At 36.8% G+C, this 72,089-nt stretch overlaps 1 long non-coding RNA gene across 1 annotated transcript; it reads left to right on the top strand.

The window, feature by feature from the left end:
* The first annotated feature begins 18,561 nt into the window (after nucleotides 1-18,561).
* LOC117321969 lies at nucleotides 18,562-66,510 on the top strand. Its single transcript, XR_004531439.1, has 3 exons — nucleotides 18,562-18,778; nucleotides 59,583-59,831; nucleotides 63,739-66,510. It is a non-coding gene; the product is annotated as an uncharacterized LOC117321969 (long non-coding RNA).
* Nucleotides 66,511-72,089: the final 5,579 nt, after the last annotated feature.

Below are 72,089 nucleotides of genomic sequence, written 5' to 3'. Positions count from 1 at the left end.
TATAAAATTGTCAACAGATATCCGCCATATTGTGGCTTCTGGTTGGCCTCATAGCCCATTGTTTATATATTACTGTTTTAGCTACCAAAATATTGTTCGTATTTTCCAACTCGGTCATTCTATCTACATTGTAATCCCTACTTAAACAGCTGTAAATTGTTTTGATTTGAACATTTTAACTTGCTGTATTACAGTGAGGTCGACTACACAGCGGAGTCTGTATGGACGTTCACATTGCATGAAGGAGAAAAATGTCTTGACCTCTTGTGCTCTTTGGATCAGTCATTGTCATTCAGAAGCTTTGTAATCCTCCGCTGAAGTCTCACGTTCATTTCCTTCCGCAAAGACAATCCTAAAAGCCCCAAGATGGATTTATTTCTTGCTAGTGCCCGTCGCACGGCAACCATGACAATCTTATGACAAATTTCTTGATATTTGGTATAAAGATTGGATTTTGCATTATATACATTTATCATATCAAAGCGACATCCAGTTGGTAGCATCGTTGATAATCCGCCAAATTAGAGTGCGTCATCAGGACCACACTTTGTAATATTTCCTTTAAAATGCTATTTATGCGTTACACTTCAATCAAATGGACCTACATTATATTAATCTATAACAGATTCCATTTATATCCATTATCAGAAGATTTCACTCGCTCCGTTTATTGAGTAAACTTGACCCGTTCTGACAATTGTGGTAAATAATTTACTGTCAATCTGTGTAAATCTGTGTTGGTCATGTTGTTTGAGAACCACTACTGCGAACAAGAAAAGAAATTTATCCGGAGCATTATAAGGCCGGTATCAGGACCGATAATTAGATATATCCTTTTACCGCCTTTGACCTCTATTTACACGTACATCGGAAGTAAAGATTGATACTAATCAAAGTTTTGTTTTGGGAGATCATCTCACTAGTAAGAAAGCTTTCATGTTAAAGTATGTTTAAAGGGTGTTGTGAAGATAAGGACTTACTTTGTCCAATCAAAAACTATATCTATTGTCCAATATATTTTCTAACAGGCGATGTGGCAGCGGATATCGTTTAATACATTAGTTTCAAATTCCACAAATGTTTCTGACATAACCAGAGTTCTAAAGGATTATTTGGAGATGATTTATTTTATGATCGTGTCCGTATTTCTATAATTATGATACATGCGATTGTTTTAAAAGGTTGAGAAATATTTTAAAAGAAGAAAACACGAATCAGTCAAATAATATTCAAGTCGACACAAAAAAATCATTCCGGGGTGTTTTTGTGATCACGCCATTTTTATTCCGCAAAATACAATGTTTGGTTTGTTAGGTTTAACGTCCTTTGAACAGCTAGAGTCATTTAAGTACGTCCCATGTTTGGAGGAGGAGAAAAGCCTGAGTACCCGGAGAAAAACCACCGGCCTACGGTCAGTACCTTGCAACTACCTCACGTAGGTTTATAACTCGCAATCCAGAGGTGGAGGGCTAGTGATAAAGTGTCGGAACACCACTCGGCCACCGCGGCCTCAAACTACAACGAGTACAGTATTAACTATTTTATTTGAAAGGAAATACAATGTATATATATAGAGGATCTGTCATGAGTTTCCCTTCATATTAGATTTATGATACGAGTTTTGAATTTTTTATTTTTGCGAGCCTCATAAATCTAACATGAAGGGAAACGAATGACAGATTCTTTTTATCTTATGACGTTTTCTTTCATCGTTCCCCATCAAAAACTGATTTTCTCTTTTGCCTTGAATCGTCACATCTCAACCAAATCACCCGAACCTTCGAAGTAGGTCAATTATACCGACGAGAGAAGAAATAGTTCTAACACAACTGACTTTTGAAAAGGATTCATTTTATTAAATACACGTCTCAAAACAAAATTTCAGCATTTTTTCATTTAATCTATAATAGATAAATTGTCCTTGGTGTTTGAAACAATGAGGAAAATATTTTAGTTTGAAAGTTCATGAGCGACTGTTTTGATGTGACGAAGCCGTGACGTCACTTGGCGCGATAATGGAGGCTTCGTTGTACAAATGTCTATTCGCTGTCGCTGTCGTACAGAACCATTGTACGGCGCCTTTTCACTGCTTTGTGTTTATCCTCGTCCTCGCGGGAGTTTATGGAGATGTGAAATGTTCCACCGTGAATATTCCCACTGAACATCGTGTTCAGACTGCCGTGAAAAGCGACTTTGGATGCCGATTTGTTGGCAGTGTTGTTTGTTTTGACATTACACGTGTTTGTCGACGACAGTGTCAGCATGTAATTCTGAGTAACCGTTGAAGGCAAGTTGTAACAAACTACATTGCCGTTTTTCATGAGGATTTTATTAAATAATGTTATTATTTGTTTATTTGAAAAGAATCTAGACTAGATATGTCTCATCGGACAACGCAACCGCAATTTTCTATCGGAGTTGAAATATGTTACTAGGGGTCATAAAATAGATGTTTGCCAGGCCTAATTTAACATCTTATAGTATAAATATAATTAAAAAACTTAGGATGTTTACATCTTGGATTTTATCTTTGATTGTACAATATGTTATGTTAATAGACCAATTTGTCGTTCAGTTGATTTTTTTTCAAAGTTTACAAGCACTAGTCGCCATTTTTACGAGTCGTAGTAAAAAGAAGTAGGTCGTTCCCACGCGTATGAATACAGTTCTCACGGAACCAGCCAATCAGCGTAGCGAAAGGTGTTATTACACTAGTGTCATAAAGAAAATTTATGTGATGGGTTTATGACACCGTATATAACGGTAGTCATATGATAAATAGAGGTTACACAACGAGTGGTTGTTGGATATGGAATTTATTTCACACGAGGAAGTTATTTTTTAAAAGTTACAAAAGACACGAGCTTTAGCGAGTGTTTTTTGCAACTTTTAAAAAATAACTTACGAGTGTGAAATAAATTCCATATCCAACAATCACGAGTCGTGTGACCTGTTTCTACCACAATAATATCGGCTTGAATCAAAGGGAAACGTGGCCAAGTATAATATTCGCGTATGCAAATAAAGTGTACCGGTGACGTCCGTGACCCGGTGATGTGACGTCATTAGATTATTGATGACGTCAATAACAATTGCAGTTTGGGTCAAAGTTCACCGTGTTAGCCAATCGAAATGCGTACAGAGTTTATACCACGTGTGGTATAAACAGATTGTTAATCAACGGCTGTAATGATTAACTGATGGTCTGAGAGTTGAATAGCACAGGGTATTGTGGTAGAAATATATATATATTCAATATTATCTTTGTCTACACAAGCAGACTAAACAACGCGTCTATCTGTATTGTATAGACATGTTTACAAAAAGACAATAACAAGCAATTTATTTAGATATATTTATAGAGAAAAGGGCATCAACATAAACACATCACAGTTTCATCAGTAGAATACGCAAATTAGTACTCAGTACATAAATGATTGATCGGCTCCATGGTAATGATATTAATGCGACAAAACAGCTTGTTAGACGCGACAAATTATTGTACAAATGACAAAAGATGTTATCATCGTTCATCGTACAAATCGAGAATGAGAAACTGTACTGTCAAAACTTAATTCCTTTAGGACTCATCAGTGATGCTTACAGCTTAAATGTTAATACCTTGTAGGGGGACTGATAAAACTGAAATCAGCTGGAAATAAATGTCAAAATCTGGATCGGAGATACAATAGTCGAATCAGTCCAGTTCCTACTTCAATGTATTCAAACATTGTATGCAGGTTACGCCAAACTATTTAGACTTCAGTCCACCAGCAGTGTCTACCATATTGTGGCTTCTGGTTGGCCTCATAACCCATTGTTTATATATTACTGTTTTAGCTACCAAAATATTGTTCGTATTTTCCAACTCGGTCATTCTATCTACATTGTAATCCCTACTTTAACAGCTGTAAATTGTTTTGATTTGAACATTTTAACTTGCTGTATTACAGTGAGGTCGACTACACAGCGGAGTCTGTATGGACGTTCACATTGCATGAAGGAGAAAAATGTCTTGACCTCTTGTGCTCTTTGGATCAGTCATTGTCATTCAGAAGCTTTGTAATCCTCCGCTGAAGTCTCACGTTCATTTCCTTCCGCAAAGACAATCCTAAAAGCCCCAAGATGGATTTATTTCTTGCTAGTGCCCGTCGCACGGCAACCATGACAATCTTATGACAAATTTCTTGATATTTGGTATAAAGATTGGATTTTGCATTATATACATTTATCATATCAAAGCGACATTCAGTTGGTAGCATCGTTGATAATCCGCCAAATTAGAGTGCGTCATCAAGACCACACTTTGTAATATTTCCTTTAAAATGCTATTTCTTAGATCATGCGTTACACTTCAATCAAATGGACCTACATTATATTAATCTATAACAGATTCCATTTATATCCATTATCAGAAGATTTCACTCGCTCCGTTTATTGAGTAAACTTGACCCGTTCTGACAATTGTGGTAAATAATTTACTGTCAATCTGTGTAAATATGTGTCGGTCATGTTGTTTGAGAACCACTACTGCGAACAAGAAAAGAAATTTATCCGGAGCATTATAAGGCCGGTATCAGGACCGATAATTAGATATATCCCTTTACCGCCTTTGACCTCTAGTTACACGTACATCGGAAGTAAAGATTGATACTGATCAAAGTTTTGTTTTGGGAGATCATCTCACTAGTAAGAAAGGTTTCATGTTAAAGTATGTTTAAAGGGTGTTGTGAAGATAAGGACTTACTTTGTCCAATCAAAAACTATATCTATTGTCCAATATATTTTCTAACAGGTGAGGTTGCAGCGGATATCGTTTAAGACATTAGTTTCAAATTCCACAAATGTTTCTGACATAACCAGAGTTCTAAAGGATTATTTGGAGATGATTTATTTTATGATCGTGTCCGTATTTCTATAATTATGATACATGCGAGTGTTTTAAAAGGTTGAGAAATATTTTAAAAGAAGAAAACACGAATCAGTCAAATAATATTCAAGTCGACACAAAAAAATCATTCCGGGGTGTTTTTTGTGATCACGCCATTCTTATTCCGCAAAATACAATGTTTGGTTTGTTAGGTTTAACGTCCTATTAACAGCTAGAGTCATTTAAGTACGTGCCATGTTTGGAGGAGGAGAAAAGCCGGAGTACCCGGAGAAAAACCAGCGGCCTACGGTCAGTACCTTGCAACTACCTCACGTAGGTTTCGAACTCGCAATCCAGAGGTGGAGGGCTAGTGATAAAGTGTCGGAACACCACTCGGCCACCGCGGCCTCAAACTACAATGAGTACAGTATTAACTATTTTATTTGAAAGGAAATACAATGTGTATATATATATATATATATATATATATATATTCAATATTATCTTTGTCTACACAAGCAGACTAAACAACGCGTCTATCTGTATTGTATAGACATGTTTACAAAAAGACAATAACAAGCAATGTATTTAGATATATTTATAGAGAAAAGGGCATCAACATAAACACATCACAGTTTCATCAGTAGAATACGCAAATTAGTACTCAGTACATAAATGATTGATCGGCTCCATGGTAATGATATTAATGCGACAAAACTGCTTGTTAGACGCGACAAATTATTGTACAAATGACAAAAGATGTTATCATCGTTCATCGTACAAATCGAGAATGAGAAACTGTACTGTCAACACTTAATTCCTTTAGGACTCATCAGTGATGCTTACAGCTTAAATGTTGATACCTTGTAGGGGACTGATAAAACTGAAAAACAGCTGGAAATAAATGTCAAAATCTGGATCGGAGATACAATAGTCAAATCATTCCAGTTTCTACTTCAATGAATTCAAACATTGTATGCAGGTTACGCCAAACTATTTAGACTTCAGTCCACCAGCAGTGTCTACCATCTGGTAACATATAAACTGTAGGTTACAGTAAACCTCGGGGACTAAAGTCCACCAGCAGTGTCTACCATATGGTAGTATACAGGTTACAGTGAACCGCGGGGACTAAAGTCCACAGCCGTGTCTACCACCTGGTAACATACATTGTATACAGGTTACAGTAAACCTCGGGGACTAAAGTCCACCAGCAGCGTCTACCACCTGGTAACATACAGGTTACAGTGAACCGCGGGGACAACAGTCCACCAACAGTGTCTACCACCTGGTAACATAAGGTTACAGTAAACCTCGGGACAACAGTCCACCATCAGTGTCTACCACCTGGTAACATACATGTTACAGTAAACCTCGGGGACAACAGTCCACCAGCAGCGTCTACCACCTGGTAACATACAGGTTACAGTAAACCCCGGGGACTAAAGTCCACTAACAGTGTCTACCACCTGGTAACATACAGGTTACAGTAAACCTCGGGGACTAAAGTCCACCAGCAGTGTCTACCACCTGGTAACATAAGGTTACAGTAATCCTCGGGGACAACAGTCCACCAACAGTGTCTACCACCTGGTAACATACAGGTTACAGTAAACCTCGGGGACTAAAGTCCACTAACAGTGTGTACCACCTGGTAACATAAAGGTTACAGTGAACCTCGGGGACTAAAGTCCACTAACAGTGTCTACCACCTGGTATCATATACAGGTTACAGTAAACCTCGAGGACTAAAGTCCACCAGCAGCGTCTACCACCTGGTAACATACAGGTTACAGTAAACCTCGAGGACTAAAGTCCACCAGCAGCGTCTACCACCTGGTAACATACAGGTTACAGTAAACCTCGGGGACTAAAGTCCGCCGTGTCCACCACCTGGTCACATACAGGTTACAGTAAACCTCGGGGACTAAAGTCCACTAACAGTGTCTACCACCTGGTAACATACAGGTTACAGTAAACCTCGGGGACTAAAGTCCACCAACAGTGTCTACCACCTGGTAACATATAGGTTACAGTAAACCTCGGGGACTAAAGTCCACCAGCAGCGTCTACCACCTGGTAACATACAGGTTACAGTAAACCCCGGGGACTAAAGTCCACTAACAGTGTCTACCATCTGGTAACATACAGGTTACAGTAAACCTCGGGGACAACAGTCCACTAACAGTGTCTACCATCTGGTAACATACCGGTTACAGTAAACCTCGGGGACTAAAGTCCACCAGCAGCGTCTACCACCTGGTAACATACAGGTTACAGTAAACCTCGGGGACTAAAGTCCACCAGCAGTGTCTACCGCCTGGTAACATACAGGTTACAGTAAACCTCGGGGACAACAGTCCACCAACAGTGTCTACCGCCTGGTAACACACAGGTTACAGTAAACCTCGGGGACAACAGTCCACCAACAGCGTCTACCACCTGGTAACATACAGGTTACAGTAAACCTCGGGGACAACAGTCCACTAACAGTGTCTACCGCCTGGTAACATACAGGTTACAGTAAACCTCGGGGACTAAAGTCCACCAACAGTGTCTACCGCCTGGTAACACACAGGTTACAGTAAACCTCGGGGACAACAGTCCACCAACAGTGTCTACCACCTGGTAACATACAGGTTACAGTAAACCTCGGGGACAACAGTCCACCAACAGTGTCTACCACCTGGTAACATACAGGTTACAGTAAACCTCGGGGACTAAAGTCCACCAACAGTGTCTACCACCTGGTAACATACAGGTTACAGTAAACCTCGGGGACTAAAGTCCACTAACCGTGTCTACCACCTGGTAACATACAGGTTACAGTAAACCTCGGGGACTAAAGTCCACCAGCAGCGTCTACCACCTGGTAACATACAGGTTACAGTAAACCTCGGGGACTAAAGTCCACCAACATTGTCTACCACCTGGTAACATAAAGGTTACAGTAAACCTCGGGGACTAAAGTCTACCAACAGTGTCTACCACCTGGTAACATATAGGTTACAGTAAACCTCGGGGACTAAAGTCCACCAGCAGCGTCTACCACCTGGTAACATACAGGTTACAGTAAACCTCGGGGACAACAGTCCACCAACAGTGTCTACCACCTGGTAACATACAGGTTATAGTAAACCTCGGGGACAACAGTCCACTAACAGTGTCTACCACATGGTAACATACAGGTTACAGTAAACCTCGGGGACTAAAGTCCACCAGCAGCGTCTACCACCTGGTAACATACAGGTTACAGTGAACCGCGGGGACAACAGTCCACCAGCAGCGTCTACCACCTGGTAACATACCGGTTACAGTAAACCTCGGGGACTAAAGTCCACCAGCAGCGTCTACCACCTGGTAACATAAGGTTACAGTAAACCTCGGGGACAACAGTCCACCAACAGTGTCTACCACCTGGTAACATACAGGTTACAGTGAACCTCGGGGACAACAGTCCACCAACAGTGTCTACCACCTGGTAGCATACAGGTTACAGTAAACCTCGGGGACTAAAGTCCACCAACAGTGTCTACCACCTGGTAACATACAGGTTACAGTGAACCGCGGGGACAACAGTCCACCAGCAGTGTCTACCACCTGGTAACATACAGGTTACAGTGAACCGCGGGGACAACAGTCCACCAGCAGCGTCTACCACCTGGTAACATACAGGTTACAGTAAACCTCGGGGACTAAAGTCCACCAGCAGCGTCTACCACCTGGTAACATACAGGTTACAGTGAACCTCGGGGACAACAGTCCACCAACAGTGTCTACCACCTGGTTACATACAGGTTACAGTAAACCTCGGGGACTAAAGTCGACAACAGTGTCTACCACCTGGTAACATACAGGTTACAGTAAACCTCGGGGATAACAGTCCACTAACAGTGTCTACCACCTGGTAACATACAGGTTACAGTAAACCTCGGGGACTAAAGTCCACCAGCAGCGTCTACCACCTGGTAACATACAGGTTACAGTAAACCTCGGGGACTAAAGTCCACCAGCAGCGTCTACCACCTGGTAACATACAGGTTACAGTAAACCTCGGGGACTAAAGTCCACTAACAGTGTCTACCACCTGGTAACATACAGGTTACAGTAAACCTCGGGGACAACAGTCCACCAACAGTGTCTACCACCTGGTAACATAAGGCTACAGTAAACCTCGGGACAACAGTCCACTAACAGTGTCTACCACCTGGTAACATACAGGTTACAGTAAACCTCGGGGACTAAAGTCGACAACAGTGTCTACCACCTGGTAACATACAGGTTACAGTAAACCCCGGGGACTAAAGTCCACCAGAAGTGTCTACCACATGGTAACATACCGGTTACAGTAAACCCCGGGGACTAAAGTCCACCAGAAGTGTCTACCACCTGGTAACATACAGGTTACAGTAAACCCCGGGGACCAAAGTCCACCAGAAGTGTCTACCACATGGTAACATACCGGTTACAGTAAACCCCGGGGACCAAAGTCTACCAGAAGTGTCTACCACCTGGTAACATAAAGGTTACAGTAAACCTCGGGGACCAAAGTCCACCAGAAGTGTCTACCACCTGGTAACATAAAGGTTACAGTAAACCTCGGGGACCAAAGTCCACCAGAAGTGTCTACCACCTGGTAACATACAGGTTACAGTAAACCTCGGGGACCAAAGTCCACCAGAAGTGTCTACCACCTGGTAACATACAGGTTACAGTAAACCTCGGGGACTAAAGTCAGCCAGCAGTGTCTATCACATGCAACATTAAGGGATTGAACAAACCGTACTTTTAGAAGGAGCCATGACAATTCTTACTTGAAGTATGCTTCTACATAACACCCTGATACATGTACAAATAATGGACAGCAAATCATCTATTAAATTAACAACACATATGATGAACAATAAAAAGTAAATATCGGGGAAATTATTACTGGTAGCAGATGGTAGTGTAAGCCACGAAAATGTCGTTTGTCACATAAAACACAATATAAAAACAAACAAACAAACAGAACAGAAATGTAAACAAAGATTGACATACAGGGAACAACATACATTTAAAGAGCAAAATATTTGAAATAATTCCTTCGGTATAAGAGTCCTTATCAGTAACCGACATTCTGACATACAGATATGCAGTACGCTATCATTATTACTTAACATTTCGTCTATATCGCAATATGTGTAACTCAGTCAGCTAGTCGTGTGTTGGGACGTCTTAAATTCGAGATTCAAAGCTGCTGGAGGGCCTGCTTTTAACGTTTTCACAAAACTGTATGCCTTTATGGTATGGTCGAAAATAAGCTACGGAGCTGCCATTTTGGGTACTCAGAATCACAATACATTAACGCTGTACAAAATCGAGCGAGTCGGTTCTACCTAGGTGTCGGTGAATATATACCTGACGCCGCAGTGCCTTCCAAGTTAACCTTGGAACCAGTGTAAGCTAAGTATTGGAAAAGTGTAGTGTCCCATTGATACCGGCTTGGTGACATGGCTAATACACTGAAAAATGACCTTGTTTTAGGTGGTTCCGCCGCGAGCCGTAATTGTAACAAATGGCACTTCCGTGATACAGAGAAAGCCCATCTCCTTAACCTGAATGACATTCTCGACGTCGGAAGATATTCAAATGACAGTGCCTGCAAATTGGTTAGTAACGTAATGATGGCCCAGTATAAAGACCATTGGCTGCAATTATTACGCCACCCGCGAGCACAGCGTGGGATGGTAGGAAACAAACACCGGACACACAGTTAAAGTTAAAAACTCATTTATTTGTGAGGAATATCTTAATGTGACCCTCCAAGGTCACATCGTAGACCCTCCCAAGGTCACATCATAGTGCCCTCGCTAAACTTTCACTGTGGAGTCGCTTCTTTAGGCTTGGACACTGACAGGTACGAAAACCTCCCTTTAGAGGATAGAACTTGTCGTGCATGTGATGATGAGATCAATGATAAGGTTCATGTAGTGACAGGGTGTCCCGTTTATGAGGATATACGCGAAACTTTTTTTTCAGTAAAGCTGTATATTGACGCTAATTTTAACCAGTTTAGTAACGTTCAAAAGCTGCATGATCATCTTTCGGAAAGATATTGGGCTAAATTCTGCGCCAAAGCCCTGAGTGATATTTGAAATCGCCGAACGAATTTAATGCGTCGATGAATTGTTTTACTTTCTGCAGACTGATATTTTCTAAATGATATACAGGTTTTAATTTAATTTTCGTTTCTTTTTTGATATCTATAGTCTCTCAAAACTCTTTGAGAGTGCTTTTCGTGATGAAATTTTAGATGATTTTTCATATTCGTTTATAACAATGTTTCAATGTAATTACGAAAGGTGAGACTTTAACTGATTAAAAAGTTTCATTTATTGAAAGGTTACTAACAATTTTTTGATCATTTGAAATTCTTGTATATATGATTTCTAATAGAGGCGTTATTTCGACCGCCTGATGCTCAGTTTAAAGTCCACTGTTCACTCGGCGATTTACAGGATCAGGAAAGAATCGGACCGTTTAAGTGATGATTATGTATCTATTTTGATTGTAAATGGGCATAATTATACTAGTATGAGATAATTTTGAATATATACAAAAACCAACCATCACTCTGGGGCGGAAGTTGGAGATTTTTACCGTGTTATTGTTGAAAACCTCATTGAAATTCTCAGAATCTTAAAATAGATAGGCCTATGTAGATCCAACAGAACTGTCCTATTCACTCACTCCAAAGTCCCTGGTAGTCTTGCATGTATGTTATTTCTGACCAAGAACTATTTTTTTTCAAAAAGTTCCCAATCCAGTTTCCGGTCACGCATCAGAAATCAATTAGCTTTGTCGAAATGACTAATTGTTTTTCGGAGTCTTGGGATTTTGTTAATTATAATCCTACAAAGGCTTATTGATAAGGATCGTTTTCAAGCTGTTTTTTCATGTTCATTTGTTTCTTTACTGGTGTGAAACAAATATATGTCTTGTGGGTTTTTCTTAATGACATTTTAATGTGTTAGTACCAAAATATGGTAACTGTAGAAGCAGACAAGGGTGTCTGACCAAGAAATCCTAAAGTAACACTGTACAATGGAAGTCCTAGTGTAACGGTGTACAACATAAATCCTATTGTGATGTGTACAACATAAATCCTATTGTAATGTGTACAACATATATCTTATTGTGATGTGTTCAACAGAAATCCTATTGTAATGTGTACAACATCAATCCTATTGTGATGTGTACAACAGAAATCCTATTGTAATGTGTACAACCGAAATCCTATTGTAATGTGTACAACAGAAATCCTATTGTAATGTGTACAACCGAAATCCTATTGTAATGTGTACAACAGAAATCCTATTGCAATGTGTACAACAGAAATCCTATTGTGATGTGTACAACATATATCTTATTGTGATGTGTACAACAGAAATCATATTGTAATGTGTACAACCGAAATCCTATTGTAATGTGTACAACAGATATCATATTGTAATGTGTACAACATAAATCATATTGTAATGTGTACAACAGAAATCATATTGTAATGTGTACAACAGAAATTATATTGTAATGTGTACAACAGAAATCCTATTGTAATGTGTACAACAGAAATCCTATTGTAGCGGTGTACAACAGAAATCCTATTGCAATGTGTACAACAGAAATCCTATTGCAATGTGTACAACAGAAATCCTATTGTAATGTGTACAACAGAAATCCTATTGTAACGGTGTACAACAGAAATCCTATTGTAATGTGTACAACAGAAATCCTATTGTAATGTGTACAACAGAAATCCTATTGCTATGTGTACAACAGAAATCCTATTGTAACGGTGTACAACATAAGTAACAGTGATATTTAGAAATATACCTATTATAAGAGGTCATCATAGTGTCAAAACTTCCTATGAAACAATAGAAAGGACACTTTTGTCTTTCATCTATGATGAATTGTTTGAAGTGGGAAACAGACATTTTCATTTATCGGAAATGTTGGCGCCGTGGGAAATCTCCCATGGAAACTGTTAAACATCACTCTGTTAAGTCGAGAATATTAATAGTTTGTCAATACCATGCTTAATTGAACTTTTGGAGCTATAGACCGCATATAGGACGTTCTATTAATCAATTCGACACAATAATTTACGGTTGTGACGCGAGAGAAAAAAGAGGCTCGTTCGAATAAGTCCATAGATGTATTGTTCTGTGTTGATGTCCTGTCGCCAGTGCTTACCCGGATGTGACGTCAACATCGAGTGCAGCAGATACTTCAGATATTATAGGATAGGCAGTATCAGATTACAATAAGGTTAAAACCATGTTCTGAATGTTTAGAAGAAAAATGAATGTACGATATCTATAAAAAAGTAATAGTGGTACCACTGGTGAACCTCTAATCCAAGCCTGAGTAAGGATGTTTGATTTCTGATAATAATAGATGTGTATCTAACAATGCTCGTACAACATACTCTAATTAGAAATGGAATATACATGATAAAGGGAAGATAATGCTATTCTTCTTCGGGAATGTGTTCGAGAGGACAACATGGAATCGATCAGCAGACAGGCCGGCATTAATCAAAACAACATTGTAGGGAGTGTCGATACCACAAAGGATAAGCAAGATTACAGATCAAACACGACAAAACAACATATTAGTAGAATGTCATTCTAATGTAAAATGCATTCAGACAAGATACATACAGCTGATTTTAGTTGATAGATTTTAATTAATCTTGATCAAGTCGATATTTTCGCATTAGAAATCCGTAAGCTCTTCTGAATCCCGATTAATTCTTGAAGCATAACGGCATGGAAATATTTATAAAACGGGCGATCCGAGAGTCATAACCATTAACTGGAGATTATCATCATCAACATCATCATCATCTCCGTCGTCCTTACCCCGACAGGAGGGCTAATCAAATAGTTGATACATGTACGTGTTTTTTACATGTACTTCAGATAATGATTTACAATAAGTAATGAACGAGAAAGACATTTTAATATTGATCACAACAGTCTCCTTCTTATATACAAGTCAGTTTCTGTGTTTTATTATAAACATGGGAATGTTTAACAAAACACTGTAGAATATTTGGAGAGATCACTGCAACCATGATAATATCTATATAACAGTAATTGGTATATCACAATTATGTACATCAGGGTTAATTATCTAAGATATATTGATTGACCTCGAAGATGAATGTAATGTGAATGTGTATAGTGGAATGTTATTTTTTTTTTTGGGGGGGGGGGGGGGGGGCGTCCAGCCTGGGTGTCGCTTTAATATTGCATTATTTCCAGATCCAAGATCCCCCTCCCCACCCTTATCATAATTTAACGACCCTTCCTTTATTTTCATCACGGTTTGCCAGCTGTCGTGTTCCTCATTTCCATGTGTCTGCAGCACAATATGGCATCTGTTCTACGCGTATGAATATATTGTAAACAAAGAAAGGAATGAAACAGAAAAGGATTAATGCCCGTAATTTCCTACTTTTTTCTGAATCGTGAATCTGAAATGTGATGTATCGTTTAAAACAATGAAAAATGAATGCACTGTTATGTTACCTATATAAATGTTATAGTATAATTATATGGACAATACTCTCAAATGTATCATTCTATTTAATCTATTTCAATGGCTAATCTATTAATGTTGAAAATAATAAAAAAAAAACATCTTTTTTTATGTACAGTATACGGTTTACATATGTATACATTGTATAAGGTGTCCCCACACGTTATCACTAGCCCTCCACCTCTGGGTTACGAGTTCGAAACCTATGTGGGTCAGTTGCCAGGTACTGACTGTAGGCCGGTGTTTTTTCTCCGGGTACTCCGGCTTTCACCTGGCACATCCTTAAATGACCCTGGCTGTTAATAGGACGTTAAACAAAAACAAACAAACCAAACCATTGTATAAGCAAAGCATGTTGCACGATACCCATTAAAATTTGAGTTTATGAAATATTTTGGGAAAATAGCAATCAATTCTCAAGTGATGACATCAGCTTTTGCGAAACTGATAAAAACAGAAAATTTTATAACTTTAGTTATTGACTGAGACAGTTCTAGGACAACGACGCACGCGTGTTATTGGCAGGTCTGATTTCTCTCCCCGTTCCGAAATGTTTATGACGCCCGCGCAGCTATATACGTCAAACTAGACATCATGTAAATACTAACACATTAGTGTATTGAATTGTTTACTATCAATGGGGATGATGTAAACAAATCCATTGATCAATATTACAGAGCTGATTATTCCCTGCCTTATTGTCATTCAACAAAAGTTGGATCGGGCTCCAGATACACAACCCTTCAAATTAACTCCACAAATCAACCAATTTCCGACCTATCTACCTAATTATGTCCATGGCGTCTAAATCATTGTCAATTTGTATAGAATACCTTGTGAATTTTAGAGTTGTGCTGTTATAAAACGTGAATATGATTTTATACATCTGGTAAATATACGTCGTAATACATCTGGTAAATATACATCATAATACATCTGGATAATGTACATCATAATATATCTGGTAAATATACATCATAATATATCTGGTAAATATACATCATAATACATCTGGTAAATATACATCATAATATGTCTGGTAAATATACATATTATTTCATCTGGTAAATATATATACATTTTAATTATCTGGTATATATATACATGTATATATATCTTAATAAATCTATTTCATACACACGATAATGCATCTGGTATACATTGTATACATTTGATATATTTACATCTGGTATATATACATCCTAATATATCTGGTACATATATATTTCCATCAGAATACATCTTGTATATATAGATCATAATACATCTAGCACATTGAATATATACATCTTAGTACATATGTTATATATTCATCGTAAAACCACAGTGTCCCCATTTGATCAAAGAGGAATGTCCGCAAACCGAGGGACTGTTAAGCATAAAATGTACCCAGTCCGTTCCAGGAAGCTTTGCCGACTCTGTATACGTCACGGCACCGGAAGGACAAGACATAGACTAACCAAGAGGCGGGATAACGCCCCCGGGTTGACTGGACACAACTCCGGTAAATGAGACATCAAATTTGTAACCAACTTTCGGCTCAGTATTCATTCTACCGCCCGGAAGTTGCGTAACCTTGTTTTGGACGGATTCGGTAAATGTCAAATTGTGGTGTTGTTGTAGGTACATTACACTGTACAGGTCCTGTATTGTTAAGACTATATATCAAAATATTAGTCTACTGCGCATTTCCAGTCAAGCTATAATGATTCCAAAGCAACAACGATTGATAAAAATCATACCTCGATATTAGATTTGTGAATTTGAGACCTAATCCATGTCATTAGAGTTACTGAGCGTGGCCTTTCATGCTTATAGTCGGACTCCATAATACAAATGTTAAACCATCAAAACGATCTATGTTGTTTACTGGGTTTATCGCCCCAAAACAACACGGTATCCATGTAGTAGCTGGTGGCTACCTTATTGAACAGCATACGCGAGGCCCTTCACAGGTCATCCAGAGCAATGAGGATACAGTGTCTTGTCCGTGGCCACAAACATTACAGCACAGACTGGTCCGTTTCTCAGCTTCCTGAGACACACAAAACGCCTTGGGTAGTGAAAGTCGATCCCCGCACCTTGGATCTGCATCTGAAGGGGCGCGATAGCTCGGCCGGTAAGATCACCGGACACGTTATCTCAGGCGAAGATCCGAGATGCTGAAGATGTTGATCGCGTCCTGTATATGTTAAACGTGTCCCGTTACTATTTGCTTTAAATGAAGTGAGGAATAACATTGTAAATTGTTCGAACTTCTGAAAAATTAATGTCTATGAAAATGGAAAGAAATGTTGAAACGATTTTAATGATCATTTTAATGATGACGTATCTCAAATTCTACTGCAAGGTGTGGTATGTACTTTGAAATATCTACCCAGACTAATTCAAAAGGGATAGTCATGTTCAAATATAGTTACATCTTAAAGTCACCCTTTGGAATCAGCCAGAATAGAACTGAAGGGTTTGGAACGATCTTGAAATGAACGTGGATACAGAGTGATCAACTGCAAGATTCACTCAACTCATGGGAGCTTCTATAATTGAGGACAAAGAAAAGGCTGATTTCATATATACATATTATGTATTGTTGATATTTTGAATAGAAAATAAACAAACAAACAAAAACGTATTTTCAACGTACACTAAATTAACGAAACTTGTAATTGGGCACACCTGTGTAACAAGATTGAGATTGGCCGATCCTTGACATTAAAAGACAAATAAATAGACTGGCACAATGACCTCTTTTTCATTGGACTGGTCTAATAAATGATACAATGACCCTTGTTCTAATGGACTGATTGGCTAAAGTGACCACAGGTCATTCCGGGGTGTGACGTCATTGAACATGGAACATGGAACACGAAACATGGCCAATAACACCGATGTAACTAATTGCCGTTATAAAGAGAAAGATATTCTTAATTAATTAGCATTCGGAGCCTATGATGCACTGTACGCAGGCAACGGCCAATTTGAACCTTTTCCAATTTGTGAAGAATAACATCTTAAATGTGAAAGATCTATATCACATTAATATTATCTATATAGAGTAAATCGGTTTTCCATGTATATTTCGTTTCGTTAATAAACATTTAAATTGATGTTCCCATGGTAACATGGAGCTAATCCTTTTGTTATGTACATGTTTATACTGGAAGTTCACAAGAACAATTTTGCATTGTTAAATATACAATATAGGGCCATTGATAGAACAGAAGTTTATCCTTTGTGTAACGACAATCTTACAAAGATGCAGTACAAATAACATGGGACATAACATATACTTATGTACCTATGATTGTAAGATAACATGGCAGTTTTTTCCTCCATCTGCTGGTTTCGCTTTTCATCAAACATTTAGACATCGTTTACTGATTTTCCATTTTACGTTTGCCGTGCGGTGATGAACCATCAACAGAAAGGTGCCCGTCCCTGTTAAAAGCTTATCAATAAATAAATAAATAAATACATCAAATATAACTTCGAAGATACCAGGTCACCTATATCCTCCACGAACCAGTATATCCCCGTTACCTGTGGGGTTTGTATCAGAACAATTTATCTGTTATCTGTGTGGGTATAGTTCAAGTGTTGACTATCTTCTGTGTTTATAAATATGGACCTAAGTACCCCCCAAAAGTCGAGTATCACAAATATCCGTCTTCCTTTTAGTCAGAGAAGGCATTGATATTCTATCGATACTTAGTACCTCTCAACAAGCCTACTTTCAGGAGACCTTTCAAATCGCCAACCTCAATATAGTATATACAATGGAAATATACGATGCCAAGTCCGGACCGGCCGGAACCCGATTTTATGTTGACAATCTGTTTACAGTGTAAATGGTTCCTTTATCAACAGGTCCCATCTCTTCCGCGAACGTCCCATTTCCGTCAAATGATGGTTGTAAAGCATAATTGACCACCGACACCGGCACTGTTGACAGTTGTCATAGTGTTACCTTGCGTTGTATAGGAGATAGAAGAGAACAGCTTCAATATCGTATCTTGAAACGACACTCTCCGCTGTAGGAGGATCGATCGAGTGGGTGTCACGTGATTTTATCAGCCAAGCTCTTTGATTTCAGAGGTGGCAACTGTTATAGGTCTAGTTTAACCGGAAGTCGAGGAAGCGCGTCAGAATTCATTTACAACATTGGGTGTCCCAAGCTATCAAGTGTAGGTGTAGAGTTAGTGAGGTAGGTGATCCTGACGTATGCCGACTTGTATGTGTGTCGTTTATATAGTGTGAGAACTTAGCGAATCATTGGACATTTGTAGAACTCATCAACGCAGCTGCATTTACTTATAGGTAAGCGAAAACTTTTCTTCGTTTTTTTTTTTTAATTTTCAGTTAATTTGTGACACTTGAACTGTTATTTCGGTGGATACAAACAAATTCCCATGTGTATTTAGGAAATAATACTCAACAAGAAATATTCACTAAAATCTAAAAATTGACAAGGATAGTAATGTAAGCACTGGTATATTTTCAAGAAACAAGAAATATTATAATCTTTAAATTTCAAAATTTAACTTTAAGATAATTTCAACATTGATTCATATTGACTTAATCCCATGTAACAGAATTTCGAATGGTCACATATTTTCCGTTGAATTAATATCATTGCATGAACTGTTGTTCGTAGAAAGTTTAAAGATTATGAAATTTTGAATACACTCCTTTTCAATTTTCGCTATATCTGACGTTTTAGACATGATGTATACAAGCGTGTTCACTGATTGTATAAACTTAAGAAGTTAATATCTCATACAATTTTTGTAAAATACGAATTTGTACTGAACTTATGCATGTACCTCGTACAATTGCACTAGACCATCGATTTCAATGATTTGTCTTATTAGTTCAAATCAAAGTGTGAACGAACACTGTTGTGTCGTTATTTCAGACATGACGAAATTTTGAAGTACACTGTATATCGGCTGTAAACCGTAAAGTTAAAAAAAACATGTTAGTTTGAGAAATTCAGTTTAAAGAATGCTCTCTCTGAAAAAAATAATCTTTTGCGTTTTCAATATTTCTTTTATAATGTATGACGAAATAAGGTAAAAGACTTTCCAGTAATATTAATGTCTGTGAGATCACTGCTGGCGGGAAATTCACAGTTACCCTATATGCCTCTCTAAATTCTGATTCAGAATATACATACGTATTTGGTAATCTATAAAATTTATCCTATATTGAAGTCAAACGAGATGGGCGTCCCTCCTCGTTTGTATTTCAACCGATGTTAAATGCTATTTCATTTGTTTTTAAATTCCGTTAGATATCTAGTTTTTGGCCCCAGAATCAATGACAAGTCCTTCAAGCTTGCAGCAGCTGCACTTAACTGTTGGTTTTATTATTGATAATACTATCTTTATTTGTTATTAATTGATATTCAACTGTGCCGTTTATCTGAGTATCATTGGCAAAGTCTTTCTATGGCTTTACACAATATGACAATTATTACATTTGATCTTCTGAGAAATAGAAAATCGCATTTGATAGCAATCGACAATTGTTTCATATTACATAATTTTGTTCCACACGATCACAGACACGTTGGCAATACAGACAAAACGATGTATCTTAATGTTTAGTTTCGCTCTTATTCCTATCAGCTTACATACAAAACACTAGGCAGTATATTTATAATCGTTTAATATCTCGGCTATAATATCTCAGAGTCTGTGTTCCAAGGAACGAAGGTTTTTTCCTTGTGCTACTTTCATTGCTTCTGCATGAACTCAGAAAAAACTTTCTTCATTGCTATGTATGTAAGAAGAAACAATGACGTTTCATAAACCTAATACCATATGCTGGTCGATTTTATCCTAATTACTACAGATGTTATATACTTACTTCTTGTTTTACATCTCGCCTTGTTAAACTTTTTGCAGCAAGTGGTATCTAACTGGGGTTTATGTTATATACTATATGTACAGTCATATCCTGGATGTACACGAACACTATCTCGGTTTTAAGTGTTATATGAGGAGTAAGTTCCTAAATGCTGCAATTGTTAAATGAATACCCTTCGTTATAAGGTCAGGTATATAAACCTAAAACTCAACATAAGATTAACCTTGATGACTTATTCCTAAAGTTCTAAGTATCTTTCATTTTCATTTGACAAGCCAAAATTATATAAAGTAGCACTATAAATGTTTCTCTGTTTCTGGTGACGTTAAACACTGTTTCTCGTGACATGTCACTTTCTGGTGACGTGTAACACAGATTTTACTGACGTAAAACTATATTTTTCGCGACGTATACCTTGACCCCTTACTGCTTTTATCTTATTAGCGCGCCGATTTGTACGATTTTGATCATTTCACATTTTTCAAGAAATTACCGAAAATACTGTCAGTTTGAAAATCGTCATTTGTGCATACATCGGTGTCAAATAATATAATGTCTAGTTTTATTTTCGTGTATTGCGGAAGAAAATAATTCCGTGAAGAGGACATGAAACGCCATTTATGATACTATATGATCTCAGAGTTTTGAACAACAAATGAAGTTGTACTGTACGTAGATCAGTTACATCCAGATATGGCATATACACCTGGCTTTATTTCGCGCAGCAAATGAAATCCCTTCTGATAGTATTTATATAAACGTTCACAGAGAATGGAAATATATATTTGAACAGGAGAAGAGTATTTCTAAACAGCGAAACTTTATCCGCCAATCATAACCCTCCATTATCTTTCGAAATCATAGTGTTACAGTGCCACACGAACGCACACATATGATGCATCGTGTTAAAGCATTCACTTGGGCATTAGAATTAAAAACGCTCAGCAAAATCTAGTTTTATCAACTTTTACTAGGAGATAAAAACTGAAGTGTATATTTTTAACATACAAACATTTTGTGATTGGGGATTTTCAAAACTGCTCTACTCTCATGAAAAAATGCTTTCTGAATCAAATAGTAATAATCATTAACTCGTTGGTACATGTACATTATAAATTGATCAAACACAAACAGTTCAATAATATTTCTACAAAACACCGGGGAATTTCGCCGTGTGAAGCCTTTTCCAATATCGGTTAGTTCCGGAAAATGTTAGGAGGTTTCCCGCTGTCTTCCCTATATATATACATTATTAACTATCGATAATAAATCCATGTTATATGACAACAACGGCTTTGGTTGTCATGGAGAACAATGTGGTCACTCAAGTACGTTATTCACTTGTTCTCGTCCACACGTGATCATGATAAATGGTTATATATGGGTCCGAGGAAGCCCTTTTATTTTCTGCTAGGAATAGAGGGAAACTCAACTTACTGGAATCATTTTCATATTATCTCCCCCGCATATTACACAGATACGGTATTTAGGGATGTCATATCGCAGATATCGCGACCTGAATGTAAGATTTAGAAATATATATAACGCCGATGTGGCGCAGCGGATATTTCTGGCTAGGCGATTGGGTGCCGTAGATCGTGAGTTCGAGGCCCGGTCAGGGCACGAGTCAAAAAGTTGTCTTCCTTCGTCATTTGTGTTTCTAAGCTATATATATGTATATACCAAATGTGTAACATGATTGATGACGTTACTCAAATGTGTAACATACATGATGACGTTACTCAAATGTTCAACATAAATGATGACGTTACTCAAATGTGCAACATAAATGATGACGTCTCTTAAATGTGTAACATGAAGATAACGTTACTCAAATGCATCTTCTTGTGAGTCGTGACATGAATCTAGGTAGATGGGCAGATTAATATCTTTTTACCAAAAAACGAGAGAATACCTACAGACTGTCTAATGGTAATCTGTCCTACCTATATACCACTTTTTGTAGGAAATATGTTTTATTCTCACTTCGAGGGTCAAAAATGAAGTTTTAACAATAGGCCTTTCAAGATTTCATATTGATTAGTTAATGGTCTTATACTCTCCTATATTTAAGTACTACACATTTTCATGATGAACCTAGTGAATTTTAAACACCATATGAAAAACAATGATAATTAAAGGACGGCCTCACCTGTGTGCGAGACACATGCATCTAATGTATGTTAGTGTTTTGGAAGGCTGTAGAATGTTTGTGTTTAACTGATGCCGACTTCATAGTTTTACCTCACTGAATCATGTTACCAAAGACATCTAGTAGGACACCGTCCCCGGTCACATTATACTGACAACGGGCGAACCAATCGTCAATCATCCAAAATATCAAGCGTTAGGCAGGAGTAGCAACTACCATTTTTAGAGCCTCTGGTATGTCTCGACCATGGGATGAAACCTCATAACATTCCCCACATGGACGAATACTCAACTAAAGGACAAAAGTGAAGAAGTGTCAAGGGAGACATAAGAAAATGAAAGTTACCTATAAAAGATATGATCCCAAATTTAGTCTCCGTTTACGATTATGCAATAGGGGCAGCAAGTACAATTTCTTACGCCCTACCTGCAGGCAAAATTTTGCCTGGAATATCCCCTTAGTCAATACGCGTACCCTGTACGTTGCTATAGTCTTCCTGAGATCCCGTTACTCTTCAAGTATATGTTATTAGTTTCATACACATTGGAAATTGATATCAAATGAAGATTCGGCTTCAATATTTCATCACGATGATAAGTTACGATAGTTGTGTAGATATAACATTTTCTGGCCTTCTCTTCCCAGTTGGTTCACACACCACCGACGTACAAAACCTGTTTGTATCAGATATGCAATATTATTCTCAACAAAAGGTACGTTCATCGTTATTTATTTACTTGGCAATCCATCTTCCTAAAGTGTCATACGATGTTTAAAATTCTGTTTGTTGTTTGTGTAATATGTGTCGACTAAAATCATTTTGTCGCCTAATGCCTAAGGGAAAACAGTTCATTCTTTCAAAAGAGCTAATTTACTCCCCTTAATGAACTAAACCATAAACATATCCACATATCTGCTTCAGCAATCATCACATGTGTCCATTTCAAACCAGAAAGGTGACTATTTTTTAAAATTCCGTTTTATGACCCGCTACTGGTGTTCGAAAAGGCGACACCACAGGTTCATAATTTGTATTGAAAATACACGTATCTTATTGAATTGGTACGCATGCACACGTCCTCCTGTATCACAAGGGCCTGGTAATTTGTCACGGGTTCTGTATATCTTATATCTATAGCATGGGGGTGTCGTTATTACTTTTATACATCATTTGAGTGTCATTACGAAAACAGTTAGGCGATTTTACAAATTCATGACAGCACTATCAGCTTTACACTGTAGTACCTGTCACATCTACAGTGTGTGTGGGTTTGGTAATTATTTAATCTATTACAGTGATACCGCCAATTTGTTTAGCACATACATACATAATATTGCCAAAAACAAAACAAAAACAAAAAACAAAAAAACAAAAACAAACAAACAAACAAAACACAACAAAAAAGAAAACTAAAAATAAAATGTTTTTTGTTGATATAAAATGTAATGGATTTTCTCGACCTGACAATAAAAAATATATAAATTGATTTATGTCTAAATCTTCATCAGGATAACAAAGTCACGACTTAGCTATGTTTTTTGCTACCTATAATGAGTCACAAGTATATATCAAGAACAACAGAGAAGAACTGTTTCCAGTAACTATCATTTTATTAAATGACGAATAAAATGGCAGGTATGGTAACAGATAATGTATGTCCAGTTTGCTCTTCTGGGGGGTTCCTAACCTTAATACACATGCTCTATTAATTAAGTCGATTGAAAAAGATCACTATAGGAGAAGGTCTTATCATGTTTCTTGAACTTAATATGATACATTTCACAAGGACCAAGGGTTTGGAAGTTGTGTCAAGTCGCTGTATTTACATTCAGTATGATTGAATGTATTGGCAAAAATTGTATTCATTTTTCATAACAACATTTGCCTCATCACAACGTGTAGTAATGCCAGGGACCGCGTTACCGCGGGTAGTACTCTCCGCCGTCGGATTTTTGTATGTTTTCGTGTTCTTTTAAATAAACACGATCTACGTTATATTTATATAAATCTAATGTTGTTATGGTCTTCTAAATGTTCAAAACATTAAAACCACTTCAAAATCTGACAGAATAATTGTTGTAGATGGAACTACATTTTCTTTGTGTTGTTGCTATGACGGTTGCTAAGACCGTGCCAAGAACTATCGGACACTTTCCCGCAAAAACGGCTGTTCTCTCTCCGATGTCACTCCCAGATAAATACATGAAAAAATGCATTTTTTCTTCTATTATTGGATGCTTTAACAGTTGATATAAAAATAAGCCTGATTTAAATACAAGAAATGAAATCAATTTTTTCAACATTCATGAGGTCCTAACAGCATTGCTGGACATATTTATCATAAATCGCTAACGCCATTCATGGAATATGCTCAGAAGCCAATGTTGTTATGACCTCATGAATGTTGAAAAAAAATAGATTTCATTCCTTAAGTGGTTGATTAATTTTGTAATGTTTAATATCCTATCAACAGTTATGGTCCTTTAAAAACAGCTTCCCCTGTGTGCAAGATGAGTGCATGTAATGGATGTTTGTATTTTTCGAGGCTGCGATACGATCCTGTTCGCCTCCTTGTGATAGCACGGAAGTGATGCCGACTTTACAGCACTACTCACTTAAGTATGCTGTCGAAGGCATCCAGCCTGTAACTAGAGCTAAATGTTCCTACCTTGTATGTGTTTGACCTGTAATCACAACTGTGCTCAGACTGGCATTGAAACAATGTCACCATGCCAACACAAAAACACATGATTTCTGTAATTGTGAAACATCAAATTAAAATCCCATACCCGGTTTATCGAAATGAAAATGTCAACGTCGGGGAACATATTGCTGCTTCAAATAGATTATAATCAATTACTGTTAGTTAGGAAATAGTGAAATGTTCTTGTATCTAAATTTACTTTGAACGCTAAAAATTATGTAAATAATTTTAATATTGCCAATTGATGTTATGCCTGTAATCTAAAAGTTCCTATTATGATCGTAATGTAATGTTCTTGACATTGCTAATTCTAGGTATACATTGTAGTTGTAATAGAAATGTTGCTAAGTGTTCATGATTATTATGACTCATTTGAGTCTATAGGGAATATATTATGTGATATTTATTTATTTCTATATTTCATTTTTCTTTATAAAAGAAGGAAGAATAAGTTTACAACTACATGTTAATGTAAGGGATAGTGATAAGAAAACTAACAAGGCTTGATAGTGTAATTATGAATGAGGCATAAGCATCGAAGCTGATAAATGGAGGTGCTTTAGATACTTTAGATAAATAGTAGATAAATGGCAGATAAATAAAAATTAAATGAAGTAGTAAAAGTAAGCAAAAATTACAATGTAAACCGGTTTTACGTCAGCTTTATATGGACAGTGTCCAATATATTTTCAACCTGTATATTTCATTCATTTCTTGACTGCCTGTAAAAAGCGAGTCTTATTGATATATATGTCTTATGTTAAAGTTATGTCTCGAAGTGAATTAATGTAAGATTTTATCAACAAAATGGGTTGTACTGTGAATCTTTCGAAAAGGAAGACAATACATATGTAATCAGGTAATATTTTGGAGTTGTCTATTATGATGGAAATAAAACGAATTCTTTATCTTTTTAATTGATGTAGCCATTCTCCGAGACCAGATGGGGTCATCGATCGTTACTATACAATGTAGCTTCCTTTCAGATAGCTCAATGACACTGTCTCTTCAGCAATCAATATTGCAGTATCTTGTTTATAAAATGGCAGGGATTTAAACAAATACCGAATATAATTCAATTTAACATTGCAATGTGAACTCTTCAGAATTGTTCAATAAATCCGGGATGTCGTTTTATGTATCCTTTATAATCAACGCACGTTTTAGAACAAGGCCATTTCCGACTTTAACCGATTTCGAAAGTTCCAAAGCACATGTAATTAAGGTGAGTTTTCTTAGCAATCCTCTTACAAATCATCTTAAAATTCTGTACTAGTATTGCTCATCAATGCACTCGATAATTAGATGATTATGATGTGTATCTCAATCGTCCGGACAAGAATGTTGAGGTCCATAACGAAAATATATGTTTACATAGGTTTTTGTATAAATTGCCTGTGATTCAGTATCAAAGCGTTCAAAAGGAACAAACGCGTATTGTAATGTCAAATCATGACAAAGTTGATATTTGTTTTGTAAAAAGGAAGGGGAAATAAATTCATTTGCTGCTTTATGCATTTAGATTTTGCCTGATTGAGTTAATGAGTGTTAGAGAATGGCGTAAGCAATTTTAAAATCTCTTAAATAACCGGAGTTTGTCCAAATCCTATTCACTGTTGACCAACGAAGTATTATATGAACCCGCACCAAAAAGTATCTTCCAACAATTGATTAAACTATTTTAAACATGATAGGAGACAGATATATGCTCCTTAACATGAAAACTAAAATTTACTGTTACATTATTATTTTCCCCAATTTTGCCAATGTAACAGCTAGGAATCCCAATTTCTCATTGAAAATCCTGTTTGGCTAATGATTTGTTAAACCGACTTCGTTGGCAAAGATAAGTAGGCATCATGTATAACTATAATCTGGCCAATCAAAATGCAAGATATAATGAAGAACGTTGCGCGCAGGCAGTATCTTAATTGTTCATAATATCAGCGACAGTGATTTATATTTTCATTGACTTAAGCGACCTTGTGCTTAGTAACGTAAGCGGCCTCACGCCACATACTTCCTCTTCCGGTCTGTACATTGTATGTGTTACATAATATCATGTGCTCTAAAGTTTAACACTAGAGTATAAAAGTATGTTATCTCCATCGGTGCAGATATATACCAGTGTCACATGTAAGATCTGAACTAGTTCGAAAGCCAGGGAAGGAATTCACCTTTTGTGAATTTTATCATACCAGGTACTGTATTCGTGCATACTTTTGGGGTTCTTTATTCAAACGATTTTTGCACTTGTATCATTCCGCTGAATTATGATTGTGCTAATTGTAATGTCTTTACATTGGATTCTATGGCAAGTAGCGTGATAGCGCCAATTCATTAAGGCACTAATCTGTTTTAATTCGGTTGTACGCTAAAATTTGAGTTCGCCGAAATTAGTACTTTAGAGCATTTAACCACAATCTGTCTTTCATTCAGGCCTATTTGAGTATTAATCTTTTTTTCTATTTTGATACAAATTAAATTTTACAATGTACATTGTCTTTGAAACAAAAACAATACCCAACTCTCCTAATGAATTATCGTGTGCCTAGTTACTATCCACCATTCTTACCCGTATCCCTCTCGTTTAAACATCTTATTAATGTTTGTATCAAACACAAATTGAGGCATGTTCATCACTTTTATTGACCGTCAACACGAACGCTCTGCGTGACCATTTCACTCTGTTATCGTTCTATGTCTTTCATTGTATTGATAAACAACAAATTATTTTTAATTACTGGTAATGTATAAATCTCCCATTTCTGTTCCGTTCAAACCTTCACATCCTCCTACTATAGAATGTTACGAAGTGTGAGAAAGGGAAACCTCTTCGAAGCTCCTTTCATTTCATATTGACTGTCTAATGTGAACTTGAGTGACATAAACACGTGAAGCATTAATATCAATCAAGCTTATGATACTAAACTATTGACCTTTGACAAGTACCGGTTTTGTCTTACAAATTACTAATTTAAAATCGAATGCAAGGATACGACAGAGTTACGGACTTCAGAGGAGGTTCCTATGCAATCTCATTTACCTGGTCTGACACAAAGTGGAGGTAAATATTACTTAGATAAATTATATTTTGACTCATATATGACACATTCTGAAAAATGCTATTTAGTATTTAGGTTTCGGTAATAGAATTTGTTCTCTGTACGGCGCCTAAAAGGAAACAGCAATTTCACAGCACCATTCCCGCTTCATTAATGAAGTTTGGCGCGCGACAACCGTTCTACGCTGTGTGTGCGCATGTCAATGTATAACCGGAACTACTTGAAAACAACAGTGAATAACGACATAAAAACGAAACTGTAATTCTCAAAATCGATAAAACGAGGGGGAAAAAAAAGAAAAAGAAAAAAAAACTAGACTCGAAAAAAGAGAATATGACCAAGACCATGTGCACCAAAGAGTAAGCGTCGTCTGCTTCATCGACAACATGCGTGACGTAAATCTAGGTCAAATCTGGGTTTACGTATCAACATGAGAACTACATGTAGGATGCTGATAACGGAACCTTCTAGACATCGAATCGAGACATGTTAATATTACATGGAAGCTATTCCCATAGCATTATAATAGATACGGATAAATATATGAATCTATTACTATCGCAAGAATAGGGGAGGTGGGGGCAATTACTAGCTTGCTGATGAATAGCAAAATATCAGATGAATTTCAATATATATATATTTTTTTCTATTTTTCATCTTATATTCTTATTTACAAACAAAATGCATTTCTGATTAGCCTGCAGAGCTTCATAAAAAAAAAAGACAAAGCGATCTATAGGAAACTTGAACAAACTTGATGTCAACATTTCCATATTATTATCTGCTGACGACACGCATCTATTTTTGGGAAGTGTTGAATACCTACAGTTACAGTTCAATACTTCTGTGACTTCTGAGAAGGTTGAGGTTAAAAGTTTAAAAAAGAAGACAAAGGCTATGATTTTTTAAGAACGACAGCAGCATAAATAATGCTGGTTACATATTTAGAAACGAACGTATTAACCGAGCCAATAATTCTAAATGCCTAGGAACAATGTTCTCACAAAGAGGTAATATTTTCTAAAACAGTTTTAGTTTGGGTGTGGAAGATAGGGTTTGTGAAATATCACTTGTTCTTAAAGACATGAATTGTTAAATAGTTACTAACCGTTTATTAGGGAAATACTCCGATGTCACAACTCTGGTATTTCATTTGAGAGGTTGTCTTACTAGGATTTGACCAAGATTTGTATGGCGGGAGTTGCCGATGGTGCAATAAGGATCTACCCATCGTGTAGCAATAAAACTGCTGGCGAGTTCACTAAATGTTGTCCAGAATGCCACATCGTCTAAAAATGACGAAAAAAATTCTTTAGTTAGCTCTGTAAATGCATAGAATATATACAGGATATATAGATGGCGACCATCGCTCCCTTTAACGATTATTTTCCTCTTTTACAGTGTAACGAATGTAAAATCAATACCTCTAAATAGTTCCGCCAAATGTTGACATATATAATTTATCAAATTTCATCGCAAATGGAGAGTCCCCGTCTAGTTTTTAATAAAAATCACATTTGCATGACAAATGAAGGATCGCAGTTCCGCCATCTTGGATCCAAGCTGTACGTTTGAAAAACCGTCCACGAGAACCGGCTCGATTCTATTGGTACAGATTCGTACCGGTACAACTGGTACGAACCCGATAAAGGAACGCACAGCTGGTTTCTTTTCTGCCATATGACTTTAATCTCGCAATGCAGATAATTCACTTTTAATTGATGTATTTTAATTCAATGTATAATTTCGATATGAAAAGCAATAAAGGAACGTATGGAGAGATACCTTTTTATCACATCACTGAGAATACTTAAGTCAAAATGCGGTGAATTGATCAAACTGAGACAGTCATTTTGTTGCGTCATTCGCAATCCATGACGTCACGTCATTGTTTATGTTATGACTTCAAAATCGATCTCTGACTGGCGCAGCAAATGAAAGCGTTCCAGAGTTTATTACACTATTGACATATGTAAAAATATTACACGGGCGAATTCACCGGAAAACAGGCCGAGGTTATTATTATTATTTTTTTCATATATGATACGTATACTCTCATAAAGTGATTTTATAGTGACTTCTATATAATCATTTGGCTTTCTGTACACATAAATGTATATTGTGATAGTTATCTATTTAACTGAGCTGGTTATTGTGGAAATAAAATAATTGATTTGAGTGATTAAAGACAGTAAAATATGACAAACTACGACACACAATGTCGCTTGTAATCTCAGAATTCGATAAAATGATAAATAATGTATCTTACCGCAAATAAGCCCCTCGACCCCCCTCCCCATGCCACCTCAACCATTATGATATCTGTACACGTCAGTTGGTGGTTGCATTGTACACGAGTAAATTAATTACACCTGTTTATACACCCGTAAAATGCATTCAGAAAGCCATCATAATCATATGAGTGTCCATGGTATTTCGAAACCAGAACTTTCCAATTCTATCATATTGTCATTATTTTGTGCATATTGGTATCATAAATATGTTACGGATACTTTATATGCGTTATAATTGTAGTTTGAATTTGGTTTATGGGAGATGATATGAGTTATGTGATGCATGCGACAATACACACACGAGTTGATAGAGGTACAGGAGAGAAAACGTCACTCTGTCAGCAGGGAGCTCGAGCTTACCGCAAGCCATCATAGGGTATATTACCGCCATTAATTTCACTTTAAATTGTCTTAATTTTTGTTCAATATATTATCATAGAATTTGCATGATAACTCTTTAAATGGCCGATATTACCAGATAATTTTATTAATGCCATCATAACCTTTTTTAACCTTTAATGTGGACATAATGGTCATGGTCTCGAGACCGTAATTAACTCGCCGAGATTTCTGATTAATTTTCTCATAACATATAATTTCACTTCATTACCATGAAATAAATGAAAACAGTCCGGCCCTCACGAGATAGTGAGCTAGCGAAGGCAATAAGAACCCACAACACAAGCATCCAGATCTCATGAGAACCAAACAAAATCTAAGGAAACACGCACCCTCAACACAATCAGGCAGACCACATGAGACAGTAAGTAAACAAAGAGAATGCTAACCCCAACATAAAGAGTCTGACCTCATGAGACAACAAACTAAACCAGCCTCCAAGGTTGATGCACCGTGTTTGATCAAACGATCACGTAAACGCTTCACCGGAGTTAAATCGTTATCAGAGAAACGCTTCCAGTCATATTTGGACTGATGACATCGATGCTCATTTTAAAGCGACTATAACTAGATTTCATGCTCATAGTGAAATGTGTTTAAGATAAAGCGATACACGAGCCTTTAAAATAAAATGTTCTAAACATATACGTTTACGGATTTTAAGATAATAACCTTGGTTGATGCTTAAAAACAATACTACATTTATGGAGTCACATGGGTACGAATGACGAGTCCAAGCAGTGTTCTGTTTAGGATCGGTAACATATGAATTCTTGTAGGACCTACCGAATTGGCTTGTTATTACTTTGCACTGCTGAGGTATTTAAAAGAACTGTCGCAGACACTTTCAATTTTCATTATAAAGGGAAAGTATTATTAGTTTTATGATATTTCAAAAAACAAAACAAAAAACAAAAAAAACATGCCTGATGATATTTTCCAATGGTGATTTTTACAGTTATAGTCGCTTTAACTGAACAAAGATTATGTTAAGTATATATCATGTAAGCTACTCCTTTTTTTTACAGTTATAGTCGCTTTAACTGAACACAGATTATGTTAAGTATATATCATGTAAGCTATTCCCAGGTACATTGACATTTACATCGTAGACATGCGTGTCATGACGTCACGTGCCAATGGAGATTGCACTTTTGACAATATCTACATCGTTGAGGTTTGGTAGTTATATATACTTTAAAACGTTACACCAGTCAACAAGGCATGGCGCCATCATGAATAATTGAGAACTCTTTGAGGATGGTGTGACAAACATTTGAGAAGGAATAGATACTCACTTCGTTCAAACCGCAAAGCACCTGATTCATGAACCTTAAGCTCAACTCCACCACACAAATAGGGGCAGTATCTGATAGCGGAACACGGAATGTGGATCAAGGAGCGCGCACTATCAGCGGGGATCACTACATTAATATCATTCTCCGGAAGAGAACTAATTAGAAAATAGTATGCCTTGTTTTGGCTTCTAAATGGCCATCTATCAGCTATTCTAATTGGTATCAATGGTGCCAAGGTCAAATACCGCTAAAATTTAGTTCAATGACGACTATTAAAATACTCTGAAATAACTCTTAATTAATATATGACAAAAAATGATATTCTAAAGACGGCTTCATAATTTAATGGTGAATATACAAACCGAGTTATCCCGTAAAACCATGTTGTTTTTTCTAGAAGAGTATGGTAGTCTCGGAAATGAAACATGACACTTCCCCTGTTGTAGTATTATTACTGTCTCTTTAAATAGAAGGGTGGGGGCGTCAGTCTTATCACATGGAAATATGAACATAGAAAACTTCAATAGAATCGAAATAAGAAGCAATAAATATACAAATGTACTTGTCCAACAAAAAGTCTTTACAGACGACTTGGCAACGGCTAAACATGAATTAACACTAGCCTTTGATACAGATATAACAGTTATTGACGCATAAACAAGATTTGTTGGGTTGGTTGTTTCTTTTTTAATTCATAAAAACAAATATCGTTAAACAAAGCTATCAAACGAAGGCATTGTCTACGACAGACATAAACTTTTTGCCAGAGATCATTATGACATCAAACTACCATCTGGGCAACCTGTTTTTAATAAACTTGTTGTTTTTCCGTCAGCAATCGACATTTATCACGAAAAACATATTGATTACAAAACCTGGATGATCATTTGTTAATAAAACCAGGAATGTTACCATCCGGAAATGGAAAAGTCACGACAGGGAAATTGATAGAAGCACGCTGAGAATAGAGTGAGGTGCCACTATTGGTCAAGTTGTATGTAAATATCGAGGTATACAGCTAATGCTATGTCAACAAGTAAATAAAACAGACATTTAAGGGGCTTTGAAAGGTCTTTCGTATGTGTTCTGGCAAGTTTATTTTTTTTTTTTTAGCTCAATAAGTCGTTCAAGAGAGGGAGACAGCACACTATTTAAACTAATATATGTGACATTGAAATCGCGATCTGTAGGAAACCACAAACATAGACGCTCCGAATCGGGCACCAATATACGTGGCTCTGTTTTGACTCAACTGCTATTTATTACGTGTTATTTTGAAATGAAATGCCTCCGGTATGAAACAGCCTTGAATAAGAACGAGTTTAACTTACAGTTTCAAAGTGTATAGATGTGCGATAACTGTATGTGTGAAATTATAACTTTCGTATCATACATGAATGGTTCAGTTTTCAATTTTGTTTTTGGAGAACAGCGTACATTCAGGGACTTAGTTTGCTCTGTAGCGATTTTGGTGTACTCATAATGATAACAATCATAGCCTAGAGACTTAGTCTTCCTGTAATGTTATTTGTCCCATGATGAACAAAGATCCCATTACACATAACCTGTTGTTTTGATGATGAAGAAAATAATAGATAATATACCTTCAATAATAGAACAGGTAAGTCATGCATACAAGTCATTGATCCTATCATGAAAAAACCAAACCACGTGCTTTTTTAGTCGTTTGTTTAGTGGAGTTTCTGGGGTTTTTTCCTTGCCTGATTGATATTAATAGAATATTTACTTCTGTATGTCATTTATATATAATATGTACACTCAACCGATTCGGAGCCGGAGGGCATATCCCCTGTTTCGTTCTATCTGTAACAGTTCAGTGCTTACCGTTTGAAGTTGCTGCAGTTACTATGAAATTGAAAAGTAATCAAGCGAATTTTAAATAAAGCCTGGCTACATATTCAGCTAGTACATCAAATGGGATTTTAGTTGCATATCGCTTATTACTAGCGAGCGAATCAGACATTGTATTTTGTCAATGGACCTTGAAAATCTTCGAGATATTCAGAAGTGAAAGTTTAATTTGAGGGTCTTCAAGTTATCAGAATTCGAGATAACGAGGTTGGACAGACAGACAGACAGACAGGCATGTAGGCAGGCAGGCAGGCAGATAGACAGACAGACAGACAGACATTGTTTATTTCCTCTCTTACAAGATAATGATGGGGGTGACACACCATCTGCATGCTTTGATGATATTTTGATTATATTTCATCATTAAATCATAACTTTTACTCGTTGATCTTTCAAGATATACATAGCTTGCTGAGAGAAGACGTTGGAAATATGTCGCACAAAAGCATGCGTGTCTTTTGTAAAAATCATTCTTATTTGATATTGGGGTAAATTTAAAAATCAAATCCTTGTACATAAATCGAAATACAATTAGTGTACCGGAAACGCGTCACCACGCATTATTTCATTGCTTATTTAGGGTGTTTCGGGGAATAATAGCGTGGCCTTCCCTCTGGGGACTACTCTATGTAACCGGAAAGGAAGAACATGAAGGGCAATTACATTAACAAGCAATTTGGATGGGACATTACGAGTAGTGAGGCCTCCGTGGAATCTATGATACTGACAATGCCCAAAGCACCTCGATATAACATACTTAAGCTTTTAACTGGTTCCCTTGATTATACCGTTATCAGTAAGGTTGTGGAAAACTTTCTGGTGCATGTAAAAAGGCGATAGTATGTTTAGATATAAAGATAGGATTTTAAAGCAAGCCATTGAGTATATTTAAGTGTACATCTGGTCACACAGCCAAACGATATCCGTATCGTCATCAACTCGACAATATGGGCAGTAATGTAATCGGCTCTAATTGGATAACGATACGACTCTGTGAAGAGAAACATGGGATTTCACTTGTTAAAGATAAGTTATTGACTTAGCACCAGAAACAAGATCGAAGTGATATTGTCATCACACAAATACAGACCAATATCTAATATATTTATGTAGTACGGTATTAGCAGCCTTTTTTTTCTTTTTTCTTTTTGAGGAAGTCATCTGTACTCGGAAAAATGAGAACAGTAGTGAACAGTTTAAAATTGTTTAAGTTTTCGTCAATGTCGTTACGAAATGAGGCATCAAATATCGTACACGAGTGGTCGATACGTCGCTTTTTAAGTGGCTTCACGCCAAGTAAAAGGGCCGTTCTAATAGGGTAGGATATAGAGGTGTTCGAGATTTCCTTGATGCCGCTACCTTGGGGTGTGGTGATGATATAAAGGACTTCATATAACTGCATTATATAAGTATCTATAATGTACGCTATGACCACTCAACATCTCCTGGAAAAGTATACTCTTCAAAGAGGGAAAGGTAAAGGTGTTTGCTGAAACGAAGGTAGCTGTTGAACGTTAGTCCAATAACTATTTACGAGAACAACACCACGTCTAAGTGATCATGAGCTGCTAGAGCTAGATCGGGAGAAAAACATGCAACAAACTCGCGCTATTTTAATCAAATCACGATGATGTCAGAGGTCGCAATGTCGTTTGAAAGAAAAACTACTGTACCGTAACTTCACGGATGGCTGCACAAATTAAAGTGACCACATGGGACTGTTGTTGAAAATCCGTTCTTTGGGTGTCGGGTGACGTTTGGAAAATACATCCAGCATCTACGGCTTTAGAGTAAAGGCGCTAATACAAATCAGGCGTACAGAATCAGTATTGAGATAGAACAGAAAGTCTTGTAGCTGTAGAAGATATATCTACTGTTGTCTCAGAGCCAGAGATATCTACTGTTGTCGCAGAGCTAGAGATATCTACTGTTGTCTCAGAGCTAGAGATATCTACTGTTGTCTCAGAGCTAGAGATATCTACTGTTGTCTCAGAGCTAGATATATCTACTGTTGTCTCAGAGCTAGAGATATCTACTGTTGTCTCAAAGCTAGAGATAACCACTGTTGTCTCAGAGCTAGAGATATCTACTGTTGTCTTAGAGCTAGAGATATCTACTGTTGTCTCAGAGCTAGAGATATCTACGGTTGTCTCAGAGCTAGAGATATCTACTGTTGTCTCAGAGCTAGAGATATCTACTGTTGTCTCAGAGCTAGAGATATCTATTGTTGTCTAAGAGCTAGAGATATATATTGTTGTCTAAGAGCTAGAGATATCTACTGTTGTCTCAGAGCTAGAGATATTTACTGCTGTCTCAGAGCTAGAGATATATATTGTTGTCTAAGAGCTAGAGATATCTACTGTTGTCTCAGAGCTAGAGATATCTATTGTTGTCTCAGAGCTAGGGATATATACTGTTGTCTCAGAGCTAGAGATATCTACTGCTGTCTCAGAGCTACAGATATCTACTGTTGTCTCAGAGCTAGAGATATCTACTGTTGTCTCAGAGCTAGAGATATCTACTGTTGTCTCAGAGCTAGATATATCTACTGTTGTCTCAGAGCTAGAGATATCTACTGTTGTCTAAGTGCTTTGATTGCAATGTGCTTTACGTATATTGCAAGTATGGAAGCTTCGCTGAGCTCCAAACTTCTCGATATTCTCATTGAGTAGTCAGACATTTGATTGTCTACCAAAACGTGTGAAACACGTCTTCCTATTCGTGTAATAAACAACAGTGACCGTGATGTTCATCGTGTGTTGAATAAGGACTTGATCCGAAGGTTGCGTTTTTGTTTACGTACAAATTATTATTTATGCGATAATATGAAGCACACGTGCTTGTTGATATTCTTAATGGTTCGTTGGTCACCACGATAGTTCTCATTTTGAGAACCTGACCTGCATTTGTATGGCAGGTGCCGTCGATGAAGCTAAAGACGCTTACCAGTCCAGAACGCATGGTCTTATTACCCTAGTACCTTCTCAGTTTGGCCTTTTATCGATTATAGTTTGAACTACGGTTCATTATTATGTTGTTATTCTTTGTTATTTCGATATGAACGATGTCAGTGGCTCATTTACAATTATTAAATTCCAATAAAATTCGAAAGTGATTACAAAAGGTGGATATTGACAGCCTCCTGCCATATTCGTGACCATTTTGATTTCCCAAAATATCGTCGTGTATTTATACACTTTACCCCGCAAGCATCACTAATGGGTTTAAACGGGACAAAACAGCTGTATGACGGAGTTTTATAATCATCATTTGACATGCGCTGTATCTCTGTTTAATCCACATTTATCGGCGATACACACGTGTGTTTCCTTATACAACCCTATTATGAAATTGATTCGTGCATGTCAATTACGGCAAAACAGAACGAATGCAAACAAAAACAAAAAAATCAAAAAACAAAAAAAAACCTTTCTATCACACGAAATCTTAAATATTTTTGAAGAATAAAAGTTGCCGGATATGGCTTATAAAAAAGAAACCATAACTAATTTCCGAGATCGATATAAGATTGGCTGGCTTGACACGTTTCAAAGTCCCACACAACACAGTTTGGAGGTCGGTATCGGAGCGTGTCGAAGTTTTACAAATAGGTCAAAGGTCGTAGCGTTCAACAAGAAAGAAACAGAGGGGGATTGATAAATCTATGATACAGATATAATATCTTGCTGATTCGATATGAGAAATTAATTATGTATTTTATTAATAAGGTGACTGTAGCACTGCCGGCGCCTTCTGGAGATAAGGATCATTTGTGATGCGTGAAGCTTTAACGAATCATGCATAACTGATAGCATACGAACTGGTATAAATTGGTTTGCTAGATATCATGTTATAGTAGCTTTAAAGACTCATTGTTAGTCCTTATCATAAGGAAGAAATCATTTTAGCCACAAAGAAAATATTTAATAATTCATGCTAAATAGTGTCAGTGAGTGAGAGTACCGTGTTCACTAGAGGTCAATATTTCAAATGAACATTTTTATAAAATAGTTCTTCCAGTTTTTGTATAGAAGATAAAAACGGGGTTCGAACATTTGAGTTCGGTTCCGAGCCTTTACGGAAAAGGCCGATATATTGCGATTGTGTGAAGGTTACCCGACTTGAAGTTGGGGTCGCTGGCCTGCTATCTTGCTTAAATTTTTGGTACATTTCTAATGAATATATATTATGGTTCATTGGACAATAGTGAACAACTTATGCATGCATGTTAATTTATGCTTTGCATTGTCATCGGGGGACAAAATAAGGAATGTGCTGCCTTAACCGAAATTATCCGTTCAAAGAATAATGATGAAAGGGCTTACTGCTAGATTCACGTTCGCGTAATTATTGAAGTCATACAATGTACCTTGATATTTTATTTAAATCTGAATAATAAAAGTAGAAGCAAAAAAGGCGGGACTAAATAATAAACGTAGAGGCACCCATGTAGAATATATGTTTTATTTTAACGCGAGTACATGTACATTAATATTAACAGCCCCTGTATTCAATCGTATCGGTACTCCGTCGAAATCAGCGACGATCAGATAACTTCATAATTTGGAACAAATGGCAACAGAAATATCAGGCTTCAAAATCTCCACTATGTCGGGGAAATAAAAATCACATCTAATAAAATTACCAATGAAAGGTGATGAACTGGGGAGCTATATAACATTATACCACCCTGGGATTTGCCGCATGACTGGCGCAACAGACATCTAAGCTAAGACTATTTACAATATTAAACAAAACAATGTCTTTGATATCTTTTACTCAAGAATTGTTATTGAAAAAAATGTCTTCTTACGAAAATTTAAAATTCTTCTTACTGATAAATGTAATTTTCTTCCTGAGACAATTAACGAGGAATATCAAAATCTGAATTTTGTTTATTGTGTTAATTTCAATTTTTCATATAAGCTAATCTTACTAATTGAATTTCCTTAGTGCTGGTTTAAAAATCAATTGTGTTTCCTTTGCAGGATAAATTGATTAAGTTAAGAAAATAAATATATATTAATAGATACACAGACAGGTAAACAGGATATGCGGATTAGTCAGTCTTCGGATTCACGAACTTACAAACTGTAGATTTTATCCGGGAAATGTCACTGCCGACTATCAGTTGGGATGTAGCGCAGCGATCTCTCTGATACACGTGTAGCGACGACTGTTGATGTGGCAAGGCTCGGGCGGCGGCTCACTGTTATAAATCGTTTAGAGCCGCCGAGAGTCCACTCGACGGGTTAAGTGATCCAATTACAGAAATCACTCCGGCCACAATGAGCGCCAGATTGATGGTCAGTCGTGTCCTATTCTTGAATTTCTCCCTAATAATGTCCTCGTCTCTCCGGCCGCTGGCTACTCTTGTCTCCTGTACAAGTCTAAAGTGTACGACGGACAACAGAAATGTTTTATACCGAAGAGTCTTGTTCATCATGTAAATCGTATATAGACAATCTGGAGGATCCGGGGGTATGGGGGTTCTCAAGTGTAACGAGAAAAACCAGGGGAAAGAGGTTCTCTAGTCCAAAGGGAGGAGGTCGGGGGAAGGAAGTTCTCTAGTCCAACGGGAGGAGGTCGGGGGAAGGAAGTTCTCTAGTCCAACGGGAGGAGCCCGGGGGAAGGAAGGTTCTCTAGTCCAACGGGAGGAGGTCGGGGGAAGGAAGTTCTCTAGTCCAACGGGAGGAGGTCGGGGGAAGGAAGTTCTCTAGTCCAACGGGAGGAGGTCGGGGGAAAGAGGTTCTCTAGTCCAACGGGAGGAGCCCGGGGGAAGGAAGTTCTCTAGTCCAACGGGAGGAGGTCGGGGGAAGGAAGTTCTCTAGTCCAACGGGAGGAGGTCGGGGGAAGGAAGTTCTCTAGTCCAACGGGAGGAGGTCGGGGGAAGGAAGTTCTCTAGTCCAACGGGAGGAGGTCGGGGGAAGGAAGTCTCTAGTCCAACGGGAGGAGGTCGGGGGAAGGAAGTTCTCTAGTCCAACGGGAGGAGGTCGGGGGAAGGAAGTTATCTAGTCCAACGGGAGGAGGTCGGGGGAAGGAAGGTTCTCTAGTCCAACGGGAGGAGGTCGGGGGAAGGAAGTTATCTAGTCTAACGGGAGGAGCCCGGGGGAAGGAAGTCTCTAGTCCAACGGGAGGAGCCCGGGGGAAGGAAGTTCTCTAGTCCAACGGGAGGAGGTCGGGGGAAAGAGGTTCTCTAGTCCAACGGGAGGAGGTCGGGGGAAAGAGGTTCTCTAGTCCAACGGGAGGAGGTCGGGGGGAAGGAAGTTCTCTAGTCCAACGGGAGGAGGCGGGGGAAGGAAGTTCTAGTCCAACGGGGGGAGGGGCGGGGGAAGGAAGGTTTCTAGTCCAACGGGGAGGGGGTGGGGGAAGGGAAGTTTCTACTAACGGGGGAGCCCGGGGAAGGGGAAGTCTCTAGCCAACGGGAGGAGCCCGGGAAGGGGAAGTTCCTAGCCCCAACGGGAGGGTCGGGGGAAAGGTTCTTGTCCAACGGGGGGGGGTGGGGGGAAAGGGGTTCTCTTCCAACGGGAGGACCCGGGGGGAAGGAAGTTCCCCTCTACCCAAACCGGAGGAGGGGGGGGAAAAGTTTCTATCCAACGGGGGGGGGTCGGGGGGGAAGGGAAGGGTCTCTAGTCCAAGGGGGGAGGGTGGGGGGAAAGGGAAGTTCTCTATAAAAGGGAGGGGGCGGGGGAAGGAGTCCTAGCCAAACGGGGGGAGGGGGGGGGAAAGGGGAAGTTTCTAGCCAAAAGGGGGGGGTGGGGGGAAGGAAGGTTCTCTAATCCAACGGGAGGAGGTCGGGGGAAGGAAGTTATCTAGTCTAACGGGAGGAGCCCGGGGGAAGGAAGTCTCTAGTCCAACGGGAGGAGGTCGGGGGAAGGAAGGTTCTCTAGTCTAATGGGAGGAGCCCGGGGGAAGGAAGGTTCACTAGTCCAACGGGAGGAGGATCCATGGGTATGGGGGTTCTCAAGTGTAACGAGAAGAACCCGGGGAAAGAGGTTCTCTAGTCCAACGGGAGGAGCCCGGGGGAAGGAAGTTCTCTAGTCCAACGGGAGGAGCCCGGGGGAAGGAAGGTTCTTTTGTCCAACAGGAGGAGCCCATGGCATGAAAGTTCTGCAGTTCAACAGGAGAACCCAGGGTACGGAGTTATCTTGTGTTGCAGAAGGAGCTTATATATTAAGGTTGCTTTTCATATATACGTACAGTTTAGTTTAAACAATATTTATTTGAGAATAAGTAATACAGTACAATAAATCAAAAGTATACAAGAGGATTTGGTAACAAGCTTATAGAGCTTATGTAAAACCATGTCTATGTACAGTTTCTTTATATCATAGCACATATGCTGTCATTTGTAAATACCATTGTATACATGTTTATGGAAAAGGACGTTTATAAGTTGTACAACTTGTTTCCAGTTTCTTTTCAATATTTTCAAATAAAATATGTTTAAAAAATGTCAAAAATCTATACATAAAAAAATTACTATAATTTCTTTGTTTTTACTTTTTTTTCAATCACTCGCACTGACTTTATTCAAGGTTAATTTTTATTGATAATTATGTTCAGAAAGAAATATAAAAATATAAAATATGTTTGAAGAATTTTAAATTACCAACAAACTTAAAGTACCTATGTCACCGTCATCGTTCATACCTTTGTCAAAATATCACGAAACGTGATGTTACGAAAATTCATGTAGTAAATAACTTTTTAATTTTCATGTATACGGCAACGAAAATAAATGAAATTATTATGAAAATGATCTTGAAACCAATATCTTTCAGGGTACATAGTTTAGTTAAAATCGACCTATCAATCAATTCAGTAAAATTCTTTGAAATTGAAAATGTTTAAATGGTAAGAGTGTAGAGCAGAATAAGATTGTGCGGAAAGACTTTTGACTTGACGGTTTATGACAACAAGAAAAGCCCAGGACAACAGAATGCATTGTGTTCACATTACTAATTAGAGATATATAATACTTCTTTAGTGCTGATAGAGACTGTCTGTAGTGGGTTTGTCTTGAAGGTTTGTTTCTACTCAAAATGGTAATCACGTCTCAAACTGCAATTTAATCACCACATACAGAGAATTTCTTAGCTTCATGGTAGCCTTCATTTGAAAATATTTATCTTTTTATTTCAAGATTTATGGCATTGGTTACAACATTTTAGTATCTTTGAATATGAATCATATAGTCTGATGTGTTCTTGTAATAATGATCCTGGCTTTTTTACTCTAATCCAACTTGTCATCGCCCATACACGTGTATCTAACTTAAACCAATAGAAAACTCGGTCAACATTGACGTCAATAGTTATCACAAATACAACAGTAACCCCGGACCTTCTTGTATGTAGGGCTCCACACTCAGTGAGAGATTTATGAAATACAGACGAAAGTGGAAATCAAGAATATGAAGAAGAAACAGTTTTTGTCTGATGTCACGCTTTGTCTCAAATCCCGAAGTTTCGTGTTGTTCCGGACGTCACATGACGAGAGGCAGAAGATACGTGACCAAGGTCCCGGATGTCGGGTGACATCAACACGCACGTCCATCTCTCTCCTTGATAACAGAACTGGAATCATTTGAAATCTAACATGATGCTGTTTGTAATGCTGTCACTTTGGAATTGTCAAGCACGTGCCTTTTTTGAAGTTTTGTTAATTTCGTGTGTCACCAATTTGTCAACGTTAGTGTATTCATGTAATTTAAAAATTGATTTAGGGGACATTTTTTTTGTTTTGGTTTTACTAATGAAGGGCTGATCTGATAACTAATTGTTTCCCCAGAGGGATTGATGCTATTTCAAAAAAGTCACGATGTGAATTTATCTTAATGCACCTTTAGTTGCTTTAGGATTTCGTTAAGATGATCGTGTATCGTTGATGAATGTCCACCTGGTACTCCTTCATTGAAATGTCACAATATCTGCGTCGTCAATGGTAACGCAACGTTAAATGATCATCCGGTGATTTTAATGAGTGATTGGCAGACCCTTTGATTATCCTTGCACTTAACGCTATTCTTTATTCATAAGCCACAACAAAAAAGATCTAGTTTTCAAAACAAACAAATAAAAAATCATGTTTTCCGCCGAAGCATGTACCATTGGCTTGGCCCTCGACCATATCGATGAACGCCGCATTAAAATATCTAAAATAAATTCACTTTGGATTTCAGGTCATGTCGAAAGGCGGTTATTTTGTTAACAGGGAAGCAAAAACTGTTTTAAATCTCGAAAACAACAAATATCAAACTACCATATACAGATCTCAAGCCTGTTACGTGTACAACCATCCAAAATAAATAGTGCTGGTCTTCTGTTAATAAAAAGGAGAAGAAATCTGAACACTGACTTAACATTGAAGAGGACAATACAAATTTTGGCCTTTTCCCAACCACGCCCATCATGTTCTTGAAACACAAAAATACAAACACTAACGGACAAGTGGATGGGTGGCTACCTTTAACATGTATGTTGGGGAAATTGATATCAAAATTGTAGCATCAAGAAAAAGAAAGTTGACGATAAACAAAATGTTTACATCATCATCATTTCATCATAGAGCTTAGCACTGTCCCTACAGTGTCATTGATTTCGTGCGATTGATGAAGTCCATTCATCTTATGTTATTTAAAGACAATGATTCGTCAGTATATAGACATAAAAGTTGGAACTCTTTTTGGCAATCCTTAATGAAATAGATTAAATGAAGTTTCACGGGAGAACAAAAACAGTTGAGAGACAAGAATGGCTTCTGAATTTTCGAAATCCAATTCATATGAGACATATACTTGTCACGCAAATCACTTTTATATTGTTTGAACCATTTTGAACTCATCAGTACGAGTTTTTCTTCTTCTTTTTTTTTCGTATATTTTTTTTCTGATACATGACACAAATACGTTTATGTGAATGTATGCCACATCATCATTAATTTTATAAAGTCCCCAAACCAGTTCCCAAAGGAAGCTTCTTTGAAGTATTCGTGGATGGTCGGGTGACATAGTGGTAACACACTTGCCTTTCACTTAGGCGGCTGGGGTTCGATTCCCCGATCGGACGTGAAAAGATATGGAGTCATCTGACCGAACCCAACCGCGTGCGTTTTCCCCAGGTACTCCCGTTTTCCTCCTACAGTTAGACCCCTTGAACGCTTCCATCCGGGCCAGCATGCCTGATTAATATAAATTGGTATAACATGTTTCATAATAGTTGTAAGATAAATAAAGTTTACATTTACATTTAGTACTCGTAAAAAGGAGAGGTGATGCTCATACAACATATGGGTGGTGGGCAGCTAGGGGTTTAGTATAGGAACCTAGAATCATTTCAACACGATTTAGGTGTGGACACAGGGACGCTCTACCAACAATGCCTATTGTTTCTCTGACCTTTTAGCTGAAGCATATTTTACTGTCGCAAAATGAACAAAGAAATAAAGAAGATATAAACGCCCTCTCCTGACATATTGTAGAGTATAATAGTACTAGAATATATTATATTACATGTAGTAAAACAATGCATGAACTTTTCTGAAGATACTAAAATTATTATTGGTGTATAATCTGCTTCCATATAATTTGTTACAATATATAAAAAAAAAGTTACGAAACATCAGCATTTAGCTTTCGTAATCCTTTTTTTTCTTTTTTCTTTTTCTGCATATTGTATAATTTTCATATTCAAAGAAAAAAATGTTACAGTTGGAAATTGGAGTATCAGTTAGATAAACGCGGATCAAATTGTAGTTTAAATGGGCTAATCAGAGTAACAAATCTGTTGACACGCGTTTGGCCATCTTGGTTTTAACACGAATTAAACGTCCCCGTGGCACTTTAAATGGCATAACAGAAGTTGTTTCCCAGTGGCACTTTAACTGATTAAGTTCCCATTCCAGATCTCCATACACCAAGGTCCACACTCATTATTGGTGCAGGATTTCCTCTGCTAGTATAGAGATGGTGACGGTCATTTATCCCTGAGACTGCCATATATATAGACCGCAGTTGTTTTTTTCCAAATTCAAAATTGTTCTCCCTCTCAGGTCAAACCGGAGCAGTGACTTAATCTCGCGTATAATATATACGGGGTGTTTATTTCGGGAATCACTCTATGTGTTTTCCGCGTGTAATATATACGGGGTGTTTATTTCGAGAATCACTCTATGTGTTTTCCGCGTGTAATATATACGGGGTGTTTATTTCGGGAATCACTCGATATGTTTTCGCGTGTAATATATACGGGGTGTTTATTTCGGGAATCACTCGATATGTTTTCGCGTGTAATATATACGGGGTGTTTATTTCGGGAATCACTCGATGTGTTTTCCGCGTGTAATATATACGGGGTGTTTATTTCGGGAATCACTCGGTATGTTTTCGCGTGTAATATATACGGGGTGTTTATTGCGGGAATCACTCTTGTTTTCCGCGTGTAATATATTTCGAGAATCACTCTATGTGTTTTCCGCGTGTAATATATACAGGGCGTTTATTTCGGGAATCACTCGATGTGTTTCCGCGCGTAATATATACGGGATGTTTTTGTGCATATTTTTAGCGGTCTGTTATTAAATCTGCCAGGATGTTTTCAATGTTAATAATAACGGTAATGTGGCCGATTAAGAATTAATATGAAAAATAGTGCTAGCATCTTAAATATATAGGATGAAATATTTAATATATATTATTATTTGAGCAACCGTAATTTCATGCAATCGATTCGTTCATATTTTTTTTTTGTAAATAAATGGCACCTATACTTACCATGTATCGAGTGTAAGAACTTTCACATCTTATAATAGAGTAATCACAACTTAAAAATGGATGAATTGTTGATGTCATCCTGTCCACCACATCTCGATGAATACGAAATTCGTTCTTTAAAAAAACCCAACAACTTTAATATTCATAAGATACTTGGCAACCTATTTTTCTTATGTTGAGTAATTTTATTCAAAATGGTGCTCAGTGAGATGAATCCGTTACGGATTTCTTCACTGGGGATTGTGTGTCTGCTGTTGATGTTTTTAGTTAAATAACATATACACATCGGCAATTTGTAACACAAATTTAAAGTACATTCCCCACGCATCTCATCAATCGCTAGGGGTTAATTTCATGAAATGGAACGAATGTCAGAGAGTACGAATCTAAATCTGTAACCAACGATCATATCCTCTCGTGACCATGTGTGAAATTTACTCTCATCGCAACGGAGCCTATGTTTTAATCAATTCTATGATATCCGTATCAAAGTAATAGCTAACCTTGTTCTTTGAATTGGCAAAACATTGCCATGCATGACCATTTTAATCAAATGTTATGATATTTTATTTTCTTTGTTGAAGGCCTTGATGTTTAGTAGCGATGGGACAATACGACAGGTCTGAGATTTGTTATCGTTCCACCACAGTAGAACATACGTAGAAATACAGTTCTTACTTCAAATTTACACTTACTATAATGTAAGAGCAGTTTCATATTCGAGTGAGTACACATACTAATATTAGTACTTAGAAGATATTTTCCCATTACAATATATACAGAATATTTAGAAAAAAATGACGGAAAATCATATCTTGTGCACCTGATAATTATATTCATTTTTATGTTCGCTATTATTATAATGTTGATGATTAGTTATATTATTCAAATCGGAAACCTGCACCCCGTAGGTATTCTTCCGATATTACAACTGATTTTTGATGTTCACAAATGCAGTTTCTCGGAAAGGAACATGGTTCTTCCACTCGCCGAACTCGTGATTTTGATAAGAAAAAAAATCTCAACTTAGAAACCCATTTAATAATCCTGATCTATTGCATTGTCCTTTATTGGCGCTGGGACAGCACGTGAACCGTAACACATCTGTCCAGAAACAAGAGAATTATTTAATATGTTGAATGTAAACAGTCCCGTTCAAATAGACCATACAATATCGGGGAATTCATTTCAAATCCTTACAAGTCCTTTCTGAACATGCAATTATGTTAAATTGCCTCCTATTTCGAAATTCAAGAACAATCGAACCATTTACCGTTCTGTTGAATACAAGGCCTACTTAAGCATTAACGACAAAACGAAGTATCACCCATCATTACAGTGCTGAGCGTAGAGGAAGTGACGTTTGTAGTGAATAAAGGTCACATTGACATATAAAAGAGAAAAGCGGAAGAGAGATTTTAATAGTCAGGCAAAATTCATAAATTATGCATTTGGTTATGTGATTTAGAAGCAGACATTAACTTTGCGGAGAAGCCAAATTTCCGGAGATTGCTCATAGTGGTCAATATTTAAGTACTAATTTCATGCGTACTTAATCAAACATAGGTCAATTATCTCCTACGGTGCGTACTTGTGTGGGTATAGTATTACAATATACGCCATATGCTGTAGTGAGATTTATTGATAGTCGATTTGGTCAAGTGGTCAATTTAAGTCCGATGACCTTCAACACAGACATCCGGTACCTAATAACACGGTATTTGTTCGATATTTATAGTAGAACTTCCTCTCCGTCTATCGACAGTCTAGGAACTCGATATTAGGAGGCATAAGTGGCGAAAACTGAAGACCCGTATCTCCATACAAAAGAATTACACGTTCGTAAGTTTATATTAGCAGCGGGCTGTTAAGTCACCGCGTCTAAATGGATGAAATCGACGTATTTGAATGGTACTGGCAGTTCATTGATGGGGTTTTGTATAAGATAATAAGTATGCGGTCCTAGTTTATGGTAAGAAAATGCTCTTTTCTCTCTTTATTTCAAACTGCAACAACGCTTTACGTTTGATCTAAACTACAGGGAGAGGAGAATGATGGACACTGCGGATGAACAAATGTACCGAACTATACATTGTTTAGGTCTTCTTTCGCCTACTCCCTAACGCCGCCTTCAGAAGCTGACTTATGGAGCGAAGGGAACACTGTTTCAGATTGCGTGCATTCTAAATTAACGAGGTTTTAGAAAACCAATAATTAATACACAGAAGCACACAAGTCTAGGCAACGACTTTAATTTCAATTAAAACAAAATATCATTGACAAAGTGGTTATAAAAATATATTAGTTTTTCTAGGTTTGCATACACCATGAATACTTAATTCTGTGTAGTCTCTCGCGACAAACATGTATAGGAAGGAGAAAAACTCCTTGGGGGCTTCATTAAACTCCTAAATTGTAGATAGGCGGCGGTGCTAGACAGTGTAAATAATCTCGTAATATATATTGTATTTTAATATAAAGTGCTTTCTAACTCTCAATGGCGCCAGGATTTAAGAAATAGTCTATCCATTTTTTTGTTTGTTATTTATATATATGCAAAGCTACCCGGAGACCAATGATCCATGAACCTCAATGAGTTTCTTTAATCTGGAGGTAACTGATTCCTTTCTGAATCCGGAAGCGAATACTTCAGCCATTAGCCTAATTCTTAATAAGGTGACCAATGGTTTAGGTAAATTTAGGATCTCATCTCTTCTCTTCTTTCTAAGTAGCTGTCGTCTTCCTATTCTTTATTCTAATACAGTGAAATTCAAATGTTCACTGCTGTTCAAAGATATTATATGTATATATGTATATGTCCCCATCTAATATTTTCTTCTCTATTTTTATTTTGGACTTTTTCTTACTATAGTTCTTTCTTTTCTTTGTTCTGTTGTGGAACGATACACTTCTTGCTAGACACTCGGTCTATTGTAGATCTGGTAATGTTTATATTGGAGGAGAGGGCGTTGATAATGGTGTCACAGTTTGTTACCAATCCTCTTGTCTATTCGTGGCAAATAAATATGTTTAAACTAAACATACACGAAATGAAGATAAATGCATTGACATTTCATTCTACAAAGAACTAGGCGATTTCGTGAATGTTTCAGTGTTAATCCCATATATATGTATGATTTAATAAACAAAGAAAGTGTTAGAAAAAAAAAGAATAAAAAAAAAAAAAAGAAGAAACTGGCTAAAAGGTTTTCATTAGCTAGTCAGTCGAAGTTTACTGAAGCTAAATTATCACTTATTTCTATGTAAGTAATTTCATAGGAAGTGTTGTTTTTTCAAGTGATAAAATATAGATCAATACCACTAAACAGGGCTGGTGTAGTGTTCTGTAACGGTAGTTATTTATTGTGTGTCGCTACCGCTGTAACTCCCGAGGGAAGGAGATGGTTATATAGAATTGTCACCTGCAGAATTACAGGAATTAGTGAAATGCCCGGAGGACCGGTAGATCTCTTTATACCCCCAGCGTAGACGTGTTTCAAAACTATATTAATCCATATCTGTAATGGGTTAAAACAGATCCTCGGGAAAAGGAACTTGTCATGACAGTGTTAAATCTCCGATCAAACCTTGAAGAACTGTCTCCAAAGTGGACATTAGCTTAATAAGAAAATATGCATCCTCTGTGAAGACGCTGGAAAATTCGATAACATCTTTAGGATGATTTGGGCCAAGGTCCCGGGACTCTACCTAGCCCCTGGCTACGATACATCCACGTATAATCCCAGCCTGCCTACGTAAATAAAATTAAGGAAGATCTCACCGACATCCTAAAGGATTTTACTTATATCAAAATATCTTGTATTCCCAACATAAAAACCCGTCAAAATCTCATTTGAAGATTTAATATATATTTTTCTCATTTCATGGGGGCGGTGAATTGAGTTTGTGTTACAGTAAACAGTTTATGCAGATTTTTTTTTCTCCAGATCAACTCAATTCATCACACTCAAGAGATCCATAATGGAATATTCAATCCTTCTATTTAAATAACACCCATTTGCATATAACTGGCATAACAGTCTATCTTTAATTACTAGATGTTGGCACTAAATGGTGAAGTTCATTGACCGACACAAATGAATATTTCGTAAACATCACCTTATTACACTCTGAGGTAATTTACTTAACTTCTTAATTTGTCAATACGTTGGTACTTTGCCAAATTCCACTTTGCTGTAGCGACTAAATCATGTGATATTAGACACAGCTTGAAATAAAACTTACTGCTTACTAGTTAGGATCTATATCAATTCACATTGGCGTTAGATCCGTCGTCATGGATCCTAGATTATTTAATGTCTTGTTTGACTGGGACTACATCCATTTTGTCTAATAATGTCATACCATATACAGAGAGAATACATGGTTAGTGTCTTAAAATATAAGCTATATTTTGTAAAGAAAGACAAAAATGGCGAGCCATTTCAAGCTACTTTTGTCTTTCTGTCCCAAGTCAAAAATACGGTTGATATTTTCAGACACTGATCATGTATTCTATTTATCATGCAGCAGTTATCAAAATAAGCATTTTTAAGTGAAACAGTATCAACCATGTTCTAAATATGTTCGCCATTTAAACGCTGTTTCAATTGGAAATAGGTCAGTCGAATTGACGCACGTGCTAGGATTCTAAAATACAGCTGTTTTCCGTCACTTCCAAACACAGCAAAAATATATGTGGTGGGTGTATTCTGAAAATGCTGATTCCAGTTGCGGGATAATTATATATAAATGTATATTCATTTAAGATGAACACCCTGAAATAACGAAATAAATAGCAAATGCTATACATCTAAGGGTAAACGGTTGAAATACTGTACGTGTATTTATTTTGGCGTACTAAAATTTTAGCGCATTACCCAATTTATACAGATTAGTGTGACGATGAGATAGCGCACCTAGAATAATTCTCATATAAATGAGGTATAAAGTTGTCAAAAAAAATTGTATGTGAATTGTAATGCTGTCATTAACATGTCACATGTGTGGGGAATTGTTATTCCATTACAAAACAAATTTAAATGTCAAAGAAAACAGTATAATGCATCTGTATAGTTCATGTCCACAATGTGTACTTGGAATATACATTATGTCACTACTCAAATCGATTGTTATTTAGTCCAGCTATCATGACACGACAAACGATTGGTCCCAGGACGCGCATTCCAAATCAAACAACAGTGTTTCTTCGAAGAAAGAACATCATCCGAACTTCGATCAATCGGAGGCTAGACCGTTAATGTAGCTGTTCCAAATGCTAATATGATGGTGTCGCTGTACAGACTCTAGCCCACATCAGAATATTATTGACTAACCTACCCCTCGGGCAACATTGCTATACAAGATTATCTTTGCTCTTTGAAAAGTCTTTGAAAGGGCATTCCTACTTGCATCTCATTAGATATCGTAAGAGGCGACTAATCTTTGGGTCATCATGCAGGATCGGGGTGGCTACACAGATGACTTCTCTTCAATGATCATTAGATTATCCTGATGTATTTTGTCGTACTAAGTGTTGTTCTGGGGTTACTTAAAGAGAGAACTCTTCAGAATTGGGGATTTTCAGCTGTTTCGTCTAGTTTAAAGGTCATTAAAGATACCAAGCCTACTGTGTTTCCGCCATAGCAGCACCTGGTACATGTATCTTTTCACATTTCCTTGTATAACCCTGAATGTTGTTGCATCCTCCGAAGATAGTGTCCCCATTTGACCCTTGTTGTTGGTGCCTCCCCGTATATACTTGTACTCATATGACTCTGGCTGTTGGTGCCTCCCCAGTAGACAGTTGTTCTCATGTGACCTTGACTGTTGTTGACTCCCCAGCAGACACTTGTCCTCATATGACCCTGGCTGTTGGTACCTCCCCAGTAGACTCTTGTCCCCATTTGACCCTTGTTGTTGGTGCCTCCCCGTAGACACTTGTTCTCATATGACCCTGACTGTTGGTGCCTCCCCAGTAGACACTTGTCCTCATGTGACCTTGACTGTTGTTGCCTCCCCCGTAGACAGTTGTTCTCATGTGACCCTGACTGTTGGTGCCTCCCCAGTAGACACTTGTCCTCATGTGACCCTGACTGTTGTTGACTCCCCAGTAGACACTTGTCCTCATATGACCCTGACTGTTGGTACCTCCCCCGTAGACACCTGTCCTCATATGACCCTGACTGTTGGTGCCTCCCCAGTAGACACTTGTCCTCATATGACCCTTACTGTTGGTGCCTCCCCAGTAGACAGCTGTCCTCATATGACCCTGGCTGTTGGTGCCTCCCCCGTAGATACTTGTACTCATATGACCCTGACTGTTGGTGCCTCCCCAGTAGACAGCTGTCCTCATATGACCCTTACTGTTGGTGCCTCCCCAGTAGACAGCTGTCCTCATATGACCCTGACTGCTGTTGCCTCCCCCGTAGACACTTTTACTCATATGACCCTGACTGTTGGTGCCTCCCCTGTAGACACTTGTCCTCATATGACCCTGGCTGTTGGTGCCTCCCCAGTAGACAGCTGTCCTCATATGACCCTGGCTGTTGCGGGGACGTAAAACCAGACAAAAAACTTTTTTACATGAATAAACATGACAGTTGGTAAGTGGTAAATGGAAAGGCTCTTTGCAATTCATTTCCCAATGACGCAATACAAGATATTCTCACTAAAAGGATTTTAATTTACTGTGTACATCATAATTGGATCTGTTCTTTGGCTGTTACATAGATCTGTGTATGATTGATTAAATATATATCAATTCAGTCTAGAGTATTGGGGAAATGCCACGCCAATGTTACTGTTACATGGCATTTCAGTGGGCTGGTACTATAAACGGCTCTTGACCGAATGGTCTTATATGTGCTGATAGAGCGTTCAACAATCAAAACTAGAAATCCAGCCTTTTTCTGCGCTCGGTACTGTAAATTACTTATATTTCGCGTGAGGTGTATTTCCGCGTTAATATTCGAGGAGAGTCAATCGTAAATTCAAATCCTTTACTGTGCAAAAGTAATACCTTTGCTGGTTATCCGATTGGGTTTTAGTCAGGGAGACCTAACCTATGTCAATATCGGCCCTCAAATATTACAAAGGTGCTACACTCAGGCATGGTCAACTTTTACTTCATGCTGTTGAACGATGCCATCTACCTCTTAATCAAATTAGCCATAGGAAATCTTCTGTCAAATCGTGTTATGCACAAGAATAATAATATACAGTCTTCGACTTTCACATATTCAAAAAGCGTAGTAAAGATGAGAGTATTTTTCCCTTTATCCGTATGTATAGATGCGGAGATAAATGTCCATTTTGTTTTCAAGTTATGGACTACTTTCGTTTCGTGTGTTTGCGCTGTGGTATATTTTGTCAGATATACTGGAATATGAGAAACTAAAGAAAATAGATCTACATAACTACCTATCAATCTCCTTTACGCCAACACAGTATTAAGTGCATATCAAGCCTTCCCTGTCACCTTTCCCGTCAGAGAATTCCCTGGTGGCGGCGCCGCCGACGCTCAGAGAGCTGGACATATATGACTATTGGACATAACCGTCAATTTCGTATCGGATTACGACGCGTTCCAGACATTGTGTCGTTCAGATAATATGATACTTTGTCAAGTTATTGTGTTTATAATATTATGACAACTAAGATAGGTGGAAATGAACACCAATTAGATATTGATTATTGACAGTCATTTCAGATGAACTGCCCCGAATGAATGCGTTTCGTTGCTTTTTTGGCTGAGTGCCCTTGATAAAGAAAGACATACTCAGTATACAAACGTAAGATTTCCGACGTGTTTTCTTGAATGTCAAACTTCTTTTTGTACACTGTTCTTTCCGAATTCCTGTCTGTCTTTTTTCAGAGAAATGTCACTATAGTTAATTCTTATTGTGCATTATCCCTGTTCGAAGTTTCCATTGTGTGGGTATCGGGGTTTCCTTTATAATGGTGATACTGACGTTTTCGCTAGGTGGGTACATTTGAGAACATTTGTAGAGCACGGATCGAACAGATAAATAGTCTTTAATGATAGTTTTCATTCAAATATTAAGACAATAATTGGGCTCTCTACATCTTTTTGCCGTTTTCTTCTGTGATGATCAAATACGAGTGCATATTATGAACAACTGTGATTTAGAACAATGAAATAATGAACTCGATGGGCATGTATATGTCAAAGGAAAACGTTTAAATGTCTAATTAGATACAATCGGGACCGAACGAAACATTTGACTCATCCAATGTATTCGATTCAAGTTTTACTGTATTGTAAACAGTGGTAGATTTTTGGTAGCAGTTACTTGTTGTGACAAACATTAAGCAATCAATTTCCGTGTCTGTGGGAAACTAATCACGCATTTCAATGTCATACTTAACAGTGTAATGTAAGTAAATAAGGTAAGGGACTCCTTTTTGTGTCTAAATTATCATTTCGGAAGTTAATGTTATTGTTTTCAGTTAGGTTATTTAAATTATATTCATTTTTCAAGTCTGATTTATAAAATAGTATATGCAACAAATACCATTTCAGGAATCTTTGGAAGTTTGTCGGTGTGAAATCATTATTCGAAATATCGTGTTAGGAAATTTTACGCCCTTCAATCATGTAATAATTCCCTTTGTGAAATTTTAGAAATAGAATTTTCTGTAAATAGGTTAACGTTTGTGAGACAAACTGGGGTCAACGATGGCAAGATGTTGGGATATATGTGTACTTCACCTTTCTGATGTCAATTCTAACTATTCATGTGCTGAGTAAGCAGATTTTTTCGGCACTAAAGGCTGTCATCTGGACTGTCAGTGTGCGTTTACGTCAACTGGGAGAATTTCCCATGCAAACCCCAAGTAAACGCCTCTTCTTCGTGATTAATTGAAACTGATTCCGTCTAAAAATTACAATGCATACACTTAGATGAAGTGAAAAGCGAGTTTGATGATCATACAAGAAATTCTCATTATCTATACACCTTTCTAATAAAACCTGATACATAAATATGAATGCATACACTTTACAAATGCATTCTAAATCAGTAGCACATTTAAATATGAATTAGTCATGCATGCAATCCACGTTCAGTAAACAATGTAAAACGGAGTCATATAACTGTTTCAATGAAAGGGGGCCAAAAACCATTCGAATTAATTTCATGTTGATTGTGCCATATCTGTACCGTGATTGTTCTTGGAGGAATCTTTTTCCATTGTCCTAGATGCAGTTGAAACATATCTAGCATGGGAGAATCCATTATTGAATAAGTACCACAATGAGATTTAAAGTCACTGCAGAACATGATTTATTCGTTTTGGTGTAAAAGAAATAGATAGAAATAAGAAAAAAATTATGGTGGAAGTAAGATTGTAATTAAGTATTATAGCCGGATTACTGCAATAGTTATTGATATCAAAGGTTTATATAACCATCCTGTATGTGACAATTTGGCATATCCAATATACCCGCATTTTAGTGACCTGGCGGCACAGTTTCTACAATATGGTTATAATACAAAGATTAAGTTTGTCTGGTACAGTCCGATTCATACGGCTAGGACTTCGGACAAGGCTTCTCCCCATAACTCTTATACCAATATTCCCTTAGAACTTGTCAATAAACAGAGATTAATATAAATACATGTGGTTGTATCTACGTTTAGATATTCGTTTTATCTAACAATGAGATTATATTGTCCTTGTATAAAGATTAGACAGGAGACTCTATAATGGTATACCTTACAGCAACAGCGACGAAGGAATACTGAAAAGAAATCGCCAAAATAACCAAACTAATGATGATATTTACAAAGAAAGATATCAAAATATTGGATATCACCAACGCTAGAGAATTATGGCTTCTATATCGTGAATGATATTGATATAAAAAAAACAACTGCGTTCCATTTTCAAGCCAAAGAACTTTGAAGAATACATATTAAAAAGAACATTCTCTTATATTGAAATGTCTAGGCAGTAGCATAAGTAATAATGTGGCTGAAAGCCAACAGACAGCCATATTTAAGATTTATTCAAACCACTTATAAATATTTGTTTGAAGTGGTGTTGTCAGCCAAGGGCACAAGCTTAACCACTAGACTTCTTGTATTGTCTCATATGTAAAGAATATTAGAGTATTATAATTATTCATAATTATGACGTACAGACTGCTGTTTACGAGAAATACTATCTATTGTTATATAAATAAAGTCGCGAAAATAGACACATCAGAAAATCGATTATACTCCATTTCATAACGTTCACGAAAACATTTTTTGAGATTTTGTTTGTTTGGTTTTTTTGTTTTTGTGTTTGCCATTAAAACACCCTTTACGGTGTACACAATATTTAGGGAATAGAAAGTCCGATTGATCTTGTCTATATTGTATATAAGTTATGATTAAAAAATCAAATCGCTCTTTCTCGCACATGAATCATTACTTTCCTAGCATTAGATATGAAATAATTTGAATTTTTTGACAACATTATTATAATAAAATGCCAAAAACCAAATGTCTGTAGTGGTGTCATCACAAAAATAGTATCTATTGAATGTAAAAATTAAGCAATTAATTGTACAATAGTTATCTGTATTAAGTTGTGTTTTATAATAATGACGTAATCACTATAATTGTTATAGCATGTTCAATAAGAAATAAAATGCATCTTCAATTCGCAATTTATGCTAATTGGTGTATTGCTGGATTTTAATTGCATTGATCCAAGTTTAATTACATCAAAAGTAAAGTCGAAACCCGTCGATTATTACATAAATATTTTAATGTTAGTGCGTTTAGGTAAATGAAATAGGATATCATACATTTTAAGTAGTGCTTCTACATAACTTTCTACCTCTTCAACCCTATCGTAACATTAAAAAGCATGTTGAGGTTCGAACAAGATTAAAATATATTATCGCACTGATTACTGCCATAAGTAGGGGTCTATCCAACTTCCGTTTCTAGCGAATACAATAAATCCATTAATTTCAAACAAAACCGTAGAAGACGTAAGCTTTATAAGTATAAGTGCTACATATAATATGATTGTCACCTCGTCTAGATTCTATCCTAACTTCCCACGACACAACAAACGGTGTATGACCCGCCGGGGCTTTTCAACCTTATACGCCCAGCCGTAGAATTAAATTTCTCTGTCCGCAGGAAATTGTGTCCGATTTGTTTATTAGATTCCCAGCCAATGTTCGACAGGCGCGTTTGTTCTGTGATACATTGTAAGTGACGCTCTATAATGGAAGCCTTCATGTTGCATATGTATAAGGTGGAATTATTTCCCCTCCCAATGTTCTTTTTTTTTCTATTTCTATTTATCATGACCCTGCTCGCCTGCTCTGTCGTTGTCGTCGTCATAACACTTTTCCCCCCAAATTATTGTCAATATTAACAGCATTGACAAAATGCGGTAAGGATTTAAGTCTGGAACATTATAATACAAAATGTACTGTGTGTAAACTTTATTGCTTACATTAAAGAGGTAATTATTAATAATATAAATGAAGGTGTTCAGACATTTTTTACAGTGGTGTTATTACTTAATACCCAACAATTAATTCGAATAATAGTATTAAAGCAACATTGGTATTTTTCGATTCCAAACAAATAGAAAATCAGATTACGAAAAAGCCCTTCGATGTATTTGTATATCTTTCGAATCAAGGGACTCATGAACACATGATCAACATAAGTAGTAGATATAAAAACAATAGGTAGGAGAGGCACGTGCAAACAACCACGTGCCTTATACTGCAATCATTACACAACATTCATACAGAAATCGGACGTTGGGTTGATGGCTTCTTGTGACCTAGTTTCCAGCAAAATCAATTGTTTCCACACAATCGCTATTTATCTTGTAGATTGTATCAGTTATCATTTCTTTCATTGCCTTTTATTAATATTCAATAATATTTGATTAGACAAAACATGCATTGTTCATTATTGCGGATGTGTAATAAACATTTCCAACTGACCTACTTCGGAAGCTTCGGTGGCTGTCAATAACATAACTTGTCGGTCAATGACCTATTTCGGAAGCTTGTCGTGAAAATATCTCATCAGCTATATATCTATATCCGTAGCATGTGGAAGGACACCGGACAACGGTCATCGAGGCTGATGTTTGTCTTTTGTAATTACTTAATGTAAATTGATTACTTCCTACCGCAACCCTACGGTTCCGGTTTGGAGTTTCATAACCAGATTTGAGGACACGTGTACATTGTACTTATTTTATTGTTTCCCGTCGTTGTGTCTTAAACTGTATATATACCGTGTTTTATCAGCAAATAAGTCCTTGTTCACAAATAAGTATCCCTTACTCATATTTCAAGAATCATTTATTTAAAAATAGTAAGCTCAATGTGGTTCACAATAAGCCCTCCCGCAGTTTTAATACTTATCTTTAACACAGGGAAGGGGCTTATTTGAGAATAAGTACGGTGATCAAAGAAACAGTTATATGAATGAGAACTTGCTTTTTAAAGCCTTGCAATACTTTGTGTAAGTGTCTGTGATTGGCGAAATAGACCCTTATATTTTTTGTACAAAATATGTATTGATATTGCGTTGTCAATAATAGCGACATCAATAATATTTTGCACCTTCAAAAATATTGTTATGATATGTTCATGTAGTGGTGTACTCGTGGCTTTTTAAAAGAATATTCACTGAATGTGTTGGAAATTCCTGGAAGTAATCTAGAAATTGCTTCCTGACAGATTGCTTTAATACAAAGTATGTTATACGTTTTCGAAAATCCATAAGCATTTATATATTGACATGCATGTATTAATTCCAACAAGCAAAACGTTTTTTTCCCCCAGACAATATGTATATGTGACCTCAGAACTACCAAACACCTACACGACTGTCTTACGACGCTTAAACCAAGATAAACAAGAATGTGACCGGCAGAATTGTCTATATCTTCCTGTACGGTATTGGATTTCGTTTGTAACCTGGTACAGTCTTTATATAGTTAGATGTTCAACAGCAATATACCTTGTGGAATGAGTATTAAATGAAAATAAATTGAAACTTGACACGATGAGCTCATCCTCGTACAATATCCATCTTTACCGTGGGTGTTTACTTGCCATGGACAGAACCGTGAATCTGACATACCTAATAAGAAAGCCCCAGGCAGAATATAGGATTATACATGGAGCTGTCATTACCAGAAAAATAAATCCGTACAACAAAATTTACGTAAATGTATATAGGAACGATTCTAAACTAGCTATTTAGGGAGAATTTATATTTACAGTTAGGCCTAAAACAGTGTTCGATAAGGTCATAATAATTATTACTGTGATTTACTTTTGGTACATGTCAAGGTCATCTTTAGACATCCTCCCTATAAAAACACGTAATTTTACCAACGGGTCAGTATTCAAAGAATGCTTTATGTATATTTACAAAAGTGAACAATATATTGAACTGCATTGGACATTTGACATTTGGGAACCAAACACAACGGGCATCTGAGGAGGTATCTTTTTATCTCTGCGGTTACCAGTAGTCAACTGGCACGGTCCAGTTTCATTTCAGCAATTAATTCAACAAGTTTCTTTGACTGTTTTTTAAATATCGTAACTGAATATTTGATGCAAAGATATATCAGCGTGAGATCGTTTCTATTTGCTAATATATTTTCCTCTTACATTTACAGGGAGATCAACATGAATACGTTACAGAGCTTATGTGTAGTGGCACTATTGTTTTGTTTATGTGGACACACAGCCGCGAGGAGTATCGAATGTTCCACCCTGTGTACTCAGGGTTACTCAATTTCATCCTGTGAGTGTTGGAGGTTCAAGGTCAAACTGCCCTTCCGGTTTGGTAAAAGGGGAAGACTTCCATTCAGATACGGAAAACGAGATTCGCCTGTGATATCATCATACGACAGTAGTATAGAAAAGTAAGTATATGTATTAATTGTTTGTTTGTTTTTGTTTCGTTTTGTTGTTTTTTTTTCTTTACTTTGCTTACCTTAAACTTATCATTGCGGAACACATGGTCTTATTCTCTTTGTACATTTTCAATTGACTCCATGCAAATCTTTATTTTGTTCGTATTTTCACATTGTTTTATTGATTTTTGCTTTTGTATTTGTTGATTTTGAAAAAGAATAATGATAAGTTACTTGATATAACAGCATGCTCCGCTGTTTTTTTTTTGTTTTTTTTTTTCGTTTGCCCATTGACACCAGTCCTCATACGACCATGATGAGAACATGATATGTCAGTGACCTGTTTAACAAAGGCTTTGGTAACTTTTAGTGTCGTAAAATCACGCGTTTAGTTATTGCTTGGTACACGAAAAAGCGCTTACCTCTGTTTCTGGAACTCATTAATATTTTTTCATATGTTACCAAACATTTTGAAATAAACAAAAGTAAAATAAACAAGTGTTTTTGCTGAAAGAAAGCAGCTGCCACACTTGTTTATCTTTTAATTTGTCTGTATTTCCACATCATTACAATAAGATGGTATCTGAAACAAATCGTTATGAACAAACTAAATTCACCGCATCGTTTTATCTAAAACATTAACGCATCACAGTGAAGCCTATACGCATCTTCATTTCTTACGTTGACGCATGTCATCGCCTAGCGTAATCACAATGGATTACCTATCCCTTTGTTATATATGTCTCCACGAATGTGGGTTTATGGAACAATGACATTCTGATAACTAATGCTTTTTATGTTTTATAGAATAGGAATCGAGAGCGCGAAATATTTCTCTTTTCAACAAATACCTTAACCTTAATCGATATTAATTAGCAGGGCTTTCACTACGAAGTAATGCCGCCGCGCTTAATGTCCATTTTATGCCATTGAAAATTAATAAGAGTGTCTTAATGTGCTACATTACGCCAGAATAATCTTCCTTTGCCCCCGCTGCGATGTATCTCTAATGTTGCACATTGTGTCGGCTACAGTTCGAAAATGGAGTTACTGTGAACACATAGGATTGTATGACAATAAATTTCGCTACATGCTTACAATCATTAACAACAAATGTAATGACATATCCTGGTTTGAAATTAGTCTGTGATTCACACTCTGAGATACAGAGAACGACAGATGAAGTCCGCTGTACCCAAAATGCATGACGTAAAAGGCGATGAATAAACCAGTAATCTATAAGTAATCTTAGGGGTTTTATCTAATATTATTTGCTATATAAATTTGGCCGAATTATTGGCATCAACATTTTCCCCGCCTTTCGTCAAGTTTGTTCTAGACAATATCAAAGTATACCACGTTATCGTGCATTCTTGACAATATCAAATTAAACCACGTTTAAAGGCTGTCCTAGACAATACCAAATTATACCATGTGTATAGTCTGTCCTAGACAATACCAAATTATACCATGTGTATAGTCTGTCCTAGACAATACCAAATTATACCACGTTTATAGTCTGTCCTAGACAATACCAAATTATACCATGTGTATAGTCTGTCCTAGACAATACCAAATTATAAATTATCGTCTATTCTTGACAATGCTAAATAATACCATATTTATAGTCTTTCCTAGACAACGCCAAATTATACCATGTGTATAGTCTGTCCTAGACAATACCAAATTATACCACGTTTATAGTCTGTTCTTGAAAATGCCAAATTATACCACGTATATAGTCTGTCCTAGACAATGCCAAATAATACTTCGTTTATAGTCTGTTCTTAACAATGCCGAATAATAACAAGATTATAGTCTGTTCTAGAAAATGCTAGATTATACAACGTTTATTGTAGAGGATTCTTGGTTTTCAATGTTTCATTCTAACTTTAATTACTTCATGTCGAAAGATGGAGAAGACGGGTACCTTTTATTCAAAATGGATATACATGTACATACGTTAGTGCCAGTAGCAGTAAAATCGATTATATTGTTTCTGCACGGAAAGGCAATCGATCCAAGTACCTGTGAATTCAAGTACAATGAAATGGCATCTCCCCCCCCTAAAAAAAGAAAGAAAAGATTTACGCCAATATTAATCACACAGAGGGCGACTCTTGATACCAAACAAAATAATCTTCATCAATGGATAACAAATGTATTATGTATTATTCATATGGGCGCGCCGTGGAACATCCGGAAATCCCCATCTAACAAATAGGATTTTGTCGAGTTTAAGATAAGATGCCTGACTTCCGTATCCGACACTACGGATTATGATACGACAAGAACTTCTTGTGGTGTTATCGTCATCACTAATCTGGTAGGATTCTCGACTGGCTTTTCTTCGTTGGAATATTCTTTTTCTCTTAAATTCGTAATTCAAATATTTTATACAATTATACAAGATTAGAGATTACAAAAAATTGTGGGATTCTCATAACATCAACAAAACAGTCTACGCCTATGTAAACCAAAATGTCAAGCGCTGCTCTTCTTTCAACATATGTCATTGGTAGATATGTTTCCTGAAAAAACTGCAAAGACAAGGCCGGATGTCTACAAAATATGTTATGAATTAATTACGAGTCTCGACAAGACAAGTGCTACTTTTTACACATAAATGAACACAGCTAACCTTTAGCGATTGTTACAGAGGCATTTTCCTTTATCAATATACATTGTTTGCCGATGATTTCATGTATTCGTCTGATATTGCTGGATACAGTCAACACAGAGGTTGCTGAGGGATCGATGTCGCCATTGTGTCGTCCCTATTGTGTCAAGCACCCTGAGGGCAAATCTGGGAAGAAAAGTTGACACTGTCAAGGCCGTATTGGATAATTAATTTTCTAGCCTACCGATATTTTTTTCTCTTTGACTAGAGTCATAGCATTCAAAGCAATATATCATAGCGATGCTAAATATCACGCTCCAAATGCATGCATCCATAAATTATCACTTAAGTGTCTTTGTACGGAGAGCTGTTGTCACCTCTATACCTTAATTTTTCAAACGTATTGAATAAAAAATAGGAAAATATCCTGGCCGTTTGTAGTCACATACAAATCATAGAAAGATTTCTTTTAAAATGTGGTCTCTTTCAAAGCAAAAGGTCATGGCCGCTTTGTAATACCAAGGCCGCAGCGTTCCTATAGGTACTCTCACGCCTGTTTTTATTTTATTTTTTGTTGTTTTTTGTTTGTTTGATTAATTAGCATGTCTACATTGCAGGTAATGATTAAAGCTAATTGTCAGACTGTCGACACAAGTCCCCACTAGACACGTTCATGGTGGTTAGCAGTTTTACACAAGCACAAGCTCTTTATCCAATTAGGAAAAAATATCATTCACAGCGTTTTAGGCACACTATTGTTTACCAAATCTTGATGTTTTCTACTTTATCAAGTACTGTATAGTTGATAACATTCACGTGATATTTAAATTCACTATTTCTATAGTCATTGAATATATCACGAAAAAAATATTCAGCGAATAAATCTACATAGAAACAAATGTATGTAAGTTTTTGCTGCAAAATGTTTACAATGCGGTGCTGCACGAAATTTAATACCCAATGAAATTTAGCAACAATACAGTATTTTTCAAGATATCAGAAAGCAAAGGTATATGTAAAGATAAAAAACACCTTCATGAATACCACGTGACACAGTATCAATTGGAATTGGATCTGCTACCATTGATAAAGGGGATTATGGTCAGAAAAGAAGACATACACAAAATGTATACTTAATCCCCGATGTAAAGATTAAGAACGTCGGATTTAGATGTTAAATGCTTGTTTGCCGCAAATATTCTCTTCAAGTCTGCTACCATCAACACAAAGAATGTTTAATTTGAGTACAAAGAGAGTATAAGAAATAATATTGCTCTGTTTTTGTTTTTTTTACAGACCGAGTTACGATGACATTTTGGATTTATTCCGTAACTACTCATATGATGAATACTAACATCCGGGGATTGACAGGTCTGGATCATAGGATTGTTTGAATCAACGTCTCATGGAACCTTGTAATGTCACACTTAAGTGCCTATAGGGGTCATCTCAAAATTATATAACAGTAGACCTAACGAATGTGCAAGTCTGTTTAGGAGACATATCAAACATTTATGTTGTTCAAAATAGACATTTTTCGTGATAAATTGCTCATATGTATTATTTTTGGTAAATATTAGGGGTTTTGTTTGTTAATTGAAATTTTAAAGTTTTAAGGCAAATTTGTTTATCTAATATCATAACAAACCTACTCCCGAAAGTTCAGGATCTAGTGGAAAGAAAAGCTGAACTCTTCTGATGACCGTGAAGGATTCGCTGGATTTAGTGTACACAAATCCATATCAAAACATCAATGTTGTGTATATACGTATACCAAAAGAATCATAAGTGTATGCTTGCACTAAATCTTGCAATACAAGCTAAAACGGATCAAACAGGCTATATACATGTTATGCGCTTTCCGTGTGAATGATAGACCAAAGGAAACGATCTTACTTGTGTTGCTGTATTCGATCCACAGAACAGACAAGAGTTTACCTTGAAAATGTAGTTACATTCGTATTACATTCGGAGTTTTTGCTTAACATTTGAGGACCAGGGCTATCTTGTGTCAAACATCAATTTATTTTCCTCGCCTCAACCACGTCTTGCTATTTTCGTCGATCTTGAGATGGTGTTGCTATGCCTTATGTTCTACGGAACTCTTCTGTTCGCTGAAGGTAATAAAGTTATTTGCGGATGAGATTCTGCATGGAACATATGGATACTTCCAATGATAACGCTTTGTGCTTCTCTTAATGGCGGAAACAACTGTTAAAGAGACATTTACTATGAATAAGTGGTTACCGGGGTCTTGATTAATGACAGAAGTTTGACCAAATGGGGCTTTATAGTCATCATCGAAGAATATTTAATGGCTTTTACAGGATGTCTAGAGGTCAATAAATTATGAAAGTGTCTATCATTTATGATTTCCAGCATGCTTTATTCCTTATGAACGTGCTTTTATTTAACTCTGAATATGGTAGATATCGATTTTCAGAGTATTATAAGGTCATTTCACTCTGTTTCACCCGCGCACACAGCATACTTAAGTGAGAATTTTGAATCAATATAATCAAAATGTCGGTCCTTTTTCCGGTTTAGTATCTAGCATAAGACTGATAATCGCATGATAAAGAATGGTGTAGATATCTTCTAATTCTAGGTAAGTGCATCTCCGTTTTTTTTCTTTTTGTGTATATCTTGTTTACCCAAATACTTTATCATATATCTTTCTCCCTTCCACACAAAAGAGTTCTCTGCATTTATTTAAATTTATATAAAAATGGCGATAACAACAGGGAACACATGTTTATTGAGTACAATCAGTAATGATTCGAATATTATCTATCTGTATTTCATCGTAAACTACAAAAAAGGGTGACAGTCAGGACGACTTCATGCAAAGATACCAATCATTGAGTTCATGCGTCATTCGTCTCCATGGCGACATCGAATGAGCTTATCGCTCCTTCATAAAGGATACTGTTACTTCTTAATAGTTTGTCTTTACTGATGTATTGAGTAGGATTATATTTCAGAAAGTATTGCGGTTAAGTTATGGCCGATACAGCTGGGGTTTGTATGAAGATAAAAATATGCATTGGTTTCCGATTCCTTTAGCGATTGACGCTTTAGATTCATTCAATTGCCTATAACACCTGTAATAAAGACTTTACAAAGGAGCCCTGTTTCAGAAAATATCTTTATTTATACAGGGAAGAAGATTATTGTAGTTGTTGAATGATGTATATTCGATTATTTCTTAGTTTCGAAATAAAATTTCTGATTCCGAATTTAGTTTCCGGGAAAAAAACGTATCCGGAATTTTCAATCCCAGAAAAATAAAATGTGTTTAACATCAAAACTTTAATGTTAAGTTACCCCCCTTTAGTTCGCCCTCAACCACGGATAGGTTAGATGAGTGTTTACTGTTGGGAGTAGAAAATCAGTGTTCGCGTGCTTCATTGAACAGATCTGTTATTTCAAAGCAATCATAAGTTAGATTGAAACGATTGTGTCTGTATACTTAACACTACACAGATAGAGGCATTGTCCGGTTTGATAATGAAGAACATAGATCACTTGTGTTTCCTAAACAAGTCTTGTGGGAAATCACTTTACACGTTTAAGATGTGTAGAAACATTTCACATATAGAATTTACACGTGTAAATACGTGAAGAAATATTTCACATATAGAATTTATACGTGTAAATATGTATACTGTAAACGTCTATATTTAGCGTAAAGTAGGTGGATGTAATGCTGAATTGGTACAGCCGCAATACAATAATAAATTAACGAAATAGCTTGAGCGCAAATATCGCTAAAATAAGATTACCGCAAAAATAATATTACCGCTAAATTATCATTACCGCTAAAATAACTTTCTGCTAATATATCTACGTTTACAGTATTTTAGAAGTGTTTGTAACTTTGAAGACACTCTACATGCGTTTTGTTAGTACGGCACGTGATGTGTGTAGGGCTGGCACTGAACTACTCGCATTTCGCCTCGTAAACAAGTTTGGAAGGTGACATTGGACATGGTTCTACCAGTACTACCAGCCTGTAATATTTATTTTCTTATAAGAAAATAATAATAAAAAATACAATAAACATTTCTTGTTTGTTTGTTTGTTTTTTCCCCCTTTATATCGGTGGTAATATTAAATAAAAAAAACATAGAACTTTAGATACTTCAGAAATTCGAGGAAGAGCAGAATACGTGTACACAATCGCTTTTCGTTTCGCAGGGACTTGGCAAGAATAACCCATACTAAACGCATTAAATGATACTATAATACCTATATATATTGGGTTGGTAATTCGTGCCAAGTCCCTGTGTTTCATGGCTATACATATTAGTCCAGGCATATCAGTAAAATATTTTAAATGAAAGATCAATGAGTTCAAATAAAACAATTGAATTCTAATTACTAAGGATAGTACAAAAATAACACAAGCAAATGTAAATATATATAGTAATGTAAATACATTATATCAATATCAATATATAATGCTAATATAGATATCAATTTATTGAGCAATTTAGTAGTGGATAAAGATGCATCATACAGCTATTTAGTCCCGCAGGGTATTGTCTGTAATGCTAGTCAAAATCAACAGGAAAATCAGGAAAATGGAATTGGGCCAATCAAATATTAAAACAGAATTGTACACCTTTGACCCCATATCTAACATCACATTCGTACTTATTAAGATTGTGGTTTAGAGATTTTACAATTTTAAAAGGACAACAAATGAATGCGTAACAAGGTAAACGTGGTTTCCAGGGGAATTACAAACCTCAATGACTCAATGTGCACCAGCAGAAACCCAAAGGACTGCACGACTGTTTGTACACGCAAAAGTGCAGAGCATTTTTGTAAGATACAATTGTTCCTTTCATGGATCGTTTCCAACAGTAGTCGCTAGGAACTTGAAAGTTATGATTTTCAATCTTTCTGAGATCAAGGTAAGTATGGTGGATATGTTTCTCCTTGTAAATATCTACAGATATGAAGCTGTATACAAAGGCTTGACGTAAAATAGAGCACTAGACGACTTGACACACTTTCAATGCTGTATATAAAGGAAATGGAAGGCATAGTGGTTTTTACGACTTCCGTGTTGTGTATTTTCAAAACATTCACATTTTTATTGCACACGAAACACAGCAATTGCAGCATCTTCGGGGAAAAAAAGGGCGAGCGAAATAATCGGTCTGAAAACGTCGTCTTCCGCAGACAGTCATCTTCATTGTCATTATCATCGCCATATAACAATAGGAAACGTTATAAATTAATAAATAAAAGCCATGCAATCAACAATAGTGACAATTCTAAAATAAAGGTTGGATTCAAAAACATACGAGGGCTGATTGATATGTTGTGAGCCTTGTATTGGAGGAGGTACTCAAGGATATTCTTTTTAAGTCCTACTATATCCTATCTACTATATAGGGCCGTGTACCCAAGGCCTGGTCTCATTTGGCTAGTTTATGTCGACGAGGTAGCACTCTAAAGTAAACAAGACATGCGGTTTTTTTTTTTGCAAAATGGACAAAATCAGTTAGGGTTAGAGTGAAAGAGTCTATCATTGCCATGGCTGCTATTCACGATTGTGACTTTAAATTGATTGAGCATCCGCCTTATTCACCTGATCTCGCTCCATCAGACTTTTATCTTTTTCCAGAACTGAAAACAGCTATTCCAGACACCGCTTTAAATTCCGACTCTATCCCTAGCCCTAACACTAACATACAGTAGATGACTTTCTGAACAGCCAAGAAAAGGAGTTCTATAAAAGTGGCATTGAAGCCCTTAAACACCGCTGGCAAAAGTTTATAGATACTGAAGGGGATTATGTTGAAAAATAATACAATATGTCCGGCAAAATTCAAATCCTTCAATATGAGGCTCACGACTTAGCAATCAGCCCTCGTAAGTAAGGCATATATTTCGACAAAGCAGCACTAATGCTATATGACTAAATTGACTAAGAACACTTCTAGACAAATCAGTGCTAATCTTAGGTGACTAAAATAATTTAAAAGAAGACATCTGACCAAGTAGCACTATAGATAGATGACTAAATTGACTAAGAAGACTACTAGACAAAGTAGCAGCAATGATATATGACTAAATTGACTAAGAAGAGTACTAGACAAATAAGCAATAATGTTAGATGGCTAGAATGATTAATGACCCAAGATAATCTAGACAAGAAAGCATTAAACATATCACGTGATATATGGGACCATCCCTGGTAAGCAACAGTCCCGGAAACTCTGGATCAGTAGATTCATCATTGGTGGATATGGCAAATCCTTCCATAACCGGGCAGCCCCCTTGTGGAAAAACTTTAGTCCAATCATGGCTGTTCCGACCAATGGTAGCTCTTAAGGTAATATAATATATATGTTAACGGTTATATGTGTAATAAGGGTCTATTAATTAGATTATCAATATTAATAAAAATTGCACCTGTCGGGTTTTCAACACCTCCCCCCCTCCCCCTCCCCCAAAGTTCTTGCTTCAGAAACTGGGTTTATAATATCACCACCACTAATTGCTGATATCTCCCCTAAGATGTAATCTTCCTAGAATAAGAGCTTTTAAAAGTAGAATTCCCTTGCTTGATAGTGTTGAGTGTTTCTCGCAAATACTGGACGAAAGGGCATTCTAAGACAGAAGTTTGACATTGTCATTTCTCCTTCATGAGGATTTCCAAATGTTGACCGTTTCCATTAACCCCGCTTTACAATGTTATACACTCACCTTCAAAAACATTCTTTTAAAGGTACAGTATGACTGTCAGTATATGTGACAGTGTGGTATTGTTCGCAGAGATAGAAAGCTTGAGGGTTCTCATCTCAATAGGATGGAAATGGCCATTGGTAAAAAATATTTAAATCTATATAGATATCTTCCAGATACTGACATTGGAATCTCGTATATTCTGCTGAAATCTGCCATCAATATAACACCAAGTCCGATGCTGTTACCTTTAATAGAATACCTGTATTGTGCCGTCGATGACTTTGGATTACATTTTCCATTTCCAAATCCCTCCGCCAATCCTCGGAAATCCTGCTGTACTCGCAGTGGACTGGCATCCATACCTCTCCCTGGCAGTAGCAAGAACGATATTAAATACATGTCGAGTTTAAAGGCTGTCCGATATTTTTTCTCAAAACATTTTGAAGCCTCTGGTCGACTAAACCAAACCTTTAACGCTGTGGAAGCAAATTAAACTGCAGTTGACAAAAATAATATTTGTCAAATAACATAGATTTATCTTAACAATAATAGAAGCCTAGAAGCCTCCCATTGCACTATGAAAGATAATTTACTAAATAAATAGAGAAGAGTTCTTTGAAATTAAACAAATATCACTGAAGTATTAGCATAATATGGCATGTTAATTGTGGAATTAATAAATCATACAAATAAATCATTGCAGGAAGAAAACTCAGGCTCAAGCTAGAAAGCTAAAAGAAGTCTAAATATCTTCTGTAATAAACAATGCAAACATCGTTATTGCCCAGAAGAGACTTAAAGAAAGAAGAAAAAACAATTGACTCTAGTGTTATTTGAGAATAAACCATCAATTATATGTTATTCAGCAAAGATGAGAAATGTCGCTGGATTGTTCGAAAACATAGAAGAAAGATATTTTCTCTTGATCTAGATAAAAAAGGAGGAATCAATAGGGCCGCTTAAACAATAGAAAGGCATAACCGAACAATAGAAATGATATTTTGATTTAGACATATTTTCTTTGTCAAAACTCAAATGGGATTAGACACAAGTATAAAACTTTTAATCCGTCTTTTCCCGTATAACATAGAAATAATATAACATAGGCATATTTGCATACAATCTACATCTATTGTAAAACATTTCAAAACATAAGATGTGTTGTTTAAGGACAGACATATGGAAAACATGTTTATCAAGATATGCAAAAGATGAATACATTGATACCCATATTTGTCTAATGATTGAATTGTCAGTATGAGTGCAGATAATGTCATATGAATGCATTAGGTAGCGCATATTGCCTGAATCCACGGTAATCGTTATGGTGCGATCATACTTCAGTATACGCAGTCAAACAGTCATTTACTCCTAAATAAACATTGGTTTACATATCTTACTTATCTTTTAATGAAAGTAATCTATCTCAATCGTCATAACACAGTTTCTGTTTACTTTTCGTTCGCGCTGCTAAGTTGCGCATCGCCGCCATGTTTCTTTGCTGGCGAAGTTACAGAACTTTGCCGTGATGTTTAATGGAATACAACTTATTCGTGATTTTGAGATGTAGAAACTATAAACTAATTATCATTGTACCTTCAATGACGGACTCTGACTGAGTCATATCAATCATTACTGTATCATTGGTATCCAGTTCCATTGTGTATATTTATGGATAATTTATACACAAGATGTAAATGTTCAAAATCCTTTGTGTATTATGCATATACTTAATTATAAATATGTAGCTCCGAGTAAAATTGATTTAAAGGAAACTCTCTTTAATGGAAAAAAAGACAATTTTTTTTTTTTTTTTTAGGGACATAAGATAGAAACTTTATTAAAAGCTCATACAACATCTCCGTCAGGTTCGATTTCAACAGGTGGAACAGTTTATTATACTCAACTATAGCTATGTAGCAAAATGGAAAACGGAAATAAGATTATATGCCGCCTGTTGAGACTTGTCAAATTGTAATAATTCAAAGTCAGCTAAGGGCAGAGAACACATCTGGTTCCTAATAATGTACCATTGGAGGAATATATGGTGAGGGAAAAATGTATCATCTCATTAGTGAGAGAGTGTCAATGTTCTTGACACTGACAAAGACATTCGGGATCACTACCTCGGAAATAACCATGGCAGCATCTCGTGCAATGTGTTTCTATTCCTAACTTGTACAATAGCGAGGCAAACATCCTGCTGGGTCTTCATACCTATATGTCAAAGTAACGCTAACATCAGGTATCGTAATCATACAGTTACCTGTATACACAGGGGCTTGACACATTGCTATTAGCCAGAATAAAACTTTCCTGTGAGGCAGTATTGAATACACAGGGGCTTGACACGTTCCTATGAGCCAGAATAAAACTTTCCTGTGAGGCAGTAGTGAATACACAGGGGCATGACACATTTCTATCAGCCAGAATAAAACTTTCCTGTGAGGCAGTAGTGAATACACAGGGGATTGACACGTTCCTGTGAGCCAGAATAAAACTTTCCTGTGAGGCAGTAGTGAATACACAGGGGCTTGACACGTTCCTATGAGCCAGAATAAAACTTTCCTGTGAGGCTGTAGTGAATACACAGGGGCTTGACACGTTCATATGAGCAAGAATAAAACTTTCCTGTGAGGCAGAATAAAACTTTAACCCTAAATCAACATTATAATTCAAGAAACGGTGTCCAGAGAAAATCAAACAAAATTTGAGGTCCTTGGGGGTCCTAAAATTCTAAGTAATTTTGGGAAATAAAGAAAGCGAAGATATTTGTTTTACGGAATGAATAGTGAATTACCGACAATGGACGGATGGAGACCGGACGACGAATCACGCCATAAGCTCACTTGTCCTTCCGGTACGATGTAGGTGATCTAACAAATTAATGGCCTATATTGCAATCAGATGTATTGTTTCCTAGAACGATGTACAGCCTT

The sequence above is a fragment of the Pecten maximus genome, chromosome 2 (assembly GCF_902652985.1).
Source record: "Pecten maximus chromosome 2, xPecMax1.1, whole genome shotgun sequence".
In the NCBI taxonomy this organism is placed as follows: domain Eukaryota; kingdom Metazoa; phylum Mollusca; class Bivalvia; order Pectinida; family Pectinidae; genus Pecten; species Pecten maximus.
This window is presented reverse-complemented; position numbering and strand designations above follow the sequence as displayed.